The 72089-nt window shown below is 33.5% G+C and overlaps 3 protein-coding genes and 1 pseudogene across 4 annotated transcripts in view; 1 reads left to right on the top strand and 3 right to left on the bottom strand.

Annotated features, from left to right (window-relative positions):
• LOC120181082 (pyruvate kinase 1, cytosolic-like) overlaps positions 1 to 11438 on the top strand; it is a 16428-nt gene extending 4990 nt beyond the window's left edge. Inside the window, exons 17-18 of one of the 2 annotated variants that reach the window (XM_039186297.1) lie at positions 8886 to 8889; positions 11426 to 11438. The gene's annotated coding sequence lies outside the window, so the exon portion shown is untranslated. Of the gene's footprint in view, positions 1 to 1817; positions 1834 to 8885; positions 8890 to 11425 lie in introns of those variants that run through there. The other variant, XM_039186296.1, reaches the window with a different exon arrangement.
• LOC120181084 lies at positions 2121 to 4061 on the bottom strand. The gene is made up of 2 exons (XM_039186298.1): positions 3836 to 4061; positions 2121 to 3787 (listed from the first exon to the last, which is right to left on the bottom strand). Exon 2 carries the CDS (start codon positions 3754 to 3756, stop codon positions 2245 to 2247), a length of 1512 nt encoding a protein of 503 aa, XP_039042229.1. The 5' UTR covers positions 3757 to 3787; positions 3836 to 4061; the 3' UTR covers positions 2121 to 2244.
• Positions 11439 to 35434: 23996 nt separating the features above from the next.
• On the bottom strand, positions 35435 to 63374 carry LOC120181046 (annotated as a pseudogene).
• A 90-nt stretch (positions 63375 to 63464) lies between these two features.
• Positions 63465 to 64746, bottom strand: LOC120181073 (embryonic protein DC-8-like). The gene has a single exon (XM_039186291.1). The coding sequence runs from the start codon at positions 64444 to 64446 to the stop codon at positions 63469 to 63471; it is 978 nt and encodes a 325-aa protein (XP_039042222.1). The 5' UTR covers positions 64447 to 64746; the 3' UTR covers positions 63465 to 63468.
• Between the last annotated feature and the right edge of the window lie 7343 nt (positions 64747 to 72089).

Below are 72089 nucleotides of genomic sequence, written 5' to 3'. Positions count from 1 at the left end.
ATGCTTTTAAAAAGTTAAAAAAAAGATTTCTTCAAAAATAAAGTGTTAACATTGATTGAATAATTATTTTGAAAGATATTTCAAGAAATTTAACTATATCTAATCTTATAAATAAACTTATTTTAATTGATGTAATCATTTAAATAAATGTTATTATTAGAGATTAATAAAAAGGGGTAAAGTATACAAATGGTTCCCCAACTATAGGCTATTGTTTTATTAAGTTCATTAGCTATTAAAAAGTACAAAATGGTCCATCAACTACATGATGTTGTTTTGTTGAGTCACTCGATTATTAAAAGTTATAAAATGATCACCCGACCATTCATTTATCTTCAAAACTCGTCATTTTCTGTTAAAAATTAGTGGTAGTCTGAGCTGTATGTTAGTCTATTGTCTGAGATATGATAGTCGTTTGAGATTTTATGATGAGATTTTATCATATCTCAGACAGTAGACTAACATCTAGCTCAGATTGCCATCAAGTTTTTAACAGAAAAGGACAAGCTTCAAACATAATGAATAGTGAGGTGATCATTGTGTAACTTTTAATAGTCGAGTGACTCAACAAAACAATATCTTATAGTCAGGGGTCCATTTTGTAACTTTTGATAGTCGGGGAACTCAATAAAACAACACATTATAGTCAAAGGACCATTTGTATACTTTACACTAATAAAAACCAAATAATCATACATCCGTATATTAAAAAACAATTAATTTAATTTTTATCATAAAAATTTTGAGTGACAAGAAGAAAAATAAAATAAATAGAAATTCATATGAGAATCTCTATTTTTTCAATGTCGGAGTGAAGAACTGTCAAAGCTATCTATCGGAATAAACTTGAGGGCAATTATGTTAAAATAAAGTGACAATTATACATGTTTAATTTCATGTACAAAACAAAAAGAATTTAAAGAATAAAAAAATATTGTTTAATAGTTAAAAGCAGGTAAAATCTGAAAAAAAATATTGAAATTATTACTTAAAATATTGAAAAATATCAAAATAAAAAATTAGACATACTTGAAGGACTAAATAAAAATATTTTTATTAATTTAATTTCACATCACCTCGTAACAATAATTAAGGGTAGATGCTTATATAAGTTTAATGCTTATATTTTCATCTATTGTTTTGGGGTTTAATTTTTTCCCCTAACCTTTTTACTTTTCTTTTTGCATTTTTTTTGGTAAAATCTTACTTTTTAATTTGGTGAATTTAATTTTTTTTTGGGTTTTATTTCCTCACTCTTTTATTTTTCATTACATGTATTTTTTAAATCTTAAGTTTTAGTTTAGTGAATTTAAAATCTCAGAAGGTATTAGGTCAGATAGAGTCTAAATGGATAAGATTAGGGCATGCGTTTGATCGAGTCGAGATAATTTTTTTAATTATTTGAGTTAACGAATCATATTTTATAACTCAAACTTAATTTGAAATTTTTTTAAGTTGAATTTTTGAGTTTATGTATAAATTTAATTATAAATATTTATAACATTATTTTTTTTGTGCAAAAAAGTTTAGGTCAAAGTGACTCCCCCAGTCTAGGTTAGGGCATACCTAAGACCCAATTAAAATTTATATAGAAATTTATAGATTACTCATCAAGAGTAAAATCTTGAACCCCAATCACTTCATTGACAATATTAAATGACAATATTTATAATATTATAATACTATTTGATTTCATTTTAAATAATCTTTTTTTATAACCATATATAATACATATTTCTTCATATTTTTTATATGTAATATACATATTATACAAAATGGGCTCGAATTAAACTTGAAAACTAATAAAATAATTATTAAAAATTTTGAGTTATTCGAGTTGTATTTTATAGTTCAACTTTAACTTGGAATATTTTCGTGTCAAGTTTATCAAATTAAAACTTGAAATTAATTCAAGTTGAATTTAACTTAAAACTCGAAATCAATTCAAGTCGAGTTTATTTTAGTTGAATTAAATCGAAAAAATCGATTTTTCAAGTCGAGTAGTACTCACCTGAAGAGTTAAGAAATTCTCAAGTAAGATCGAACGGCTAAATACAGCTGAAATGTGAGTCAAAAAACTGATTGTTGATAGACAAAGCAAAATTAGAAAGAAAAAAGTCAAACATAGAATTCATATGTTTGAGAACATAGATTTTCATAACAAAATATTTATAACAATATTTGATATAGTCAGTCTCTATATCTTATATAAACTCCAAAATCTCCATCTTATGTGACCCCCTTTCACATGTATACTTTTTTCATCCAGATATTTGATGGATCCCTCCTCTTGTTGTTACAAGAATGCATCTGAGGTTGAGGTAAGGGCTGAGGCTGATCAAGATCAAAAGCTTCAAACTCTTTCTGCCTGAGGAGCAGCACCATTCTCTCGTTTTCGAGCCGCCTTCGTTCGTTCTCGAGCTTTGCTCTCTCCATTTCCCTTTCTTTCTTGCCACTGAATTTCAACCACTTGAGCCTTTGCTTCTCCAGCTGGAATGCTTGGTATTGGTAGCTGACTTGCTGCTCTTCCAATTGCAGTACCCTCATTCTCATCCAATGCTTCTTTTCTGAGACACTCTTCGACCCGTCTTGCATCACGTTCATAACTTCACAGCTCAATTGTTGAATCATTGGCGTTGGTGACATTGCATATGCTCCCTTTCTTGGCCTTTTACGAGAAGGCTTTCCACGGTTATCTTCATCATCTTGCTTCCCCCTTGAGTGACCATTGACTGCCCCATCATCATCCTCATCTTCATCACCATCACCATCCCCATTGTCACCGTCATCCTCATCGTCATCGTCGTCGTCCTCATCTTCACTGTCTACTTTAGCCAATTTCGACGCCTCTGTCTCAATTCCACCTAAATTTCCGACAATTTGAGAATTATCGGACGAATGGAGGCATTGTTGTTGTTGAGCTTGCTGGTGCTGAACCTGTGATATCTCAGTAGCCACCTCCGGAGACTGATTAACACCACCAGCAGAAGCCCCAGCACCATGGCCGCAACTATTATGATAAGCACACATTTCCCTGAAAAACAAGTGCTTAGAATTCAACAATTTCCGAACTTCTTCCTTCAATTTGGGAGACAAATCCATGGACTCAAGCAAGCTCTGATTCTCCACCACTTTACAAGAAGTCCCTCTACCAAGTATATCATTAACCCTCTTATACCTCTTGTTCAAATCGTTGAACTTATCTTCACATTGCTGTGGTGAAACATAAAATCCTTTCTCCATCATAGCCCTCGAAACCGACTTCCATTTCCCTTTCTTCTGCAACAATCCACCACCAACCTTTTTCTTGCCAGTAGGATCCGATACATTCCCTTCTGATCCACCTTCATCACCGATATAATAAACCGCCATTATAAGCAACCTAACCATGTTATCAGTCCATTTCATCCTTTGCCATGGAGAAGCCTTTCTCTTGGCATCAGCAGCAGAGCCATCATCAGGGTTAAACCCATGTTCGTCTTCATCACTCAGAGGGGACTGTTGCTTGGCCTTGGAACCAATAGGGTATCCTTGTTTAACAGGCTGCTGCTGGTGCAGCGAGTGGTCGGTTTCATGATGAGAAGAAAAACCAACCATTTGTGGGGTGTTGTTATGAAATTGAGGCAAGTTTTGGGCAGTTGGGGGATTTCTAGGTTGTTGTTGTTGATGATGAGGAGGATGAATTGGGGGGTTTAATGGCATTTCAAGGCCTAAAAGTCCAGGACCAATCCCAGAAAACACACCACTAGTTTCCATTCAGAAGAGCAATAGAAAAACACAGCTTTTTACAACAATTATCAGAGATCTCAAACACACTGTACATTGACCGCTATCTCCCACTTTAATTCTCCGTAAATTCTTAACAGGCAATTGACAAAAGTGATAAAACTAGAAAAGGAGACATACCCAGCAAAGAACTGGCTGCAACTGAGATGTAACAATCAACAGGCACCTAAAGCTGAAAGCTTTTCCTTCTTCAACATACAAGTAAGGAAGAAAAGGCTGCAAATGGTTTAAAGGACATAGAATAATGGAACAGATGAAGGCAAAAAGAGAAGAGAGGAGATTATAAAGCAGTGTACAGAGGATACAGAGAGCAGAGCAGCCGGTTTTGTTTAGGTTGGGGTAAACAGTAAACTGTTAAATTTGTCAGCCCATGGTTTCTGGTTTTAGTTTTGGCTTCCTTAGATTGGTGACTTCAAAAATATGCCCTTTCAAACCCACAGGATTTTCAAAACTAGGTGGCGAAAACGACTTCTCTACAATATAATATCAATTAGACATGGATAAGATTCGATTCGACTTAATTCGTAAAAACTAAAATTTTTAACTCGAATTGACATTAAAAAATTATTTGATATAACTCAATTCATAATTTTAAAAATTTGACTCGATTTGAAAATCTTCAAATAAAATATAAGTTATAAAGTAAGACTATAATAACTTTAAATTTTTAGTAATCAGTAGATTAGTTTTTAAGTTCAAGTTAAATCTCTCAACTATATACGATGTGTGTATATATAGAAAGACGTTTAAATTAAAATTAATTAATATCATAATATTATAAATATTTATAATTAAATTTAAATATAAACTCAAATAATTTGACTCAATTTAATACGGTTCAAAAAAAATTTAAATAAAATTTAAGTTATAAGTTCAAACTCATTAACTCAATTAACTTAATTTTTTTAACTCGACTTTATTAAATACTTATCCCTAATAATAATAAAAGTTTTCTTTTTTTTCATTTATATTTATCTTTTTATAACAACCATGCTCTGTGTAATGTATTGATGGACTAATTTTAAAATAAATATCTATGTGGACGATATTTAATTTTTAATAAATGAAAATTAATTACATGAAAATAATAAATAATATTTTAAATTTATATTACACGAATCTAATATAATATATTTAAATTAGTCAAAAGAATATATTATATTTAGAGAGAAGACTTCACAATAAGAGCACGACAAATGTTATGTGTAGGCTGCACCATATGGCAATTTGTGTTAAATGATATATTTTTAAAATTTAAGGATTGATGAACTTATATTTGTAGGGATAAAGTATATTATAAATAAAAAATATAAATAATATTTAAAATATATAATAATTTAAAATCTATTACCTCGACATACTTTCCTCTCGATCCATCCTTACATAACACTAGGAGGAAATGAAACTTCAATAACCGCATATATTAGATTCAGATAGATTTTGAGAACGACATTTTTTCAAGAAAGAATTATAATGACTCAAAATTTAAAGACAATATTCGTATATAACTTGAAATTATGAAAATATAAAGGCTTGATTCACTGTGAACTGGATCTGGAAATAATTAAAAGTTATGTTGTACTGATACAGATATGAGGATAGATACGACATCTACGAGAACGAGAAACATTAATTTCTAAAATTATAAGTTATGGATAGAGTAAGGATACGATAAATACAAAATAAATTTGAAGGTCATAATTTGGATTTAACTTATTCTTCTTAAGCGAGTGGACGAAAGAATAAGTACTCTAATTTCTTTGTAAATAAGAGAATGATATAGGTTATCCAAGAACTTTGAAGGCCAAAGATTAGAGCAATAGTGTTTCGACATCAAATTTAGTCTACCAACTTTTTGGACCTGAAAAATACATGTTTATAATAAAAATTAAATTCTAATTAAAAATAAAATCATATCTTGATTTATCTATATCTTTTTATATTATTTAAATCTTAAAAATAATCTTAATACATGCATGAACATCAAATATTGTTCCTAAATATTGTTCCTGATACGTCTTCGAAAATCTCTCTAACATATTCAATTAATTTCAGGCATAACCCTTAAACATGGGGTATTTTCAGTACGTACCCAAATTATACTCGTCCTGTATCCATGTTGGGAACATATCAAGTACTTGATACGACATTTACCGTACCCGTGCTACATAAATTAAAAGGAAAAATTTTTAAGTATAGAATAAAAGTTGAAAGGTTTATGGGACAATTTGCCCGTTTGTGAAAAAAATATTATTGCATCATGTATAATTATTTTTTGTTTGGAACATGGGCATAGCAATAGATCATTTGTCCCTCTTCCTCTTTTTACCATTCACTTTTTTAATCTTTTTCTCCTTAAAATTTGAAGCCATTAAAAAAAACTTAATACAAAAATAAGTGTCGAAATATACTCATTTTTTGAATTAGGTCTCTAAATTATTTTTCGATCAATTTAGATGTCTAACGTTATAAACGTTGTCATTTTAGACGTCAGGGTTGTAACCGTCGTTAATTTTTTTATTAAGTGATACATTTCATATTCTAGTATTTTTTAGAATTTTTATTTTTTTAAAAAAAACTTAAAAATATTATTAATAAAAAAATACCCAAACTTTTTGAAAATTACAAAAAAAAAACCAAAAACCTTAAAATCTCTTAAAACTCTAATCCTAAATTTATTAGATTATTTTGTTGTTTAGGGAGAGGAAAAGCATGTAATGATGACATCCTCAAATCGATACGGGTAACCTGATCTGATCCGAGCTGTCACATTAGGACCACCGGAGCGACCCACAATAAAATCTAAGAAAAATTAAATTTTTCTTAAACAAATTAAAATAAAATAAATAATTTATAAATAAAAACATAACTTCAAAAATAATCATTCGCAAATTAAAATAGAATCCAATAATGTCCCATGTCAAAATAAGATACATACTCAATATAAAAACAAATGTGACCTACAGGCCCCTAATTATACTGGTACCATACTTTGCAAGTGATGCCGAAGGAAACAACGTTGAGAGGGAAAAGACGGCGAGGGAAAATTATAGAAAAGGGCAACAACGTTGTGTTTGTTGAGCAAAGGTTTATAATTTAGGGGTGTTTACGATTTGGGGTTTGAAAAACGAAGATGAGAGTAATAACGATCGAAGATGGATCGATGGTTCGACGACGGTGAAAAAAACAATGGCAATCGATGATGGCTAGTTCGATGACGGTGATAACAACAATGGTAGCCAATGATGGTTGGTGATGTGATTGGAATGAGAGATTTTAGGGTTTTAGATTTTTTTGTAATTTCAAAAAAGTGGGTTTTTTAATTAATATTTTTTTTTAAAAATAAAAAAAATCTCAAAATTACCAGAATATGATATACAACGGTTACGGCCCGAACACCTAAAATAACAACGTTTGCAACGTTAGACAACTGGATTTATCGAAATATAATTTAGACACCTACTAAATGAGAAAAATGATATAATTTGAGCACTTTCTTTATATTAAGCCAAAAAATAATTCGTTTCGTAAGAATCTTTGTCCATCCAATAGTATCGAAGGTAAGTTTCATTTTTCATTTTTTATGAGCTTTAAGATTAGCTACGAAGCTCCAAGAACGGAGGTAGTGAAGAAAAATGAGTTTATGAAGGGTTTAAGTAAATAGAGGGCCTTTACATTTCATTCCTCATTCTTTTCAATGTTTTAAATTTATTTTTCTATATTGTGTATTCTTAAATGGTGTTGTCAGTTATTTATTGTTTAATTTGAAAAAAAGAAAGGTGTGAGAGACTTTTAAATCCAAAGGAAAGGGAAAATGATTAAGGACTAATTAGAAAGCTCTCATATCTTCAAGAGTTTGAGGTTTGTGCACCTCCAACTTTAAAATGTCACTTGTAGTCGATAAGTTTAATGCTTTGATTTTCATTGGCATGTTGAGTGGTGTATGTTTGTTAAATATCATGTTGATGTGTTATTATGTTACAAGCTAGACATAAATATGTTATTATATTTAGTTTCTGTATCCTGTTGATAAAATGGTAATGCAAAGAAGTTGTTTGTATTCCACATTAATGAGATACAAGTTTAATGAAAGATTCATGTACTAACCTTTATCTTTATTCATATTGAGTAATAAGGCATGAAGCACTTGCACGTCGTCGTTTCCGTCCACCCGCCCGACTCATGTTCATGTTCATGTGAAACCCCCGCAACCATATTAATTTTTTTTCATTAAAATCAGAACTAATTTTATTCCAGAATTTGATTGGTCAAATATATTTGTAACACCCCAAATTCTGAGCTAGCAGTTTCGGGTCTACCCGAGAGGTAAGTGGACCATGCAGAAATTATAATTCAAGTCGTTAGGCTTAATTGTGTTGTACATGGGCCCAACTAGCCATAAAATGGAGACTTTTGCATAGTAAAAAGGTGAAGAGGGACCAACAGTGTAATTAGCTCATTTTCTTAAAGATAAAAACCTTATATCCTTTTCATCTTCATATTCTCTCATTTTTCTTCTGTTTTTCTCTTCCACCTTCTTCCTCTCCAAGCCATAGAAAAAATAATATTTTTTAGCTCTTTTTATATTTCAAATTCGTCCTAATTAAACCCCCAACATTATTGTTTTAAAGATTCAAGCTTGGATTTTATGTTTGCAAGAGAAAATTTGAGGTTTTCATCCAAATTGCTAAGGAAATGATTTTGGCTAAGTAATGAGCTCAATTTCAGGATTCAATCAACAAGGTAGTGTATTTCTAATCCTTTTGAGTATTAAATTTCCATGAATTTCAAGAATTTGCTAAGATTTGCATAGTTGAGCATATTAGGGTTTAAACTTGATTTCAAGATTAAATAATGTTTTAGGTGTTAAGGTAGTGTTTTTATGACACCTACGGACTCTAAATAACTTACTATAACTTCATAATTAGTTTAGGAGCCAAACCAAGTCATTTATGATGATTTTGGGTGTTTTTTTAGCTTAAAATACCAAATTTTGGGTTTTTTTAGCCTAAAATACCAATTTTTGGGTTCGAGTATCGTTACTGGGATGAACAATATCGATACTGGTTAAATTGGGGCTAAAATTAGGATTTCCATAGGGAAGTATCGACATTGCCAGGGTGAGTATCGATACTCAGGGTAGTAGTATTGATATTGAGGCCCTAATTTCGCAACAAAATGCATTTTTGGTACCAATACTCATAGAGATGTTGATACTATTGCTAGATTATCGATACTACCCACCTCAGATGATCAGATTCGACCCGATTAAGGTCTATAAGAGCTTGGAATGGTCTGTAAGGATAAAGCTTAGTCCGTGAGGGACGAAAATGGCCAAAGGTGCCCAGAAACACTCATAAGAGGGAGTTACAACTAGTGTAACCATAGCAGACGTAATGGGTCTAAGTATCTTCATTATGCGTGTAACAAATATTTTTTGATGGAGGATCAGTGTGCAGGGTGTACCGTCGAGAGGTATAACCAAGCAATCAAATTATGAAACAGTAGTGTCGTATACCATAAGAACGACCGAGAGTGTTGGATGCACATATATTCCTTAAATTCGACAGCAAATTGAGGGGAAAATATAGTATTAGCGAATATAATATCGCTACCAGAATGAACCCGAGTCAGATATCGGGCTACCCAGAACCACAACCAATAAACAATAATCTCAATAATCATCATGAATTCTCGAACACGTAGAGATTTCCCAGAGTCAGAGAATAACTAAAATACCCTTAAGTAGCGAGCAACCAGACCAATACAGATTATCAGTAATAACTCAGAATATCTAGAAATAGTAACATTAACATCTAGAATGTCATAAAACTAGTCTTTGCGTGACATTCGGGAAATAGCCAGGACACCCGAGTTTCTTTAGCAGTAGGATGATGGTGGTGTTTGTCAGTATGTCCAGATATATACCAGTCAGAGCCAAGGCATTTCTCTTGCCAGCTGGGTACAGATGCTCAAAGACTCGACTGAGTAAGTTGGTGGGGTGTATATTTTCGATATAGCTCTGGATCTCACCCTATATATATCGTAGGGGTCAGTTGTACGTCTCCAATGCAGTTTCGGATCTTACCTCAGGTACCCGAGGATATTCCAGCAGGCTAGAGGGATGTATGAGCTCTGAGATACAACCACTAGGCCGCATCATGATGTCTACCATAGTTTCATGTTTGTTGTTGTGTATCATATAATAGTATCTGGTAGGATAGAGGGGTGCATGAGCTACGAGATGCAATCCCTCAGTCGTACCATGATGTATACCTCAGCTAGTGTATGAGTCACAACAAAGTTAGTATTGCATTCGGAGAATGCACAACAGAGTTAGCATTATATTCAGATAATGCACAATAAAACCACTATCACATTTAGATAACGCATAGCAAATTCAAACATTAGGGTTAAAGACCCCTGTCAGAGGATTTAGGTAAGCATGAGACCTCTACTTTAGAGATAGGATAACTAAGCCTTAGGTAGGTAGCACGTGATCAAAATCATGCATGTATCCACTACTTAGTACCTCATCTTCAGCATGCTTTTGTTTATAAAATTTTATGCTACTCTAGATTAGCGATTATACTACTGGACTTTGTAAGCTTAACCTTCGGATGTTTTCGTTGGCATGTTAGTAGCATGAGAAATTCATAGAGCATTGTCGCAGTAGGACTTCTAGCATCTCCTTCAAAGTACCTTACCATAGCTTAGTGGGCATATGTATCCATAGTACCTTACTTATGTGTTTAGTTTATTAAACCCAGAGTTGTATTATTTTGATTTTAAATTATGTGTCACGGAGCTCCGGATTTTTAAAATTGATTTTTATAATAGTATGTATGTTTTATTCATAATACCATTCAGTATGTTTGAAAATAAAACGAGCAGGTTTTAAAACTTAGGGGTTGCCTCGGTATCCCAATGTGGTGTTTTAGGCCCAATCGGATCTAGGGTGTTACAATATTTATTTAAATTTTAAAATTCAAAAGAATTGTACATATAATGGGAGATTTTCAACATATTTTTCCTAATATTTTATCGAATTACAGTCATTTTATAGCTATAAAATGAGACTCTATAATCCAGTTTTAAATCACTTGTTCTCTCATTCTCTTCTCCTCGTTTACTTCTCTTTTTGCACAAGCAATGTGCTTTTAAGCAAATGTTTTCAACTTCTCATTTTCAATTTACGTTAATTACGTCCGTAATTCCCCTGGTTTTGTAAGCTTTGCAATTTAGTCACCGAAATCAGGTTTTATACATTTTAATATGGTTATTGCATTTTATTTATTTATGTTTTGGTCACTGCTATGTATATATATATATCTAGGGTAAAATAACCAATTTAGTCACTATAATTTTTAGAAATTTATATTTATATCCAGTATTAATATTTATGGGTAAATTACATTATTAATACTTATATTTCATACATTTTCAAAGTTAGGATCATTAATTTAGATATGTTATAATTTTCCCTAAAATATATTAATATTTTAACTAAATATAGGATTAATTACACTATTAGTACTTATATTTTATAATTGTATTATTAATCTATATATTATGAAATCTTAACCTATTTTATATTATAATAATATTATTTATATTTATAATATGATATATTAATTAGAATTTTCATTTGTATGATTTAAATTAAATTAAATACAAATTTGTTAATTTATTGCAAAGAAAAATTAATTAATAAACACCGGTACCAATTTTTGGGCGCTGTAGGGGTGCTAATCCTTCCCCATACGTAACCGACTCCCGAACTCATTTTCTGGTAAGTAGACCCTTTGTTGTATTATTTTAATATTAATCTCAGGAATTTTATTAGAATAATATAACATTTTGGTGACCAATCTCACCAAATTAAAAGATTGGTGGCGACTCTACAATTTAGTGTTTTATCTGATTCAAGGAAGATACACACTTACTTTTTCGAGACTAGCTACACTTAGGTGTTCTATTTTTACTCTCCATCACCGAGCAGAGAAACGTCTCGACAGTTTGGATAAAAAGGAACTTGAATGGTCAATTAGAAGTGTTAAGGTCAACATCTATATTGTGACATGGAAGTTGTATCGAATGAGCATCGGGAGATTTTTAGGAATTTATGTTTCTATTATGTTCCTATGTTAGTAAGATTCTAATATGTGGTTTAGAATGTATATGTTTTGTAAATGTTGTCCATTTAGAGTATGATTAAAATCAATATCAAGCAATATTAAAGCTAATGAGAAGCCTAAGGATAAATGCGCATTACTAAGGAAGGTTTACAAGCTAAGGACATCATGTGAGTGCATTTAATTTGTATTTATGCTATCGAACAAACATTGGCTTGCGATGAGTCGATGACGGAGTTACTACTGTAAAAAGTGACTCCTAATCTTATGTGAATTGTGATTCAAGCCTATATGTTCATTTGGTAAGCTAATAGAATTATTGAATAAGCTAAATATGCAAATTAGTGAAATCTTCCTATACTTGTTACTTGAACAGTAAGTTTAGAAAATACCATAAATTCCATAGAAATGATTAGAATATGATTCTTATATCTTTAGATTTTCATATCAATCTAGTTTTAATTAAAACAAATGACTACTGATTTTGAATAGTATACAAAAAGATATGAATTTTTAATCAGGGATAGTTCAGAAAACAGGGCAACAAATTATGCTTAAAAGCAACTTCTGTAAGTCATTTTTGAAAATTCACTATAAATTGTACAAACTGAACTAGAAGAAGCTCCTTCTATTTTTAGATTTGTATTCGAGTCTAGTTTCTAGTGGTATAAATAGAATAATTTTTAAAGTGTGTATATTAATACAAAATAATATTTCTTTGAAGGGAGTGTGAACTGTCAGAATATGAAATTGAGATATATTTCATGATAGAAGTGAAACTAAAGCAAAGAATCAAACTTAAAGCATAGTGAGGCTTATATTTTAACTTATATATAAAGTATTCATGTAAGTGTAATTATTTGTTTAATTATTTTGATCAAGAAAAACTTGCGATAAGTCAACCTCATAATAATTATTTTTAAAGAATGATTTCTAAATTATTTATGGATTATTTCTATAAGGTTTATACAAATGTTTTATGGAGGGTTTAGGGTATGAACGGGCCAAGTTTATGTTTTGTGATGATGAAGTAAAATGATTCTGAATTTGAATATTGATTATGAAATGAATAAGATATGAAATGAAAGTCCATTGTATGTTGCATTGAGAGTCGTAGGTACAATTGGCAAGCCATGAGGTGAAGTGATTATGATTATGATAGGGTACATTTGTGTACATTATATGTAGCACCATTGGTGCAAAGGATATGAATGCACTTGGAGTGCATATTCTGATTACAATGATAGCATCGTGAAGTGCTTTTTGCGCACACTCGTCTGACTCACGTACATTGCATTCTCTTACATATACATTGGGCTATAAAAGTAAATGTGAAAGTTATAACAAGTATATGAATGAAAATAAAATGGAAATGAAATGAAAGTTTTGAAAAATGTACAAATGAAAAGAATATGAAATGTTTGTTAAGTTGATGTTGATTTACATGATTTTTGATAAAATCATGAGATGATGATTTTCAGGTTTTCAAAGAGGAAAACGACTTGAATATCTCGGTTTGAAAGTTTCAATGTTTTTATTTAAATTATAGTTTTTATGTTTTAAAATATTTTATGTTATTTATGTTTTATCTCACCTTAGTTATGTTACTACCTCACTAAGTTTTACTTAGCGCGTGATGACTTTAATGCGTAGATTCAAATAAAGAAAAGGACGTGAAGTGAAGAGTTTTTCGAGCATCTTTTGAAAATCAAACCTACCAATAATATCAGTAAGACATCTTATCTTTGACTTATTAGTGGCATGTACATTATATAAGTTGATTTGCTTTATCAGATTTATTTTAAAAGGGTATGTAATAGTAAACTAAGATTATTTTTATTTTAGCTAATTTTAGTTATAATCGCATTATGAATGAATAATATAAATGTTATGTTTTAAAAGGTTTTTACATTGAGCAGTATTTAGACAATTTTATATAGTTATGAAATAGCACTGAACTGTCTAATTTTTGTGTAAAATCGGATTTGTTTTGAAAGATAAATTATCATTTCATGAATATACATGCTTAATGAAACATATTTAAAATTGATAAAGGGATGTTTTAAAATGAAACGAAATTTTAAGCTTTTATGTTTCATGAATGTCCTTAATAAATGTTAATGTAACATCTTTAACTCATAATTCGAGACATATACGGGTTATGAGTGTTACAGATAAATTCAAACTCATAGCTCTCCCGCACTACATTATGACTCAGTAATGTCAGAAGAACCCTCTACACTAAAGATCACTACCAATCCTAAACTTGTTAGAGCTTTTTTTCTTGAGACAATATTTGAAAATATTTTGAAGAGAGAATATATAGAGGACATCTAATCATCCACCTTTCTTTAGTATAATAAATTGTTTTAGCTCCCATTTTTCCCAATCCTGAAAATAAGACTTTTTTCTATTAATCGGGTATACTCTATCATGGAGGAAAATCCAACTGTTTGCCCAATACTTATCCATAAAACCCATATACCCAAAACATTTAAATTTACCCTCAAGTGTAAGTAACCATCAACCCAATACATATCCAGGACTTTCCAGAGATTTTTGTACATGAATACCATGCGTGGCCCCTCAACTTCCTCGTGCTCAAGATTGATGCCACGCTCCAGGTTGATTCCAGAGGTTTTCACCATGCTCCTACCATGCTAATAGATCTGCCATGCCAACTAAACTCCCACGGGGACCCCTTGGAGGCTCCAACAAAATCCCCATGCGTAAAAAACAAAGAAAATAAGTTTTAATATTTGGGGTTTTTTAGAATTTTTTATCGTTTTGTAATTTGAGGTATAAAGACCCCAGATTAGCTCACTTTGACAAATCAAGAATGGTGAAACTCAATCCTTGCATACTAGTCCAACCTAAAATAGGCTTCCTAATTTTAAATGTATTCACATGCCTCCACGTGAAGCATAAAAGTCTTAAACAATCCTGTTGAGCCGCACTGATAAGGGTAAAAAGATTTTGCAACACATCCACTAAAGGCATGCATTTCTTCTCATGGAAAAAATAATATAACCAATAAAAACCAACCAAGTGGTTCCGATCATTTGACCTGATGATATTTCATAGGTATTTAATACATTATTCAAAAGAAGATGAAACTTAGCTTCTAAAACAAAGACAATGACGTAAAACCGCTCTAGACCCGCATCAACACAATTATCATAATCACTCTTACAACGCGAACTAAATGGAATGATAAATTAAAACTCGTAGCTCTCCCACAATACATTGACTCACTAATGTCAGAAGAACTGTAATACCTCAAATTTTGGCCAGTGATTAAAATATAAATTTTTAAAGTTTGTGGCTAAAGTATAAATTTTGTAAAAGTTTAGGGACTAAAAATATAATTTTGAAAAGTTATATATTTTAGCCTGTAAATGAATAGTTTGGCCTAAAACGAGAATTTTCGTGGAAATCAGAATTTCGATACAAGATTTGTATAAAAAGCTATAAAGCGATAAAGTTCGAGACAGAGATCGGATAATCGAATCAAACCGAAATTTCATGAAAATTTGAAGGATGCTATATAAGGTTTGAAAAATATTATTTCCATACTTTAAATCAATTAAATTTAGCATGAATCAGTGCAATTGAAGTTAATTTGTCAAATTTAGCCGAACAGTGGAAATTTAGTGACTAAAATGTAATTTTTAAAAAATTGTATGGCCAAAATAGAAATTTAAAGCAAATTAGTTAATCTTTGACTATGAAATGTTTTAATGGAAGATATTTTAATGGTAATTGGTAATTATCATGATTCATTAAGGGTGAAATTGGAATTTCTCATTAATTGAATTTTAAATTCAATTATATTATAAAGGTGACAAGTGTTTTAAGTGATAATTACATGAAAAAAGAAAAAGAAAAATCAGCATATTCCACAAGCATTTCCATGAGCTCCATAGCCAAATAGGTGAGGATTTCAATTTGATTTTTAAAGCTTTATGGTTGATTTTTGGATTAAGCTATTAGATAGAGAATTAATCCTCTTAAAATTCTCTATAATTTGGTATAAAATTTCATGGAAATCATGTTTAAATGTTTAGATTCATGAATTAGGTGGTTGAAGAACATGTTTGATTTTGAAGATTTGATGGAAGATTATTATGTTATTGGTTTTGTAGATTAATTCTTGTGATGATTAAAATAATGTGTAGAAGCTTATAAACCATTCGACCTAATTAGGGTTTTAGAGGATGTTGGGATTTTGAGTTAATTTGATTCTGTGATGAATAATATAACATGAATTTTATGTAAGGAAGTTGAATTCATGCTTGAAATTGAATGTAAAGTTTACCCTAAATACTTTGGAAGGTTAATCCATAGGGAAATAATTGGGGGAAAATGTTGAAAATTTCCTATGGTTTAGAATTGATTTTAGAAGTGTTCTATATGAGTTGGAGATCAATTTGGATCAATTTGTAAGCTTGAAATAGAAAAAGGGCTAATCTAATAAGTTTTGAGACTTGTGGGACATTATTCAATAAATGCGTTAATTGGGGTGCTCAATGTTGAATTTTAATATTGAAATGCTGGAATTTTAAGTTAGATTAATGATTAAGGATCAAAGTGCAAATTTAGATAAGTATGATGATGAAATTCGAATAGTCTCAATAGTTGGGACTTAATGGTGAGTTTCTAAAAGTGATGGTATTATTTTGTTAAGAAATTACAATGCTGAAAAATTTATTAGCTTGCTGATCTTTAGAGTTAAATATTAGTTTCAGATCAAACTGCAAGTTTATTTAAGTAGGTGGTTGATTTCGAAAAGTCTAAGGAAATAGAGGATGAAAATTACAAGTTTTTGAATGTTAAGGTATTGAATTGAGTATATTATCAAAGTGCTGGAACTTTTAGTAAATTATGTGAAACGAACATAATGGTAAAGGATCACTATGAATTAAATGAAAATGTTGATATGAATTCTAATTAGAATTCATAATTGGTGGTGTGATTGTGAAATTGTTAAAAGTTTAAAGGTTGATGATGAAATTCGATATTATGAAATTGAATGAAGATTTTGGAAAGTTTGAAATTATTTAGGAAAGTTTGAAATTATTATGGATTTATGATTTAGTTTTATATCGAGTAAGTATCGATTCATTTCTATAGACTTTTATATTATTAAGTTTCGATTATGTCATTACGATACTAACATACAATTTGAATATTTTATGTTATTATATGATGTTGTTAGACTACGATAAATCTAGTGATCAAAGTGACTCGAAAGGGAAGGAAAAAGTATGGGATTGAGAAGATTATCGTAGACAAGGTTCGATAGTGAGGAAAATGTGAGTGTATATTTAAGGCGTATTTATGTTATCCAACGAACATTTGCTTGCAATGAGCCAACGATGGAGTTACTATGGTAAGAAGTGACTCCTAAGTATTATGTGATTTTTGATTCATGTATAAATGTTCTTTTGGTAAGCTAATAGAATTATTGAATAAGATAAGGATGTTAATTAGGGAAGCTCCCTAAAAACTATGATTTGACCAATAAGTTTCGAAAATTACAATAAATTATACAAAAGTGATTAAATGTTGATCTTTATACTGTTGGATTCCTATATCAGTCTAGTTTCCTTTAAAATAAATGGCTACTGATTTTGAGCTGGATACAAAAGATATGAATTTTTAATAGAGGATAGGTCAGAAAATAGGGTAGTTGATTCTGCTTAAAACAGTTTTTGTAAGTCAGCTTTGAAAATTCGCTATAAATTTTACAAGTTGAACTAGAATAAGTGACTTACATGGTTAGATTTGTGTTTAAGTGTAGTTTCTAGTGGTATAAAAGGAATACTTTTTAAGGATGTATATTAATGCATATTTATACTTCTTTGAAGGTAGTGCAGACTGCCAGAGTATGAAATTTTGATAAATTTTGTAGTCGAAGCAATCAAAAGCAAAGGATTAAACATAAAGCTTAGAGAGGCTTATATTTTTATTTATAAATAAAGTGTCAAAATGAGTATAGTTAATTTATTTAATTAATCTGATTGAGGATGCTTTTTAAAGTATGTTTTCTATTTTGAATATGAATTATTTACATAATGTTTGTATAAAATTTAAGGATGATTTAGGGTATGAACTACCCACATTCTATTTTGATGATGATGAAGTAAAAATGATTTTGAAATTTAAATATTGATTATGAAATGAATAAGACATGATATGAAAGCTCATTGTATGTTGCATTGAGAGTTGTAGGTACAATTGGCATGCCATGAGGTGGAGTGATTCTGGTTATGATATGGTACAATTGTGTACATTATGAGTAGCACGGTTAGTGCTAATGATATGAATACACTTGGAGTGCATATTCTAATTATGATGATAGCATCGTGAAATGCTTATTACGCACACTCGTCTGACTCACGTACCTTGCATTATCTTACATATACATTGGAATATGAAATTAAATGTGAAAGTTATGACAAGTATATGAAAAAAAAATATAAAAACTAAATGAAGGTTCCGAAATATGTATACAAATGAAAAGAAAGTGATATGTTTGATATATATGATGTTGACTTACATGATTTTTGATAAAAATCATAAATAATGATTTTTAGGTTTTCAAAGAGGAAAATGAGGTTTGAATAGCTCGGTTTGAAAGTTTCAATGTTTTTAATTATATTACAATTTTATGTTTTTAAATATTTTATGATATTTATATTTTATCTCACTTAGCTATGTTACTGCCTCACTAAGTTTTACTTAACGCGTGAATCGGTTTGAATAACGATGAATCTTTTGTGAACTAGCTCTATTGGGGTACCTTGACGGTTTTATGTGCAAGAACAAGCAAGATTGCTTGCTTCTTTCCAATAATCGGCCCAAATCTGATACCAATTGATAGGGAAGCATTGGCGGGTTAATGAACGTTGCTCAAGTTGATCCAGCGTTTTCTAGGTTTTCTGGTTTGGTTCCTTTTTTCTTTGACTCTTAGTGCTTTAGGTTCTTTTGTTTTTCCTTTTATTGTTCTTTTGCATTATCTAACACATTATCTTCCTTGTGTTAGTAGGACAAAAGAGTTTACATAGTTCTTCCTTCTTTGCATTCTGGTTACTTGGAGTCTAACCATTGTTTGGCCTCTTAGAGCTTTTAGGTTTTTCTTATCGTCTTTTCTAGTAATCAAACTCCGATACGAACTGTGGAAGACTACTTGGTAAAGTGAGTTTTAAAGAGTACATGATCAGCTTACTTGCCTCTCGATGTGTTACTTTCTTGGAGTGATTTGTGAGGTTTCTTGCTTTGTTGAATTTTCTTTCTTTTATTTTTATTTTACTTTAAAATTTTCTCTCGAGTGTTATGATTTCAAGATGGGTGACAATAACAACAAGAAACTTATGACTATCTTAGCCACACTTGCACGACTCACGACTCAAATTGAAAGATTTGATGAACTTACCAATACCGTGAGAAAATGACAAGAACCACAACTGGATCTATCAAACCAGAATCAAATACCAAACAATGATGAACTTTTGGTACCCAGGCGAGAACAACCACGTTTCCAAGCACCCGAACTCTTTACAAAACCAAAGTTCACGATCACGTCTTTCAAAGGAGATAATGATCCATACATGTATATCGATTCGGAAGGAAAAGTTGATCTCATGTTCTCATACCATGACTGCCCCCAAGCTAAACAAGTTCCCCTCATCACCATGCAATTCGAAGGATATGCTCGAACTTGGTGGATGCAAACAAGGAAAAAGATCCAGAACTTCTAAATTCCAACAATCACTTCTTGGACCGACCTCAAACAAATCACGAGGAAGAGATTCCTACCGACACATTATACACGAGAAGTTAAACTACGACTACACCAACTTCGACAAGGTAGAAGTTCAGTTGAAAACTATTACAAGGAGATGCAGTCCTTACTCAATAGGGTTAACATAATCGAAAAAGAAGAAGTCACCGTGTCAAGATTCGTCATCGGCTTGAACTCAAACATCACTGATCTTCTTGACCTTAATGGGTATGAAAACCTTGAAGATACACTAAAGAATGCAATAACAATCAAAGCACAAATCCAAAGTATATTTCGATTCAGAGAACATTACCAAGGTACTTCATCCACTTACCAATGTAATCTTTCAAATCCTTCCTCATCTACTTCTCCACCTTCTCAAAAAAAGTCGAAAGATGACAAACCCTACAAGGAGAAATAACGACTAACAAAGAATGACACACATTCAGCCTCTAAAGATCAAATGAGAATTTGTGAGGAGGTAGGGAAAGCAAAAAAAGAAAAGGATGAGAAAGAGGCAAAATCAAAAGAGGTCACTAGTTACAAAAGCCAAAAGAATAATGACTCGTGGGAGGTGAGTGAACCTAATTGTGAGAAGAAAAGAGTGACTCAAAACCTATTATGTGTGAGCTCAAAAGAATTGAGAGAGAACCTTCTTTACAAATAACCCTTCATCTTGTTCACTTTAGGGAATCAATTGTTTCGATTTCTAACATTAACAAGGATTTGTCTAGTGTGTTTTCATATTTGTTATAGGATTTTTGAGAAGTGTTAGGTGATCCACCTAACGAATTACCACCGAAAAGAGGAAAATAACACCAAACCAATCTAATTCAAGGTTCTATCATACCTCGTCAAACATACAATCTCGATGAAACCAAAGAGTTAGATTTGTTACAAAAAAGGCTACATCCAGGAAAGCTTTAGTCGTGATGTCATCTTAATGACGAAACAGGATTTAAATAACTCCACAAGCTTTATAGTTCGTGCACAGGGAATCCATGTAAATGAGGAGAAAGTAAAAGCACACGAGACTGGCCCACACCATCTTCCATCGCCAAGAGTTATCGAATAGTGCTAGGTGACCCTCCTGACGGGTTACCACCTGAAAGCCCTAATCAATATGTCATATCAATGAAGATTCATGATTTACGAGAATCCAAAGACTGAGTTAAGCAAAACATAGTAGACAATGCACTACCACGAAGGTATACTCTTAAGCATACTATTATTCCGAGAATTGAACATATCAAAGATGTATATCACGATAACTCAGATATTTCTGATATTTTTGTCCATACTTTTAAAAGTGTTTTTAATGAGCTTTATCTTTTATATGAGTTTCCTTGCCAACTAAACAGGTTCTAAAGTCTACAAATCTCCTCCCGAGAATTCTTAATTCATGAACCAAACTTAGGAGACTTAAGGGATTACTTTAACAAACCAGTTGACATGGTTTTTAAACACTCATTCTCGCCACACACGAATAAAACCATGGAGAAATTATCTAAAGCAATCATACAAAAAGCCAATAGTGGTCGACGCCATGTTGAATTTCAATCTAAACATCAGATTACAAGACTTGTATGCAAAAGAGGATTCCAAGACTACAAGAAATCAGTTCCTACAAAGAAGAAACCTCGACTAAAACGTATAAAGACACATCACATTGATCATGGTAAATGTTTCACAAGTTTTTCTTTCAACACATCTAATTCACTTTCTTTTGGGTTTTCAGATTCAAGAATGAATCCTTTTGAGGAGTGGGGGAATGCTACATGCACCAGGGTCCATAATACATGCTTCTTTGGACTAATGTTTCTACTCGAACCTATTAGAAGAACAAAGTCTCGAAGATTCAAAGCATATCTATTCGATAAGCATAATTTGAATGAATTATTAAACTATTCTAATGTTGCTCCCTTTAATGTTTCATATTCGAGGTCAAATCTTTTTGAAGAAAGGAAGGATGATACATGCATCACAAGGTTCACATCAAAGGAAGAAGTAATAACTCTTCCAAATGATCCACTCATCCAAGCCTTGGAAAAAAAGACCAGAACAACATCATACTTTCGATGACTTTTTGAATGGGATCCTGATCTTATTTGGTTAACATGTCTTCTGAAAATAAAATCGTATGTCTCTTATCTTTCCAACGGTTCTTGGATTGCATCAATCCGATATCGGGAACTCAAGATACATTCATTTTAGTGAAGACAGCTGATGCATAAATTTCTTTACGAGATTGATACGTGATTTTGTAAATATTACAAATTTTCAATATTTATATTGATTATTTGTAATATAATTTAATATAGGATGATACATTATCTTTTAGGATTAGATTTTTTATTTTATTAGGAATTAAAGATGAGTTAAAACATTATTTTTAGTTATTATTATTTTATTAGGAATTAGAGTTAAGACATGTTTAGTTTATTATTATTTTATTCATTAGTTATTTAGGACCTTTAGAACTAAGCCCCTATATAAAGGAGGCTTCATTCAACTTTGTAAACAAGATTTCTTTGATTAATAATACAACGAGAGTTCGTTTTTGCAAGTGCTGATTGCCTTGTGTCTTCGAAGCTTCTTCTCCTTGAGTTCTTTCAAATTCTTGTGAGGGAGATTAATCTTCACACTCCAATTTGTCTTTTTATTGTGATTAGGAGGGTTGGTTAGAGGTATATTATTGTGTTTGCCTTTTCATTGCGATTAGCAGGGCTAAATAGGACATTATCCATCGATTTTCCACATATCCATCCACGCCATCAATTATCTTTACCATTCACTTTCATAAGGGAGATCTCTTGATTTCTTGGTTATTTTACTTTATTTTCATTTCCTTTATCTTTTGTTTATCTTGTTTTAATCTCGTTTCTTACCTTTTTTCCATTACCTAAAAGAAACCCTAAAGAACCCTAGCTATTACCATCACATTCCCTATTCATTTCTTATTGTTCTTCATCGAGTCTAGAGTTTTCTAGGTTTGATTCTTCAACAAGAGCAACGTTCATTAACCCGCCTACGCTTTCCTATCAATTGGTATCAGAGCCAGGTTAATGAACGTTGCTCTTGTTGAAGAATCAAACCTAGAAAGCTCTAGACTCGATGAAGAATAAATGGGGATGAATAGGGAAAGGTGGTGGTGGTAGTAACTAGGGTCTTTTAGGGTTTCTTTTAAGTGCTAGAAATTGGGTAAGAAACAAGATTATAATAAGATAAAAAAAGATAAAGAAATTGAAAATAAAGTAAGATAACAAGAAATCAAAAGATCTCCCTTATGAAGGTGAACGGTAAAGATGATTGATGGTGTGGATGGATATGTGAAAAATTGATGGATAATGTCGTATCGAGCCCTCCTAGTCGTAATGAAAAGGCAAACACGATAATATGACTCTAACCAGCCCTTGTAGTCATGAGAACTTGAAAGAACTCAAGGAGAATAAGCTTCGAAGGCACAACGCAATCAGCACTTGCAAAAACGAACTCTCGTTGTATTATTAATCAAAGAAACATGATTTACAAAGTTGAATGAAGCCTTCTTTATATAGGGGTTGAGTTTTAAAGGTCCTAAATAATAAAATAATAATAAACTAAACATATCTTAACTCTAATTCCTAATAAAATAATAATAACTAAAAATATTATTTTAACCCAACCATAATTCCTAATAAATTAATAAATATGATCCTAAAAGATAAATCATTATCCTATATTAAATTATATTACAAATAATCAATATAAATATTGAAAATTCGTAATATTTACAAAAATCACGTATTAATCCCGTATAGGATTTCCTCCATGCACCATCTTCAGTAAAATGGTCATATCTTGAGTTCCCGATATCATATTGAGGCAATTCAAGAACCTTTGGAAATATAAGAGAGAGAAGGTTGTATCTCCAGAAGACATGTTGACCAAATAAGATCAGGATCCCATTAAAAAAGTTGTCTCAAGTCTGCTGTTGTTCTGGTCTTCTTTTCCAAGGCTTGGACGAGTGGATCATTTGGAAGAGTTATTACTTCTTCCTTTGATGTGATCCTTGTGATGCATTCATCATCCTCACTTTCTTCAAAAATATTCGACCTCTAATCTGAAACATTAAAGGGAGCAACTTTAGAAAAGTTTAATAATTCATTCATATTATGCTTACCGAATAGATATGCTTTGAATCTTTGAGACTTTGTTCTTCTAATAGGTTCGAGTAGAAACATTAGTCCAAAGAAGCATGTATTATGGACCTTGGTGCATGTATCATTCCCCACTCCTCAAAAGGATTCATCCTCGAATCTAAAAATCCAAAAGAAAGAGAATTAGATGTGTTGAAAGAAAAACTTGTGAAATATTTACCAGGATCAATGTGATGTGTCTTTATGCGTTTTAGTCGAGGTTTCTTCTTTGTAGAAAATGATTTCCTGTAGTCTTGGAATTATCTTTTGTATACAAGTCTTGTAATCTGATGTTTATATTGGAATTCAACATGGCACTGACCACTGTTGGCTTTTTGTATGATTGCTTCAGATAATTTCTCCATGGTTTTATTCGTGTGTGGCGAGAATGAGTGTTTGAAAACCATGTCAACTGGTTTGTTACAGTAATCCCTTAAGTCTCCTAAGTATGGTTCATGAATTAAGAATTCTCAGGAGGAGATTTGTAGACTGTAGAACATGTTTAGTTGGCAAGGAAACTCATATACAAGATAAAGCTCATTAAAAGCACTTTTAAAAGTATGGACAGAAATATCAGAAATATTCGAGTTATCGTGATATACATCTTTTATATGTTCAATTCTTGGAATAATAGTATGCTTAAGAGTATGCCTTCGTGGTAAAGCACCATCTACTATATATGGTTTGCTTACCTCGATCTGTTACACACTTAAAGGAGTTATGTTTGATATGAATGACAACTTTAGGAGTCTTACCTTGTAAAAAGGCGAAGAAGTACGTTACAATATCATTAAAATGAGTAATAAAATACTTACCTTTGGACTCTCGTAAATCGTGACTCTTTATTGATATGGCATGGTGATTAGGGTCTTCAGGTGGTAACCCGTTAGGAGGGTCACCTAACACTATTCGACAACTCTTGGAGATGGAAGATGGTGCGGGACAATCTCGTGCTTCTTTTACTTTCTCATCATTTACATGGATTCCTTTTGCACGAACTATAAAGCATTTGGAGTTGTTTAAGTCATGTTTCATCATTAAGATGGCATCACAACTAAGGCTTTTATGGATGTAGCATTTTTGTAACAAATCTAACTCATTGGTTCCTTCAAGATTGTATGTTTGACGAGGTATGATGGAACCTTGAATTAGATTGGTTTGGTGTTGTTTTCTTCTTTTCAACGGTAATTCGTTAGGTAGATCACCTAACACTTCTCGAAAATCCTGTAAAAGAGATGAAAACAAACTAGGCAAATCCTTGTTAATGTTAGAAATCGAAACAATTGATTCCCTAAAGTGAACAAGGATGGAGGGCTGTTTGTAAAGAAGGTTCTCTCTCAATTCTTTTGAGCTCACACATAATAGATTTTGAGTCACTCTTTTCTTCTCACAATTAGGTTCACTCACCTCCCATGTGTCATTATTCTTTTGGCTTGTCTAACTAGTGACCTCTTTTTCTTTTGCCTCTTTCTCATATTTTTCTTTTTTCGCTTTCCATACCTCCTCACAAATTATCATTTGATCTTTAGGGGCTGGAAGTGTGTCATTCTTTGCTGGTCGTTCTTTCTCCTTGTCAATTTTTTCATCTTTTAGCCTTTTCAGAGAATATGGAGTAGATGATGGGGAAGGATTTGAAGGATTACCTTGGGAATAGGATGAAGTACCTTGGTAATATTCTCTGAATCGGGATCTCCTTTGGATTTGTACTTCGATTGTCTTTGCTTTCTTTAGTGTATCTTCAAGGTTTTCATGCCCATGTAGATCAAGAAGATCACTGATGTTTGAGTTTAAGCCGATGACGAATCTTGACACAGTGATCCCTTCTTTTTCGGTTATGTTAGTCCTATTGTGTAAGGACTGCATCTCCTTATAGTAGTCTTCAACTGAACTTCTACCTTGTCGAAGTCGGTGTAGTCGTAGTTTAACTTCTCGTGTATACTGTGTCGATAAGAATTGCTTCCTCATGGTTTGTTTGAGGTCGGTCCAAGAAGTGATTATTGGAATTTGAAAGTTCTGGATCTTTTTCCTTGTTTGCATCCACCAAGTTTGAGCATATCCTTCGAATTGCATGGTGATGAGGGGAACTTGTTTAGCTTGGGGGCAGTCATGGTATACGAACATGAGATCAACTTTTCCTTCCCAATCAATGTACTTGTCTGGATCGTTGTCTCATTTGAAAGACGAGATCGTGAACTTTGGTTTTGTAAAGAGTTCAGGTGTTTGGAAATGTGGTTGTTCTCACATGGGTACCAAAAGTTCAACATTGTTTGGTCTTGGATTCTGGTTTGGTAGATCTATTTTTATTCTTGTCGTTCTCTCACAGTTTCATCAAATCTTTCAACTTGAGTCATGAGTCGGGCAAGTGCGGCTAAGATAGCCGTAAGTGTCTTGTTGTTATTGTCGCTCATCCTGAAATCATAACACTCAAAAGAAAATTTTAAAGTAAAATAAAAAATAAAAGAAAGAAAATTTAACAAAGCAAGAAACCTCACAAGTCACTCCAAGAAAGTAACACAACGAGAGGCAAGTAAGCCGATCTTGTACTCTTTAAAACTCACTTTACCAAGTAGTCTTCCAAAGTTCATATCGGAGTTTGATTACTAGCAAAGGCGATAAGAAAAACTTAAAAGCTCTAAGAGGCCAAACAAAGGTTAGACTCCAAGAGAACGAGAATGCAAAGAAGGAAGAAATATGTAAACTCTTTATTCCTACTAACACAAGGAAGATAATGTGTTATATAACGCAAAAGAACAATAAAAAGGAAAAACAAAAGAATCTAAAGCAGTAAGAGTCAAAGAAAAAAAGGAACCAAACCAGAAAACCTAGAAAAACTGGATCAACTTGAGCAATATTTTTTAGGGGGTTACCAGTGTCCAAAAATTTTGGAAAAATTATTAATGTCTTTCAATGTGTCAAGAAACCACTTGTAAAATTTTAGAACCAAATATCTTCAGTAGTATCCAGTAGACTCTGTTAAACGGTGAGTCCTCAAACAATCTATTTTTCGTGATCTCTTTGTTTGAAGGCGTTATTGATCTCCAAAAATTCTGATTTTTTGTGTGAATTATCTTGAATATATGAAGTTTCAATATGGAAATTTTCACCACAGTATTCCTCCTTGACGGTTTGTGTGCAAGAACAAGCAAGATTGCTTGTTTATTTCCAAGAATCGACCCAAATCTGATACTAATTGATAGGGAAGGGGTGGCAGGTTAATGAATGTTGCTCTTGTTGAAGAATCTAACATAGAAAGCTCTAGACTCGATGAAGAACAAATGAGGATGAATAGGGGAAGGTGGTGGTGGCAGCAACTAGGGTCTTTTAGGGGTTTTTTAAGTGCTAGAAATAGGGTAAGAAACAAGATTAGAATAAGATAAACAAAAGATAAAGAAATTGAAAATAAAGTAAGATAACCAAAAAAATAAAAGATCTCCCTTATGAAGGTGAACGATAAAGATGATTGATGGTGTGGATGGATATATGGAAAATCGATGGATAATGTCCTATCGAGCCCTCCTAGTCGCAATGAAAAGGAAAACATGATAATATGGCTCTAACCAACCCTCCTAGTCGCGATAAAAAGGCAAATTGGAGTGTGAAGATTAATCTCCCTCACAAGAACTTGAAAGAACTCAAGGAGAAGAAGCTTCGAAGGCACAAGACAATCAACACTTGCAAAAATGAACTCTCGTTGTATTATTAATCAAAGAAATATGATTTACAAAGTTGAATGAAGCCTCCTTTATTTAGGGGCTGAGTTCTAAAGGTCCTAAATAACTAAAGAATAAAATAATAATAAACTAAACATGTCTTAACTCTAATTTCTAATAAAATAATAATAACTAAAAATATTTTTTTAACCCAACCTTAATTCCTAATAAATTAATAAATCTGATCCTAAAAGATAAATCATTATCCTATATTAAATTATATTACAAATAATCAATAAAAATATTGAAAATTCGTAATATTTACAAAAATCACGTATTAATCCCGTATAGGATTTCCTGAATGTACCGTCTTCAGTAAAATGGTCATATCTTGAGTTCCTGATATCGGATTGATTCAATTCAAGAACCGTTGAAAAGATAAGAAACAGAGGGTTGTATCTCCAGAAGACATGTTGACCAAATAAGATTAGGATCTCATTCAAAAAGTCATCACAATTCTGCTTCTGTTATGGTCTTCTTTTCCAAGGCTTGGACGAGTGGATCATTTAGAAGAGTTATTACTTTTTCCTTTGATATGAGCATTGTGATGCATGTATCAACTTAGCTATGTTGCTGCCTCACTAAGTTTTACTTAACGCGTGATGATTTTCATGCATAGGTTCGGAAAGAGGAAAGAACGTGAAGTGAGGAGCAACTTTTCATAAAATCATACTTAATATCAGTATCAGAAAGACATCTTATTGTATTAATCTATTTACTTTATCGTATTGATTTTAAAATGACAAGTAATAGTAAAATAGAACCATTTATTTTGGGTAGTTTTATTTATATTTAAATTTGTGCATAAATATTTTATTCACGTTTTATATTCTTAAATGGTTTTCAAATTAATCAATATTTAGGAAGTTTTGAGTAGTTTTGGATACAATCAATAAATTGTCTGGTCACTGCCTAAAATCGGGTTTGTTTTAAAAGATTAAATACTATTTTATGATTTTTCGTGAACAATGAAATAGATGTAAAGTTGTTAAGAAGGTGTTTTGTAATGAAACAAATTTTTAAGAATTTATGTTCGAGGAAATGTCTGTAAAATTGATGTAACATCTTTAACTCATATTTCAAGACGTTTACGGGTTATAAGTGTTACAAGAACACTCTACACCAAAGATCACTACCAATCCTAAACCTGTTAGAACTATTTTTATCGAGGCAATATTCAAAAATATTTTGAAGAGATTATCTACGGGACATCTAACCATCCACCTTTCTTTGGTATACTAAATTGTTATTGCTCTCATTTTCACAATCCTGGTATATAGGCCCTTTTCTATTAATTAGGTATACTCTATCAGGGAGAAAAATCCAATTGTATGCCCAATACATATCCATAAAACCCATATATCCAAAACAACTAAATTTACCCCTAGCCCAAGTAACCATCAGCTCAATACATATTCTGGACTTTCTAGAGATTTCCGCGCGTGAATACCACGCGTGGCCCCTCAGCATCTTCGCGCTCAAGATTGATGCCACGCGCTAGGTTGATTTCAGAGGCTTCCACCATGCTCATTCCACGCTAATTGATCTGCCATGCTAGCTAAACTCTCACAGGGACCCCTTAGCTGCTCCAACGAAATCCCCATGCATAAAAACAAAGAAAATAAGCTATAATATTTGAGTTTTTTAGAGTTTTTTTTATTGTTTTGTAATTTGAGGTAGAAAGACCCCATATTAGCTCACTTGACAAATTAAGAATGGTGCAAACTCAATCCTAACATTATAGTCCAACCTACAATAGGCTTCCTAATTTTAAATGTATTTACATGCCTCCACGTAAAGCATAAAGTCTTAAACAATCCTGTTGAGCCGCACTGTTAAAGGTAAAAAGATTTTGCAACACATCCACTAAAGGCATCCATTTCTTCTAATGGAAAAAATAATATAACCTGTAAAAACCAACCAAGTGGCTCCGATCATTTGACCTGACGATATTTCATAGGTGTTTAATACATTATTTAGAAGAATATGGATATTATTACGGTTGAATATTATTGTTATTTTAATGTTATAAATCCTTTAATTATATATTTTGATATTTTACAATATTATGTATATTTTTATTTTAATTTAGTGTACTATTAATTAAATATTCTTAAGATTTATAAAATTTTATAATATATTTTTAATCAATTATTAATATTATATAAAATAAACCTACATAAAATAAACCTAAAATAGTGTATTTATAACACAATCAACATAAATTATTAATATTATCTAAAATACAAATTTTTTATAAAATATAATTATATATTAAAAAAATGAACCTTTAAAAATAATAAACAATAAAACATATCGAATATGTATGCTTCTTTATTAAAACAGATTCTGAAAATATTTTTAGAAAAAGTAATCAAACAGTGTAAAACATTTTACAATGTACTCTCCAAACACTGGAAAATGTTTTCTAGAAAATGATTTACATTTCTGTAAAATACTTTTTAGATTTTATTTTTCGAAAAATGTTTTCAGTGAAATAAACGAACCCTCAACTTCTAAAACAAAGAAAAGGAGGTAAAACCGCTCCAGACCCACATCAACGTCATTATCATAGTCACTCATGCAATACGAATTAAATGGATTGATAAACTCAAACTCGTAGCTCTCCCACAATACATTGTGACTCAGTAACATATTACTAGCGTCAAGTTGACAAGTTTTACATTCGAAGGTACCACCAATTATCAAGACTAGGCGATCCATCTTTACCTTCTCTTCTATTCTCCTAACAACTTTCACAATACTCCTCTTCATAATCATAAAAGCAAATTGAAGTTAAAGTAAAAAAAATTCACTAAGAGAAGGCAACAGTACGAGAGCTAGAAATAAAGTATTTACCACTGTTACTTCAAATCTTGTTTAAATAGTCAGGCAAAATGATACGTCCCTAATGATTAAAATAATATGCCATTTTATGTGGGCACAAAGCATCACACATTTAAGTCTACAACTTGTTCAAAAAGCAATAATAGCTATGCTTTTAAAAGTTATCTATTAAATACATATAACGTTTTAATGAGTAAGTCTCGGATCAAATTATTTTATGATATTTCCTCGACTAAAGGAGGAAATATTGTACCTCTAATGAATATCTTGCACATATTATTCATGCACCATAAAGCCTCTAGAGAGCCCCTCCATAGTTATGATACCGAAAGAGGAGTATCCTCGGATGAACCTTTGCATCCTAAAAGAGGAGTATCCCAAGGAAAGAACATCAAATAGCTAACACATATTGAAAAGTCATAATCTTTTGACTTGATCTTTGAGACAGAACCATATGAACTACCAGATCTACTACTGTTAGCCAATCTATTAGCTCTATCGAACAACCGAAATATTTCAATAGGGGTGAATTGACCTTTTAATAATTGATGTGGAAACAAAAAAAAATTGCATAATGATTTAGAGTGGTTTGACTTTATCAACCAAAATCTATATCCATTACCTTAACATCCGCAATAAAAAAATTTCAAATTAACTAGTTTTGTTAACCTTTGAGGATAAGGTGTAACCTTACAACACACAAAATTTATACCCAAAACCTTGCTTACACTTTCTCCCAATAGGAATTACAAATTTAGCAAACAAAAGAAAACATCACAAAGACAAATGTGTTTGCAACAAATAAGCACTCACCCAAATAACATTTGAGCAAGATAAACAATATGGTTGACAAGCTTTGAAAATATTTATAAATTATATAATGACTCAAAAACGTTTAAGATTATTTTTCACAATTAAAAATTATTAGAAAATATTTTATGACAAATTTTCATAGTAGTATAAAATGTAAATTTTAATAATATAAATCCTCATGTTATATCAAAAATCAAATATTGGTTCAGTACAATCATATCTACTCAGTCTGTCAACATATGAATAATCATAATGATCCTACACCTAACACCAATGTCAAGAGTTACTATAAACCTCTTGATCGAAGTCGAGAAAAATGATAGGTTCCTCTCTCCCTTACTCATCCCTCTTCTACCTCTTGATACTAGTCAAATGTCTCTTTTCCACCTGCCATATTCTTCATCTAATTCGAAAGAGACGTATCATCTACACCGTCATGACTTATTTATGAATAATTTTAATATTTTGTCTATAACATACAAGGGATAAATCATTGAGCTAATAACAAATCACTCAACGTGAATTTATAATGGATTGAAGAGTTAAAACCTTGTGCGTATAAATGTATGCTTGTTTTGATACTAATATTTCCAAAATTCTTTGATAGTAGGTTACATAGCAAGCTAGGTCAGTTCCCCACACAATTCAATTCAATTACAGAATCCAAGCCAAGCCCTATGCTTTACATCAGATTTTCTCTGACAACTTAATTAAGGGGGGAAAATAGTTCACGATTAGGCCCATCAAGTATTTGAGTTCTTATTTTAGGCCACCTCTTCCCTCTCTTGCCATTTCTTCATATTTTTTCCTTCAGCTTCACCACTACTATTTCTCAACATAGAAAGAAAAACAGAGTAAAGAGAATTGGAGTACTTCGCTTAGAGTAAATTGACTTTTGAGTCATACACTGTACGGATTTTTTAAAATATTATTTAGTTTAATTTTTTATTTGTTAAACTATATATTTAATCAATTACCTATTACTTTATTTCATTCTTGATCACCTAATTATATTTTTTAAATTTATCTAATATTACCTTTCAATTTTGTATTGATCGTATACTTTCAAAAACTAAAGATGATACTCACGTGATATGACATGATTTTATTATATATATATTTTTAAATTTTCACATCTTCTCTTCTTTTATCCTTAAGATCTTAATGATATCTTTTATAATTTATCTTTTTACCAATAAAATGATGACATGTGTCTATATTTTTTAAGGGTAAACTACATCAGTTATCACCGAACTTTAGGCGTTATATCGTTTATACCACTGAACTTTTAATTTTGTCAATTACAACACTAAACTTCGATTTTTATTTCAATTATATCACTGAACTTTGATTTTCGTTTCAATCGTATCACTAAACTGTTAAATCCTTAATGACACAATGACGTGACTGACAACTGTCGACATGGCTAACGTCTACCGACGTAGACACCTCATCAAAATAATGTTGTTTTGATCTGATTGTTAACGATTTAACGGCTCAGTAGTATAATTGAAATGAAAATCAGACTTCAGTGCTATAATTGGCAGAATTGAAAATTTAGCGGTATAAACGATACAACGCCTAAATTTCGGTGATACCTAATGTAGTTTACCCTTTTTTAATAATAAAAGAAGCAATTACATTACGTGGGTGAGACATATATATAATGTCAGTTTGATAAAGGAAGGTTGGAGGGACCACCACCTGAGATTGCAATTTTGCATTTGCTGTTGTAATTAACTTACAACACTCTCACCTCTCTCCCTTTAAATTCACAAATCAAACTTTGTTGCACCCCAAAAGGGAAGTGACTTTCCTTTAGTTGTTGCACCTCTACCCACAAAACATGGATCTTTACCGACTCTTTTTGCCCTTCCTCTTATATTTCAAGGCCAAGCACACCCACTCACTCAATAAAAAAAATGGATTGGAATGGCACCTTTGTTTCTCCACCACAACCTTCTCTTAACTTCCTTTACAACTACATCTGTGATCAATATCCAGGTTTATATCCAGGGAAAAACAGAAGCTCCAAGTTGAGGTCATGAAATTGAAAGGCATGCTAATTGAACAGATCAAAAGGAACCAGGTCGTCTCCGCCGGTGTGGAGACCACCGAGAGCACCTCCATTCGCAGCTCACACGAGCCAACGCTAGTAGCAAACTCCGAGCATCCGATGGCCGCCGAATGCAACTATGTTTTCAATGTGGAGGAGTATATCCCAGTAGTATCATCTCCTTACTGGGCTACTACGCTACTGCCTTCTTATTCCTAATAATCACTTTTATCTTTGATTAGACTGAGTTAATTTAGCTTACTGCTAGTGGGTTTCTGTTTAGTTTTAATTAGTTTAACAAGTTATTATATAGAGCATCGGCTGGATTAAGACGAGGAAGATGGTAGTGATCTTATATGGACTTTGCTAGAACATGGATGAATAGAAGAAGTTGACAATAACAATATTCTACTAAAAATTTCAAATTTTTATATTCACTTCTTCTCACTAAACGTGTCTCTTTTTATTTTTAAAATGGTCTCATTCAAAATATCTTGTTAAAAAAATCAACAAATAACACTTATATTTTTTTTATACCCTTATATCTCACTATTTTATATCTATCAAAATAAATGTGTTAAATTTATCAATCGCCTTTTAAGGATAATTGTCATTTCTCTTTGTTAAATATATTTTCTCAAACTATATGTATAGTCAATATCAAACACAAATTATGAGAGGAGAGAGTATAATAATTTTTCTTTTTCTAAATAATTTATTTTTATCTCTAAATTTTGTATATTTAGTACAAACTTTTTCTTTAACTTGTAAAATTTAACGTCCGTCATCCCACATTTTATTTTCCACGATAGTGTGTTTTCTACAGTAATAATTGTAGATGCGTTGTAGTTTAAGCAATTCCTTGAAGACTCCATAATTTCCATGCATCTTCAGCATTTGCACAGCTAAAAGTTGCTGCCCTTGACTCCCTTGAACATTGCTCTATGCACACCAGAAACATGGACTCTTCATTTATGAACACCTTGAAGTCGCATAGAAATCTTGGAGACTTCCACAAATAGCTTCACTTACAACGTGTCTTCAATAATTACTATTCAAAACACCCTATTGTAAGAAATAAAACGTGGGATGGACTACTTGGGGAATTGTTTTCCCCAAAAGCATTATCGTGGCTGTTTTTCCGGGCATGTAGTGTATTGGCAAAATCAACGAGATAATGCGTTGAATTTTTTTTTCACGAGATAGTGCCCTCGCCAGATTAATTGCTCAGATGGGGTGATCTCTACAGTCCCACGTCTCTGGGGGTAGGTCGCCATGCACGCCCAGCGACCTACCAGGTCGCCATGCACGCCCCAACACGCTGGGCATCCGAGACCATCCAACCGAGGCCATCCGACCGAGGCCATCCGAACGAGCTATGCGAGGGCATCCGAGGGCAACCGAGCGAGCTATGCGAGGCAACCGAGCGAGGGTAGGTCGCCCAGAGTGCATGGCGACCTACAAGGTCGCCCGGAGTACATGGCGACCTACGTAGGTCGCCATGCACTCCGGGTGACCTACCCTCGCTCGGTTGCTCGGATTCCCTCGCATAGCTCGCTCGATTGCCCTCGGATGCCCTCGCATAGCTCGTTCGAATGGCCTCGGATGCTCTCGGATGCTTTCGGATGGTCTAGGTCGAATGGCCTCGGATGCCCAACGTGTTGGGACGTGCATGGCGACCTTTGGGGGCTGCATGGATTGCATGGCGACCTACCTAGGTCGCTGGGCGTGCATGGCGACCTGGTAGGTCGCTGGGCGTGCATGGCGACCTATATGGGGACTGTAAAGATCACCCCATCTGAGCGATTAATCTGGCGAGGGCACTATCTCGTGAAAAAAAAAAATTCAACGCATTATCTCGTTGATTTTGCCTAGTGTATTAGTAGTGTAAAAGAAAACCTTTATTACATTAAATATAAATGTTTGAAAATCCCACTTCAACCGTTAAGGTTTCTACTTTATTTAGAAGTGAATTCTACCCATTTACTAATTAGTTATTTTTATAGTTTTTTGAAGTATATAAAAGCTTCTAATTTTACTAAAGAAAAAGGAAGAAATACAAATAACTCTTTTGGTTTAAGTCTAAGTTTGTTCCGGTTTTAACAAATTATCAGTATGAGATCCTACGCTTTAATTTGTAGGATTTGATCCTGTAGGATGTTCAGGTTTGTTTGGGCATTTTTCTTAGTATTGGACATTTTCCCTATGAGTTCATATTGAATTATCTTCATTTGTATTTTCCCTATGAGCTTGGGACCTTTCGGTGCACCACCCATTGGAATGATACTCTTTCCCTGTGTTTTCTGTTGCTTTGAAGCTGCTTCTGCTTTCTTCGCCTTCTTTTCATCCTTTGTTTTCTTGATCATTTCCTTGATTTCTCTGAAAACAAAACAAGAAACAGAAAAAGATCATTTCCATAAATACACAACCTATTACATGTCAAAATCAGCAATGACAAACTTCACTACAACAAAATGGGTTTTTAGCGACACTTTTAGCGGCGTTTTTTGAACAAACGTCGGTAAATACTTGTTCTTTAGTGGCGTTTTTGTATAAACGCTGCTAAAAGATAGTACTTTAGTGGCATGTTTGTATAAACGCCGCTAAATAATGTACTTTAGTGGCGTTTAAGCAAAAACGCCGCCAAAGAGTCATACTTTAGTGGTGTTTCTAAACAAACGCCGCTAAATACCCGTATTGTAGTGGCGTTTTTATACAAACGCCGGTAAATACTTGTTCTTTAGTGGCGTTTCTATACAAACGCCGCCAAAGACCCGTACTTTCGTGGCATTTTTATACAAACGCCGCCAAAGACCCGTACTTTCGTGGCGTTTTTATACAAATGTCGCCAAAGACCCGTACTTTAGTGGCTTTTTTTGAATAAACGCCGCAATTTATTAGTACTTAGTGACGCTTGTAAATACAAATGACGCAAGGTTATGGTTTCCAAGTCCCATACCCTTTTTAACCCTTTTTCATTTTTTCTATAGATGAACCTGGAATACAAATCCAAGAAGATGAAACCTCGAGATCCAGCTAAAGAAGCCAAGCTACGGACCCCAAAAACCTGAAAGGGAATACAAAAGGGGGAAATTTTATTCGTGTCATTCTCCTCCGTCTGAACCCTAGAAGAAGAAACACCTAAAAGTTACAGCTTTCTTCTTCTGCTTGCTTTAGAATTCTCTTGAACTTTCTCTGATATACCATTTTTACCCTTTTACTATCTTCAATTCCTTTCCAATTCCCTTCACTTCCAACCTTTCTCTCTCGCCCTTCATTTCACTGCTCAATTTCTCTTCTTTTCCTTTTTTTTTGTTTTAAATTTCGCGAGGTTTTGGTTTTGATAAAGAGTGCCTTATAAAACCATGTAAATCTTTCATGAGCTTGAAGCAGTAGCATATCCCATGAGAAAGGAAGTTGCCGTAGTGAGGAAGAAGATTGATGCGGTTAACAAATAATTGAAACCATTAGGGAAAACCTGCCAGAAAAAGGTACAAATTCACCACACTTTGAGACCATTCAACTTTTTTTTTCCAGAATTCATCGAGAGTAATGTTATTATCCCTAAAGCATCTGAGTTGTTCGCATCTGAGTCAGAATAGTTGTGTCCTCAGTTTGTATATAGATTTTTTTTTTCAAATCACCGTTATCTCATAACTTATCATAACAGTGCAGATTACAGTGTTTTTCTCATTAAAAAAATGCAACCTTGGGTTTCTATATAGCTTATGTTTCACTGTTCATGGATTTTTCTCGTGGTCTGTGTTTTTAAATGGAAAAAAAAGCTTTTGGACTGTTAAAAAATGGGAAACTTTGTTGGGTTTTTACCATTTTGATACTTTCTTCTACAAGTGTATTGTGGGTTACAAAAATCTGACCTTTATTTTGAGTAGTGAGTGAAGTGAAACACTTTGTGATTTTAATTGTTTGCTTTGGGGTTGTGGGGTTTTAACTTTTGGTCACTGTAAATTCTCTAACTGGGGACTTGGGTCTTAGTGAAAAGATAATCTTTGAAAATATTTGGGGTTTCAAAGCGTTTCTTGTTCTTGCTTAGTGATGTGCTTCTTTTGCAAGCTTCAATGTTGAGGATTTAAGGGTTTAATGGAAGTTTCGAAGTGAATGTCTCTGCTGCATTGATGTTTTCAAAGGTTTGACTTACCTTAGTTAGCCTACAATAAGTGTCTGGTTGCTTCATTATCTTGTTCTATTGCAGTAAACATATATATCAATGAGATAACATTCCCTTCACATATTTTTAAAGTATTTTATTCATTAACTTATTAGATTAGCATTCAAAAATAAGCCTAATTTAGAAGTTAGCTGAGGATTAAGACGCCTTTTGTTATCTTCCATGCTAGTACTATATTTCTTTTACTTCTGTACCTACGAAATATTAATGAAAATGATCACTTTTTATGAAATTACGCCTTTTGTCATTTTTTACTTCTGTACATGCAATACTGCATTATCAAGTATCAGTATCCTGTTCGAATCACAAATAAGCCACAAAGTAAAACTCAAATCCTATCTAACTTCTATTATGGACTTTTTATAGGTTGTATTGAATAATGCTACAGTGGAAACTGACAATCCTGATTTACGGGACCGTGCATACATTTATTGGCGTCTTCTATCAACTGATCCTGAGGTATGTTTTTATTCTAACCAATTGCAGTTCACTATTCAATGATTTTAGTTTAAAAAGTCCGAGGAATCATTTTGATCTTTATTTCCTTTCTTACCTTGGAGGGGAAGGGCTAGATTACTATTTTTCTCGAATTACCTTCATCTCCGTTCTAAGGACTGCTCTGAGGATTGGCATACTATATGATTAAGCTGAGGTTTAGAATGCCTTTCACCATATTGGTATTATTAGCATGCATCTTTTATATAACAGTTTTTCCTGTCCATGTATGGTCATCTTCTCTTGGAATGTAGCTAGTCTCAATAGTTGGGTCGCGATAGATATTTGAATGTAGATGTCTTTGCTGACATGAATGCGTCTTTATTTAAAGGTACACTACATCTAGATTGCATGGAGGATGTTTTTTGATTTTCTATTTGTTCTGTCAGGCTGCTAAGGATGTTGTGTTAGCTGAGAAACCTGTGATCAGTGATGATTCAAATCAATTAGATTCATCCCTTCTTGATGAGCTTCTTGCCAACATAGCTACGCTATCTTCTGTCTATCACAAACCTCCTGATGCTTTTGTAACCCGAACAAAGACTGCAACTCCAAGAACTGAAGATGATGACTACCCTGATGGAAGTGATGCCAAGTATTCTGAAACACTTTCAAATGCTGCCAATGGTGGTGCATCACCACCAACCAGTTCAAGTAGCGTCCCATATGCTGCTGCTAGCCAGCCAGCTCCTGCCCCTGCCCCCCTCAGGTGCCTGATCTATTAGGTGATCTGATTGGTCTTGATAACAATCAAATTGTCCCCGCCGATCAGCATGCTACATCTGCTGGGTAAGTATGCTGGAATGCATTCGTTTTCCAGATAGAAGTCTTATTTTGCTGCAAATGTTATAAATATTTTAAAAAACAAGTTTCTTACACCAAAACAGTCTAGGTTTCTTTTTATGTTATTAGTTATGTATCTTATAGATAACATGCATGCCTATATTGTTGCACTTACTGTATTTTCTTTACCTTTATGATTGCAGCCCCCTTTGCCTATTTTGTTACCAGCATCAACTGGACAAGGTTTGCAAATCAGTGCACAGTTAACACGACAGGATGATCAAATATTTTACAGCTTGCTGTTTGAGAATAACACACAGATCGCTCTTGATAGGTTCATGATTCAGTTTAACAAGAATTCGTTCAGTCTGGCAGCTGCGGGACCTCTTCAGGTAATCACAATTTGTGTGATCTTTACACTTTTGTTAGTTTATTGTTGCATTTTCGGGATATAACTGGTACTGTCTGTTAGGGGTGCGGTGCAGTGCATGTCCGTTTTAGTTCCTGTTAGTTCTTAACTCAATTGTCCCAGGGTCGTTTCCTACTGTTATGCCAAAGTTTCTTATTGGGAGGAGAGGTAATGGTTAGATCTAGCTAGTTTCGAGTCTGTTTTGGCCGGGATGCATTGTTGTCTGTTTTTTTTAGGTGCATTGGTGAGAGTTCGATTTGTGTTTTTTGGGGTGGTTTGTGCTATATGTGTGAAGTTTGGCCCCGGTTTGTTTAATTGGGTTTTTGGATTCGGTTGTTTGCTTTTACGGTGTAATTTTTGGTTGTAAAAAGTTTAAATCGGAAGTAAAAAGTTCCCAAGTACTAATCTATATGTTTAATTAAAAAAAGCAAGTTGCAAAGGAGAAAGAAGAAATTTTTGTTATGTGCTAGTTTCATAGCAGAGTTCACTGTATATTTAACTTTCGTTGGTGATTCACAACTTCATTGATATAAAAAATGCTTAAACATATTCATCCTTGTATGTATTATCTGATTTGGTCATTTCCATCTTGATCAAAATATAACTTCTTGTGCTTCACTGGAATGTTTCACTCATTTGTTGTTATTATGTTATGATGTTATTTTGGTCTGTACTGGTGAAACCAGAATTACTGCTTTCTTCATTTTAAATATGATTGTCTTCATTGCAATGCGGAGTTAGTTCATGCTTTTTCCATGTTTATTGTTCTTTAATTGTTGGTTTTGTTTTGTTCACTTTCTCTCATATAAATGTATTTTTCAGTATAAATGCTTGTAAATGTTCTCTTTATTTCTGACTCATGTATTCTTAATTAAATTTTCACAGTACCATTATATGATTATATTACGAATACTTGTTGGCTTGTAGCCTTTATGCGGTTTTGCTATGATCATTTCCTTTTAATACAGAAGCATCATTTTTCTATGTTGCAACGTGAAACTGAGAAACTTCCACTCTCCCCTGATTTTGTAAAGCCTTCTTGATCCTTGAATGTTTACTTCTTGATCCTTGAATGTTTACTTTTTTTGTAAAGCCATTGCAATATATTTAAACTAATTAGATCTAACAACATTTGTCTATGTACCTTGTTTCAAGTAAAGAATATTGATACTGATCGAGTATATTCAAAACGAAGAAGAAATAACAGTTAAAATGCTCGAAACTTTGCTAAGATAGCCAATTGACTATGATGCGTGGACTGTACAAGCTTTGAAGTAACTTTTTCCTTTTAGTCGTTTCATACATCAAAACCATTGATCCACTTCTCAAGGAATTTGATGAGATTAATCAATGGTACTTGTGATGTGGGATTCATATGTATCCGTTTACAGAGTGCTAGCCGTCTTAACTGAACATTTGGAAACAAATGTTTGCGGTTTAGCTTGTATTCTATCGGGATTACTTCAGTTATTTCTGGTATCTTGTTGATTGTTTTGGATTCTTTGACATACCATCCAACCATTTCTTTTAGTCTTGGATTTTACTTTTTTTCTATTGAAGAAACTTTTGTTTTAAATATTTTTTAGAACTGAATTTTTTAAGGACGGTCTTCATAAAATCTTCATACATGACTTTGTTACAATTATGACATCAGGACTAAAATGTATGGTTTTGTGCAGTGCCCAGGAATTTCAGATTGCTGGAAGAGCTTGAGATGGGCGAAAAGGGAATTGGGGATGGAACTGTTAGCTATGGAATGGATGATACTGATGATATATACATGCAGTCATGGACTGGGACTATTATTGGCCCCCTTAATATGAGTCCCTCTCTATCTTATTATTTTCAGTAACCGTTGTGTTTGATTTCTGTGATTGTGCGAAGGGGGTTTGAAGAACTTTTGGGTTTATGTAATTGTAAAATAGACCCTAGAAACATTAAATTGTAATGCTTTTATTTCTTCGTTTAGGTTGAACTTCAAAATCAAATAATATGACAATATCATTGAGAGGGACAGCGATTAAGAAATTGAACAAAGAAGTTACTGCATGCACGTGAAATTTTAATATTCTTATTTAAGTATAGGGATTTAAGTATGATTTCACTATTTTAGCATATTTGTCACTGTTGACCTATCATTGGCAATGATATTCTACTCTATATTAAGCTTGGTAAATGTTGATTTATGTTTTCCGGATAACTTGTGTGGTTTTGATAAGTTCGTTCCTTCAACATCTGCTCCAAGGCTCCAACCATGATTATTACTATATATGACTGTTTGATATTGTTCAGTTATAACTGGCTGGAATCTCTAGTGATGTATTTGTGTCCTATTCATCAATGTTGAATAGTGTTTTTTGTTTCCAATTGCAGGTTAGTTAAAATGGCTATGGAGATCACTAAATTTCTGCTGGTTGCCCAATCAGTGGATACAAAAGTTCGGACTGAGGCAGAGACTATTTTGCGGTAGTTCCAAGAACAGAACATGCATCTTTTCCTTCTTTTTTTGTCAGTTGAGCTTTCAATGATATTCTAGTGACCAATGTTGAACCATGTTACATTTTAATTTTATTTTATAAATTTTGATTTATTTTTCTACATAATTTGTGTCGTAATTAAATTTTAAGTTTATTGTTATTAGATAATGCTATAGAATATTAAATTTACGTAATATAAAATAGAAAATGATATATGCGAAATCAGATAACCATAGCGGTGTTTGTAAATAAAAGTCACCAGAAGTCAGGTTCTTTTGCGGCGTTTTGTGAAGAAAACGCCACTATATACATAGTTATTAGCGGCGTTTTTTTACCACAAACGCCGCTAAATATCATAACATGTAGCGGCGTTTTAAAACGCCGCTAAATCTCAATGCTTATTGCGGCGCTTGTTTGAAAAACGCCGCTAAACAACAACACCTATTGCGGCATTTTTGGGAAAACGCCGCTAAACAACGATACCTACTGCGGCGTTTTGGGGAAAAATGCCGCTAAACGACAACACCTATTGCGGCATTTTTAAGACAAACGCCGCTAAATAGCAACACCTATTGCGCATTTTTTCAACAAACGCCGCTATATATCGTCACCTATTGCGGCGTTTTTCGTTAACAAACGCCGCGAACTTTAGCGACGCTATTTTCAGCGGCGCTTTTTGCGACGTTTGTCATAACGCCGCATGTGTTTTTAGCGGCGCTTAAAAACGCCGCTATATGTAAAAAAATGCCGCAAAAAGCCGATTTTGCTGTAGTGCTTGTACGTGAAATGAAAAAGATACACACCGGAGAGCAGCTTCCTTGGCGGCATAGCAAACTCGGGTTTCTCACTCCTCTTCTTCTGGATAACCTCTAAGGTGGCACCCACAATTGATCTGGAGTAAGGCTTCTTCGTGGCACGCCTCCTCTTCTTCACTGCCTCTTGGGCATTGTCCTATACATATAGGCATTCAGAACCAAACAAATTCGAGATTGGGCACGAGAACAATGAAAATATACAAATTCTGAGATAAAATGAGATGCTACACACGGCTGACAGATGGATTCTTATGCCGGATTTCCAAATTATACGAGAAAATTTAAGAAACAATGCTGACACACACCTTCTTGTGTTGCTTCCTATACATGGCTGTCCATGTAAGCTTGGATGGCTTCAGACGGTTGTGGAAGTACATCTTGCATTTTGAGTTGGAAAAGAGGAAGAACTATTGTAGACACTTATTTTCGTTCGGATATTTTTACATTATATAGTATATATGGTAATAAATATAATAATTTAAAAAATATATAATATATATAGTTTTTGAAAACATGTTTTGAAAACATATAATATATAGTATTTTAAAAACCGATTTTTGAAAACATATATAATATAGTTTTTGAAAATATATTTTTGAAAACATATAATATATAGTATAAAAAAATGGATTTGAAAACATGTTTAATATAGTTTTTGAAAACACATTATTTTGAAAACATAAATTTATAGTTTTGAAAAAAGGTTTTTGAAAACGTATATAATATATATAATCTTTGAAAATATATTATATTGTTTTTGAAATATATTATATATTATATAGTTTTAATACATATATTTTATTTTCCATTTTTATCTTTTTATTTATTTATTATATATTATATTATTTATTTATTTTTATTTCAGGTCCAATCTGGGTCCAAAGGTCCAAAAACAGAGCCTAACCAGATAGTCTGACCAGCAAGCCTGTGGAAGCCCAGTAAAGCAAACCCGGTTGGAGGGGCCTAACCCAGCCCAAATATAATTAGGGTTACACACACTTAGTAAAGGCCACATGGGAAGATAAAAGGACGCATCAGGCCGACAATCTCGGGTTGATTTCCGGTGGCCAGTCGGCCGGAATCCCCGAAACGAAACAGATGCAAAATAGGGGGAAAATTCCCCTGATTTTCTCGACAAATATGACAACAAAGTCCAACCGAAACACAACATGAAAATCCCTCAAATATCAGGGATGCACCATCCCGTTGGGAGCGAAAACAAGCACCGACAGTGGGGGTATAAATACCCCCACCAAAGCTATCGAACACAAGAAAAATCCCAGAGAAAAACCGAAGATAACAACCACAACAAGAAAAAAAGAAGCATTATCATTATAACAACCAAAAACCACTAAACACAAGCAACATTCGCCAAACCGAAAGCAACCAAGCCAAAAACATCAAAATACAAGGCCAAAAACGTTCGAAACCAAAACTAAAAGGCAAAGATTTGCCTCATCAAAGGTAGACGGGAACACATGGGAGCCTCGTTGGAGAAGAAGAAGCCTTCGGAAGTTACAAAGGTCACAAGGAAAGGTAAAAACCGAATGATTTTTTAGACCTACGCTATTTAGGGCTTGTTTTGGGAATTTGGTTTAGCTTTGGGGTGTCGAGAAGAGTATTTTAGGCTAGATTTTTAGGCTTCTGACCACCGTAGGCTGCGCCCAAAAGGGTGGAGCAGCGACGGTTGGCGGTGGTGCTCTAGGCAGGCGGGTAGCCGGCTAGGAGGGAGTTAAGAAAGTTTTGTAATGGGGGGAGAGTGTTTTTAAAAAAAATGGGAAATTTGAGATAATTTTTGGTTTTAGGGATTATATATAAGGAGAACTAAAATATAAATATCAAAATTTTAAATTATTTTCGCAGTCCCTGGAAGTTTGAAGAGTAATTCATTTTGGTCACCTGTTGTGAATTTACCCTTGAATTTTGAATTATTTCAATTTAATCCATGTTCATACTTTTTTATATTTATGCAATTAAGACCTCTAACTTCTTATTTTTACTTGCAGCCCGTAATTAATGTCAATTTAGTATTTGATGTTTAGTTCATTTCAAATTAATCCTTTAATTCGAATTTCTTTTAATTCTTTCATTCACATATTTATTTTATTTCATTTTACATTATTATTTCACACTAATTCGATTTATATTTTCAATTTTATCTTATTTTAACTCTAGTATTAATTCTTTTAAATTTCACTTTATTTTATTATCTCTTTTCATTTTTTAAATTTTTTTTATTTTTAACATCCTTTTTGTTTGTTTTATTTTATTTTATTATTTAACATTAATTTAGCTTTTTGGGGACAATTTCAATCGATCAAAGGTAAGTAATTCGGATCGAACCTTTAAGTTTCAATTTAACTTTTAATTTTCGCAATTAAGGCAACCGAGAAATTAAATTTGTACCGAAAGAGCAGTACAAGGGTGCTAATTATTCCTTAACTGTAATCGACTCTCAAATCCGATTAATTTTTGGTAAAATGCAGATCAGGTAAAATGGTAAATTAAGGTATCCAATTAACTTAATTTTAAATGATCAGTGGTGGCTCTAACACATTAAATTTGTAACATCCAAAAAACGGGCTAGTGACTAAAATATAAGTTTTGAAACTTTGAGGTCAATTATGAAAACTTTTAAAAAGTTTAGGGATTTATTAGGAATATTCTTTTAAGGATTGTTTAGCAAATATTCAATGATGTAAGGGAAAATTGGTCTTTAGGAAAGAAATGAATTTAAAATTCATTTCTTCAAGATATTTATACACATAAGTGGGAAGGAAATAAGTATCTGGAAGTGGTGTCTTCCTTCTTCTTCTCCCTTTAGCCGTGAGCTTTCATTCCAACGGTGAGTGCTTGATATTGATTGAAGGAAAGTACTAGACGAGTCGATGAGATAAGATTGATCAAGTGAGAATTCAGAGTATTGCTTTAACTAGTGAGGCCCAGGTGAGTGCATATTACTATGGTATAGGATTATATGGAAATTGGAGTTGCGATGAGTCTATTTCCCATATTATAGTTCATGAAGCCATGAATATAAACATGTGTTTGATATGATTTTTATGTGTGCATGAGTATATGTGTTGACATGTTATTGTATGTGCTACATGATCTATGTAAATATATGATTATGTGATAATTTATGTGAATGGGTATAAGTGGCTTATATGATTAAATGAAAAAGTGAGATAAGCTAAAAAGTATTGACCTATGTGATAATATGAGAAAATAATATAAGTCATGTGATATTATCATAAGTGATTATATGAATATGTAATACAAGCTATGTGATGAAGATCTATGTGCTACATGATATATGTGAACATAAGAGAACCAAATATAAGTTATATGATACAATCTATGTGATTACATGTACATGTGATATATGCTATGAGATATGATCTATGTGACTGCTTGACTATGTGAAATAAGATAATAAATTATATAAATGGTAAAGCCCATATTATGTGATATGAGAGCTGAGGGTATAATTAGCATGTCAAGAGTCGAGGGTTTTACGTGGTCCTTCGGGACATATATGTGGTCCTTTGGGTCATTCCTACACGGTTATTTGAGACATCTATGTGGTCCTTCAGAACATTCTATATGACACTCAATGCAATTTATACGAGTTGTGGTGACAACATTTGTGTACAACCTCAATGCACTCACATATCTTTAGTTCTCAGAAGTGTACCATGAACTATTAAAATAGATAATATAAATAAACTTTATGTAATGTTATGTAAATTGCTTGATGAAATGTATTATGATTGTTGTATTATATGATGTTTTGTAGAGGTTAATGACAAGATTATATGTTTAAATTGATTAAAGATTATAATGTAGATAATGATGTTGATGATGATAATAAGGGTATATATACATGTATGCATTTTTATTATATGAAATATGATATGGTTTTGTATGATGTTATTGTATGAAATTTTCATGCATTGTTAAGTAGTTAAAGTTTCCATTAGGCATTTTATATGCCTCATTAAGTCAATGACTTAGCGTGTGAGTGTTTCACACGTAGGTTTCGTGATGCAAGAGGAGCAAAGATAGGCAAGTCAGGTTAGTTTCTCCTTTCCAAAGATCATATCATAAAATAATTTGAATTGTATGTATTTTTCTATAATGAATGTAGCTGGCATGTAATAAAAGATTTGAGTTAATTATGCTCGGATTGGTTTTGTAAAATAATATGATTGAATTTAATGTAAACTATTCAGTTTATTTGAATATAAATTCGAATTTTCATTTATTTTATAAAAATAAACGATTTGAAAAGTCAATGTGACACCTCAGACTTGTATTCGGGTCAGATACGAGTTAGGGGTGTTATATTTAATGGTATCAGAGCCAAGGTTTAGTTGATTCTAGGCTTAAATTGAAGTCAAAGGAGTCTTAAAATGTGTACATGCCAACAAAAAGAATTTTTTAATCTGATAGTATAAGGAGTGTGATTTTTTGTTATTAGAGTAAGATTGTTATGTTATATTAGATATCTGATCATGAGAGTTTTTGAAGTGAACCGATAAATGATAGACCTAATAGTGGTAGCAATTCACCTGTCCTGGCTAAGCAGGATAAAGAGCGGGCACCTCAGGGAGTGCCTTTACAAGATCAGGGGTTATTTTCAAAAGGATGAAAACGCATCAGAATAACGTTAGAGGGTCTCTGTTGCTCTGAAGTAGAGTAGTTTCTTTGCTACATGGACAAGCTAGATTATAGTGGATAAATGTTATCATGAGAATGTTAAAAGATCAAGTGATGTGGTTATTGTTTTTAGAAGAGTTAAAAAATAAGTACATCAGTGATCAGTTTATAAGACAAATGAAGTTAGAATTTTTGAGTTTGAACCAAGGGAATTGCACCGTCTATGAGTAATAATGCGGGGTTGATAAGTTGAGTAAATTGCTGCTGAGTAAATTGTGCTGAGTTAATTTTGATTGAAAATGATATATGTGATTGGTTGTTTAGGGTTTACGCTTTAGATTAAAAGAGTTGTTACTGGTTTTGAATATATACTTGTTCTAAGAAGTGGTTAATTGATAAGAAGTCAAGTTTAAAGATAAACTTTGAGAAATTGGATTAAAAGTTCTGTTAGAAATTATGTAAATTAAAGTAGAAAAAGTATTTTAAATGGATTAGTTGAGTATTTGAATCTGGTACTTGATGAATCAAGTGGAGAAATGTAAGTATAAGAAACGATAAAGAATAAAGTTTTGTGCAAGTAGTGTTGACTATCAAAGTTATGAAGATGTTATAAAGATTGATAATTAGAGATAAGTATAAGTGATATGAAAAGAGTAAGAGATCATGAAGGAAAAGATATGACCTATGTTACAAGGAGATCTTTATCTTTTGACGAATAAATAGAAAAGAAAATTAAAAGATGGAGTTTAAAGGATTAAGTATGACAAGGGTTATATTGAGGTGTAGATTATAAGTTTGATATAGAAGTAAGAAAAATTTTCAATTCTCATTGGTAACGAGGAAGAGTTGTTATGAATTTTGTATCAGAATTTCTTTGGAGACTAAATTTGGACGTTTATGAAGAAATTGATTAAGTCATCATTTTTTTATAACGAGGTGAACATTTCTTATAAAAGTACGTAAGGTTATATGAAAAGATTGTTTGATTTCCTAAGGTGTATGTCTTAATCATATCTGACGAAGATTTAAGATTGTGTTTCTTAGTCAAGTAGACGTAGTCAGAGAGATAATGATTTATTTATATGTATTAAGGAAGTTTAAGATACAGTCGAATTATTATATTCTCTTTGATCAAGTTGTTAAGGACATGCATGTTATTTTTGAGATGATACTAGAATAAAGGTTTGGTTTATGTTATAAGGCAATTAGAGAATGATGAAAGAAATCAACTGACTCATGATCTTGAGTAATAAGGATTGGGGTTACTGTCTACATGATGAATAACATTATATGGATTTATAAAGGTCGAATGTAGGTAAAGAATTGAAGGAGTGAAAAGGTCAGTTTATTAATGGTAAACATGAAAGATTAAAGTAGAGGAAGCAACATGAGAACATTAGATGATATGTGTATACAATATTCTCATCTATTTGTGCAGTGAAAATTCGAGGACAAATTTTCTTAAGGGGGAGAATTGTAACATCTCAAAAACTAGGCTAGTGACTAAAATATAAGTTTTGAAACTTTGAGGTCAATTTCGAAAACTTTTAAAAAGTTCAGGTATCTATTGGGAATTTTTAGCAAATATTCAATGATGTAAGGGAAAATTGTTTTTTAGGCAAGAAATGAATTTAAAATTCATTTCTTCCAGATATTTATACACATAAGTGGGAAGGAAATAAGTATCTGGAAGTGGCGTGTTCCTTCTTCTTCTCCCTTTAGCCGTGAGCTTCCATTCAACGATGAGTTTTTGATATCGATTTAAGGCAAGTACTAGAAGAGTCGATGAGATAAGATTGATCAAGTGAGAATTCAAAGTATTGCTTTAACTAGTGAGGCCCAGTGAGTGCATATTACTATGGTATAGGATTATATGGAAATTGGACTTGTGATTAGTCTATTTCCCATATTATAGTGCATGAAGCCAAGAATATAAGCTTGTGCTTGATATGATTTTTATGTGTACATGAGTATATGTGTTGACATGTTCTTGTATGTGCTACATGATCTATGTAAATATATGATTATGTGATAATTTATGTGAATGGGTATAAGTGGCTTATATGATTAAATGAAAAAGTGAGATAAGCTAAATAGTATTGACCTATGTGATAATATGAGAAAATGATATAAGTCATATGATATTATCATAAGTGATTATATGAATATGTAATACAAGCTATGTGATGAGGCTCTATGTGCTACATGATATATGTGAACATAAGAGAACCAAATATAAGTTACATGATACAATCTATGTGATTACATGTACATGTGATATATGCTATGAGATATGATCTATGTGACTGGTTGGCTATGTGAAATAAGAGAATAAATGATATAAATGGTAAAACCCATGTTATGTGATATGAGAGTTGATGGTATAATTTGCATGCCAAGAGTTAAGGGTTCTACGCGGTCATTCGGGACATTTCTACGCGGTCATTCAGGATATCTATATGGTCTTTCGGGACATTCTATATGGCACTTAGTGTAATATATACGAGTTGTGGTGACTGCATTTGTGCACAAGCTCAATGCACTCACATATCTTTAGTTCTCAGAATTGTACCATGGGCTATTAAAAGAGATAATATAAATAAACTTTATGTAATGTTATGCTAAATTGCTTGATGAAATATATTATGATTGTTGCATTATATGATGTTTTGTAGAGGTTAATGACAAGATTATATGTTTAAATGGATTAAAGATAATAATGTAGATAATGATGTTGATGATGATAATAAGGGTATATGTACAAATATGCATTTTTTTTATATGAAATATGTTATGGTTTTGTACGATGTTATTGTATAAAATGTTCATGCATTGTTAAGTAGTTAAAGTTTCCATTAGACGTTTTATATGTCTCACTAAGTCAATGACTTAGCGTGTGAGTGTTTCACACTTAGGTTTTGTGATGCTAGAAAATCAAAGATAGACAAGTCAGGTCAGCTTCTCATTTTCAAAGATTAGATAAGAAAAAAATTGAATTGTCTGTATTTTGTTATAATGAATGTAGTTGGAATATAATAAAAGATTTGAGTTGATTATGCTCTGATTGGTTTTGTAAAACAATATTATTGTATTTAATGTAAACTATTCAGTTTATTTGAATATAAATTTGAATTTTCAGCTATTTTGTAAAAATAAACGATTTGAAAAGTTAATGTGACAGCTCAGACTTGTATTTGGGTCAGATACGGGTTGGGGTGTTACAAAATTCAAGTCGAAACTCGATTCCAAGCTGACCCGAAGGACAATTACGATAGCTTGGCGACTACACTGGGGATTGGTAAGTGAGTCAGACCAAAATTGATTTCCGGTTGTCTTCTTAAGCGAAAATTATAAGTATAAATTATAATTTATCCTTTCGAACCTTACTATTTACTTTTGATTATTATTTTTAGAATAAATAGTTATACTGATGTTTTTAATGATTTTAGTTTTTCAAAATTCGTTCATTCTCAAGCTCTATTCCCAAGCTCCAAACCTCTTTTTTAGTAGAGGTGAAAGTGACGCCATCGTGGGAATTTTTTCTCCGTTATAGGCCTAGCAAGTAACCTTCGGGATTCATATACCTTATGTCTTCATGTGAATTTATTCTCCGTAAAAACATAAGGGAATATATTCTCTCGAGTTTAAATTAGTCCATATGAGCTTGTAATGGGCATAGGACCGTGGGTTTGGTAGGCCCAAATGGGCACCAGCAAGGAGAACTCAGGTACATCTTTTAGAATCAAACTGTGATGCTGTAAGGAATTAGAGCCCACCCTGAAACTTCATTTCAAAACCTATGATGCTTGATTTATTTCTTATTTTATTTTCTGTTAAAATAATGTGAATTAGAAATGTATGCGGTTAGAATTTCTTCAAATATGCAGGATAGAGAACATATCCGGGTGGGAATAAAAAACATGTAGGATAAATATTATATGGGGTAGGAAATTTTAATTTTATTTTTAATTATTATTTCTATTTTACTAATTTATTTCTTTTCATTTTTTCTTTCCATTTTTTTATTTGTATCATTTAAAGGTGTTGATCTACAAAAGTGTTTGTTAAAACCCGGATAGTTGGCATTAATGGAAAAAGGAATTATAATGCAAGAGGTCAAGAATGTAGAAGTACGACTATGGTCAGAAAGGACTCTGAAGGAAAAGGGGACAGATTGCAAGACAACTATGAGTTAAACCTAGCTGGCTTCGCTTCCATCAGCCTCAAACAAAATGATACTCAGGAATTGTGGAATATTTGGGGCTGTTGGAAAGCTGACAGGAAACAGAAGTTTTTCTAACGATACAGTAATATCGTATATCTTCTCTATGTCAAAATAGATGAATCCCTAATTCGAGCCTTGGTGCAATTCTAGAATCCGGGATAAACTGCTTTACCTTCAACCAAGAAGACATGTTACCCACAATTGAGGAGTACACTACCCTGTTACATTGTAAAGGAATCAAAATGAATTGGGTCTTCATCAAATACATCAAGAGTAAGCCTTTCAAAAATAAGGATTGATGAAAAAAGGTAATTGATCTCGAAAAGTCCATTCAAAGGAAACGGGAATAGGATGAATAAACTATAGCAAAATTGGAGGTCATTGTGGATAAATTCAAGAAGTAGGAAAATGAACTCCAAATTGTTCCTTTTGATGGAGGACACCAATGGTTTTTTTTTTTGGGAATAGGCTCAGTAAAGGGTGAAGGCTAGAGATGCAATCATTCAAGGCTTCTTAGAGTATGTATAAAAAGCAGCACACCCCTTACATAGTTTGGCAAGAGAAGCCGAGGTGGTTGGACAAGGTATTCCACCAGTGACAGAATAAGCAAAAAGACTTATCAACCTATTAGAAGCCGTTTGGAGTCTAGAAGATCTAGCTAGAATGTACCTTTGAATTGTTTTTGGTCTCTTAGAAGTAACACTTTTGTCCCAATAAAGACTATTTATAATAACAGACACGTTTTGGATCAATGCCTCAAAAATTTCATGCATCATGCATTTTTGCATATTTTTTGCATTTTCATTTCTTTACATTCAAATTAACTAACAAAAGATGTCTCATCAAAAAATGAACAAACACTGGACACACTTCATCAAGCACTGGACACACCTCATCCTCACAAAACTCGTTCAAAGAAAAAAAATGGAAGCTAATATCACTTAACTTGAAGAAAATATACTAAAATTGTAAAAAGAGCTTGAGGAGAAAATAAGTCAGAACCAACAAAATATTTTGGATTCCATCACTAGGAACCAAGATTCATGGGTTGACCAGATTATTGCCAGGTTGTCTGGCCTGAATCAAATGAATGCTTATGGGGCAGGGGTATATGAAGGGGTGGTTGTATCACCTACTCCACAGTTAGTTATTTCACCTGGAATCTTACCAAGACTTTAAGGGGACTCATATGTTGCAAAAGAACAAACTTATATAACCAACCCTCAAAATAATATGGATGATTATCATATTCCAGACATTGATTAGGAGCACAAAGCAAAGAAGATGGAGAAAAAGATCAAGCATTTGATAGATAAAATGAAGAAGTTAAAGAAGAGGACAACTATTACGAAGTTGATGCTCTGGAACTAAGCTTGGTCCCAGATTTGATTACTCCTCCTAAGTTTAAAGTCCCAGATTTCAAGAAGTTTGATGGTAAAAGTTACCATTTGGCCCATATTACCATGTTCTGTCGAAAGATAACAGGATATGTCAATAATGACCAGCTCTTGATTCACTGTTTCCAGGAGAGCATGGCAGGTTCATTCATCCGATGGTACAATCAGCTGAACTATTCATACATCAAGACTTGGAAAGATCTCGCCAAGTCGCTCTTGAAGTAATACAAGCATGTAACTGACATGAGACCAGATCGTGTCATGCTGCAATATATAGAGAAAATGTATAACGAAAATTTCAAATAATATGCACAGCAAGAAAGGGAGTTAAATGTGCATGTTCATCCACCTTTGGATGAAAAAGAAACAAAGAACATCTTCGTACATACACTGAATACTCCTTTCTTATGGCATTTGGTTGCAATTACATCCAGGAATTTTTCTGATTTGATGATGGCCGAAGAGATGGTGGAAACAACCATTAAGCAAAGAAACACAAAAAGAGGTAGGTCAAGTGAAAAACATCCAATTAAAAAGAGAGAATGAGAGATCAACAACATCAACGCTTTCAACACCAGCAAAAGTGTTAAGATCTCTAAATCAAAACCAACTGTAGTTGTACTGTCAGGTACTTCTAGACAAGATTTGAGGGAACCAAGGAGAGAAAGAGGAAAGTAACATTTCGATCTTATTCCCATGACATATAAGGAGCTTTATCAATAGTTTTTTGACACACATGTGGTGTCATCATATCCAAAGGAACCTCTAAAGCCCCCATACCCTAGGTGGTATGATGAAAATACACACTATGAATATCATGGCAGTGTTCTATGGCATGCTATTGGAAACTGTCTCGCCTTTAAGAGGGTTATACAAAGAATACGCAACATGAACTGGATTCATTTCAATAATTCAAAATTACCCAACACTGCACAAAACCCTATGTCTAATCACCAAGAGAATAAGGAAAATGCAATCACCAATGAGAAGGGTAAGAAGGTCAAAATCATTGTTTCCAAATTGAAGTCACCTCTGGCTTGGGTATGGAGACAAATGATAAATGCGGGGTTTCTTGCACCGCATCATAGCACATCAGATATCAAAGGTGACATTCATTATTGCTATCACAACGAGGACGAACATGATGTACAAGAATATGTCGAATTTAGAGCCTTGATCCAGCTAATGATGGACAGAAAAGAGCTTGAATTTTATGATGAAAGCAAGAACACTCTTGAAGTGGATGTTTGTGCAACTGGAGATGCATATGAAAAGTGAATGTCGTAATTGAGGAATGGGGTATCTTGGGATAAGACAAGAAGAGATCATCACTATTACCACAGAGTTGTGTTGCCTATAAAATAATGTCTTTTTTGAATTTATCTTTTATATGCTTGAACCTTTTGTTTTTAAAAATGAAATTTCTTTGAGTATTAGAGAATTATTTGAAATTCAATGAATATCAAGTATAATGAAATTCATATTTTGAGAAATGAGGTTATAGCATTTTGACATATGTCAATATCAAATTCCTTTAAAAAAAATAATAAGATTCATATCTTTTACCCGAAAAAAGAAAAATGTTTTCTCACGCGTACAAGTATGGAAGTAGACAAGATGGGTCATCTCCAATGCATGACATTGCAAGACTAGTTAGTTTGCATGTTTGTTAAGGACATTCTGTGATGATATACAATTTTTACAAATGAAATGATGGAATAAACAAATTTTGCTTAGATCAGTAGCTTAGGAATTGAGCTCTAAAGATGAAATTTTTTGATTTCCACTAACACTCAGACTATAATAGATTCTTCTTGACAAACTTAGGAAATCTCAAAATCGAAGAATTAATTTGATATTAATGAATGATAATTTTAACAATGTTGGGGGCACTCCGCTAAAAATAGTAGGTTGTTAATCTTCGGAGGTAATGTCTAAGCTGTTATGGTAGTAATATCTGAGCTTTATGAAGTGAGTTTCGTTTGATTTTTTCAAGTCAAAGACTTTTTGACACTTGTATCCTTTAACTAAGGGTATTCCGCTAAAGTAATGGGCAATGTTAAGTTCCCTAACTTTATGAATACGAGTACATTCAGATCGTGACACTTGTCTTTATGTGTCGAGATGAATCTCCCAGCAAAATCTAAAGCGAGGACATCAAGTTTAACAAAGTATAATTTAAAGAAAAATGATAAGGCCTAAAATAAGCGTGGATTTGAAATTAAATTTCGATTAAATATGGACTAAGGGAGTCAGGAAATATATGTTATAGTTGACTACATAAAAGCACTCAGGGGTTTTGTTTTTAGATCGATATTTCGGCGTTATCTCTGCTTAATGAGTCTGCGAAACTTGAACAAATAGAAGATTCTTAAGAACTGAAATAGAAATACTCTCTAAAGGGCCTTACAGTGGAATGCATCAGTTGCACTATTTTGTTTACATCCTATTTGAAAATCAAAACCAAATCACTTGCCTTCTCATATCACCCATGGATCTTGACACTTGTCAAATGGCTATAACTTTTGAAAACAACTTGTGTGATTCGTTTATTTGATATTCAGTGAACTGATACCTTGTTTCAATTGGTCTGACATCATTTTTATACCAAACCTTTTAAAAACTTGAGATATATCTCATCAAGACATAGTTCTCAAAAAATTGGTTGAAGGACCTAAAATGATGCGGGGCATCTCCAGGTTTCCAATATCTTCTTTTTCCACCACCCGTGCCTCCTAACGTGGTTTCTATCAAAACAAAGCTTGATGTTGGAATCCATGGCCAGATGTGATACTAGATCAAGGTGACAAAAAATAATCATTCTAACCAATCATTTTAAAGTGAGTATGAGCAATACAGATGGTTGTTTTATCCAGCACAGTGTCTCTCTTTTCTATAAAGATAGTCGTCCAATAAGGTTAAGAGACCTACAACAATGAGTTGGCTGGAAAGAGTTTATCCCGTGGTGATAAGAAATTCGTTCACTATCGGGTCCCTCCTAAAGCATGAGTTTATTGTTGTACTCGAGGATGTCATATCAAAGAAAAACAACAGGAATACAAGCCCTGATGATAAGATAAGATTTGTTGCCAAGATTCCCATGCAATAAATTCAAAGTACTCCACGAGTAAAAGAAGCTGAGAACTTACAAGAAGAACTGAGGGTGCTTGATATAATTTCAAGACAACATGCATTTTTGTTCGTCAGTTTTTTTTCATGACAATCAGAATAATTTTACAGATACTGGAGTAGGTAGACTTGGCTGTAGAAGTTTCCATTTGAGCTTCCAAGCCACGTAAGGAAGCATTGCACTGAATATTGATGTGTCAACTATGATGATGATTCAACCAGTTCCAGTAGTTGATCATCAACTGAAATACAAAAGAGTCTTACTCCCTTGAGTAAACAAAGGATAAAAGAACGCTTAAGAATCTTTGGATTAAAATTAATCCATACAATCAAGAGTGCAAGATCACTTGATTGAACTAACAAATCAGAAAATGTCAGATATTTTCCATAAAGTTGACAGTGCTAGGGCATGCTCGATTCTAAAGATAATACCAGCAGACAAAGAATGAGACTCTGTCGAAGAAATAAAACAAGAACTAATACATTATGTAACACCCCCAACCCGTATCTGACCCGGATCTGAGTCTGAAGTGTCACATTGACTTTTCAAAACCTTTATCGAACTATTCAGAGCTTATACAATGTATTATTTTGAATAAATGCCAACTAGAACTTTATATATTAAAATACATATTATTCACCTTTCTTCTGATCTGACCTTTGGTAAGGAGAACTGACCTGTCTTGCTCCACATTTCTCTTTACTCTTCTCACTTCGGTAACCTACGTGTGAAACAATCACACGCTAAGTCTATGACTTAGTGAGGCATTAAACACATTAAAATAATTCTAACTACTTAATCATGCATGAACATATCTTGTCATGCTATCACACAAAATAATATATCATTTCATTTAATCAAATGTACACATCATTCATCATATCAATCATATAATACAATTCATATCACAAAAGCATATACTTTACATGTAATATATTTTTATTGATATCTCTTTGTTAGCCCATGTACATCTGTGAGAACTGTAGATATGTGAGTCTATTGAGGTTATGCACTATGCTGTCACCACAGCTCGTATGGGGTCCCACTAGGGGCTATGAATTTTGTCCCGAAGGACCTATGTATTGTATTTGTCCCGAAGGACCACTCCTTAAGAACCATATACATATTTCAATGGATCACATATGTGTCTCACAAGACCCTGTAAATGTTCCAAAGAATACATATATGTCCCGAAGGACCACGTAGAACCCTCGACTCTTGGCATGCCAACTATACCTCTAGCTCTCTTTACACATAACATGGGCATTTTCACTTATATCATTTCACATATACATTTTCATATCACATGTTCATATAAGCTCATAGCTTCTTTAACATATACATGTAGACATATAGCTTCTTTTCATATAATTCATATCACTTTTCATATAATTCACATGTTCACATATAACACCTATGATGACTATATTCATGCATAAATAATAATCATATCACCCATATTAATATTCATAAAATCATGTAATCAAATGTTGGAAGTAGACTCATCGCGAGTCTTTTCCACACACATCATATACTAATGCATATGCACTCACCTTGGCCTCACTAAGTTTTAATCCACTTTTATTCTTTCATCTCTTTCGATCGAATCTTAACTTGATAATTGTTCCGGGACTTGTTCGTGCTCGATATCTATATGATCATACATTGATACATATTAGTATCCAATTGATATACACTAATCTATCATTTTTTTTAGACCAAAAGAAATGTATAATTTTATTTCCCCTTGAAGTGCATCGATGCATCCTACCGTGTATCAATGCATCCCTTAACGTGTGCATCGATGCACTCCTTATGCATCGATGCATTAATTACATTCGATGTTTCCATTTTTAAGAGGTGCATCGATGCACTTCCTTTGCATCGATACACTCTGAACAATTTCTGAAAATTTACCCTTGATGCATCGGTGCACCTTGAATGTGCACGATGCACATAGCCCAGAATTCATTTTTAAGCCTGAAAATCTACTCAAATCAACTTAAATGCTTCATCTTTCATCCCCTTTCATGTTCTCAACTCATAAACACATGCTTAAACCAATTTATATCCATATAAACCATCTTTAACTTCAAAATTCTATTCCTCATATGTAACTCAAGAATTAAACCAACTTTGCAATATGTTTTAGTTCCAATTTAACTTCCAACTCTTGTTATGAACTCTATTTCAAGATTTCACCCAAGAACCTCAAATCTTTAATCCCTCCTAACTCAATCATACTTTGATTTTAAGATAACTTAAGCTTTCCTTAAGGTTAGTTATCATCTAATAATCATAAACCAACTTTTATTTCAACAAACAATCAACTAACCACAAAACTCACCTTTGCCATGGTGACTCACGGCTGAAGAAGAAGAAGAGAAATCTGGAAGTTTATTTTGCCTTCTTTTCTCTTCCACGTGGGCTTCCTTATCTCTAATAAAGGAAAATAAAAATCTTCCATGTCAAATGATTATTTTACCCTTTACTTCATTCAATAATTACTAAATAACTTAATCATATTTCCAATAAATCATTGAACTATTCAATTATCCCACTTTAATCACCAATTCCTAAAATTTTACAATTTGGTTACTAACCCGGCATTGAGGATGTTACACATTGTGCATACATCTTAGACATACTTAAGAGAATCACATTTATCATTTTTCGCATACATAATTTTTTCAATTTTAGAGTTAAGTCTCAACTTCACGACGAATGATACTTGATTCAAAACCGTCTTCAAAAAATTGATGGTGGTTGCTTAGCTCAGCTGCGATGAGCTACACCTCAACCAACTTGACCTATAGAAAGATCGATGGATCTTAGAATCAACTTCAAATCGGGTTCGACGAGTTCGAGAGCCAATTCAAAACGAATTCAATTTAGCTTAACTCAATAGCGAGTGGCTAGTTTCTAGCTAAGGTTTTCGAGCCATATTTCAAATCCATGACGGATGATATCCGGCTGACAGACTAACTCACTTGGCTTTCTCATAAAGAGGGGTCACCTGAAAAATATATCACATGACTTTCCCGCGAAGGGGAATCATCCAAAGATCATATCAGATTCACAACATAGCTCAAGACAAGAAGGGTTATTTGTCAACGAAAACTTTCGAGTTCGATTCCATTCAAATCGATGGCATATCAATCGCATGGTAGCAGGGAGGAACTACTTTCCAGTTGAATTTTAAATTGAGGTCTTTAAGCCAAAAAGAATACCTAGTTTGGTTGTGATTTAGCAACAAAGAACTATCTCCCAGCCTAATTTAGAGCATAGTTTAAGTCTAGAAAAGTTTTCTATCAACAAAAACTTTCGAGTTTGATTCCATTCAGTTCGAGGGTGAATCAACTGCATGGTAGCACCGAGGAACTACTTTTCAGTTGAATTTCAAATCGAGGTCTTTAAGCCAAGAAGAATACCAAGGTTGACTATGATTTGGCAACAAGAAACCACTTTTTAGTTTAGATTTCGAACTAGATTTCAACTTCACAACGAAAACTATCATGCTTGAAACATCCAAGATTAACTCAACTTCACTACGAAGGAGTTATCAACGATTTCAACTTCACAACGAAGAATATCGTGCCCAAGAGATCGACTTAACATCACGGCGAAGGAGTCACCTGCAACAACAAGGAACTATCTCTCAACTAAGGTCATCTAGTCAAATTCCAACTTCACAACGAATATTAGGCTAGAAGGAGACGGTGGGGACTTACCGCCTAATCCAAGCATCAAGCTAGATTTCAAATTCATAGCGAATGATATCATGCTCGACTAACTCAACTTCATGACAAAGGGGTCAACCACAATTTCAACTTCAGGACGAAGGATATCGTGTTCAAAGACATCTCAAGATCGACTCAACTTTACGATGAATGAGTCACCCGTATTGTGGCTCAACAACATAGAGCTATCTTCTATTTTTAAGTCGAATTTTAACTCCGCGACGGTGGATATTCGATAAAAGAGTCGACTGTAAAATTAAGTCATATTTTAAACTCAGAGATCAACAACCCTCATAGGAACATGCTTGCTTTCAAGTCCATTTGTACCAAACAAAAATTTGTGTCGTTTTGTCTTTGCCCTATTTTCGTTACACAATAATGGGCAAAGAGGGTCAGCTGTAGACACATGTTTTCATCTAGATCTTTTTTATATCATATAATATATATGATAATATATATAATAATTTCAAAAATATATAATTAATATAGTTTTTGAAGATATAGTATAGTTTTTGAAAACATATTTTTGAAAACATATAATATATAGTCTTTTAAAAAACGGTTTTTGAAAACATATATAATATTGTTTTTTAATGCATATTTTTGAAAACATATAATATATTGTTTTATAAAAATGGTTTTGAAAACATATATAATATAGTTTTTGAAAACATATATAATATAGTTTTTGAAAACATATTATTTTGAAAATATATATAGTTTTTTTTAAAAAACGGCTTTTGAAAACGTATATAATATATATAATCTTTGAAAATATATTATATAGTTTTTGAAATATATTATATAGTTTTAATACATATATTTTATTTTCCATTTTTATCTTTCTTTTTATTTATTATATATTATTTATTTATTTATTTTTATTTCAGGTCTAATCCGGGTCGAGAAGGAGACCAAAGGTCCAAAAACATAGCCCAACCGAGTAGCCTAACCTAGCAAGCCCGGTGGAAGCTCACAAAAACAAACCCAATTAAAGGGGCCTGACCTAACCCAAATTGAATTAGGGTTACACACACTTAGAGAAGGCGCTGTATAGGAAGAAGAAAAGAGGCATTAGGTCGAGAATCCAGGACCGGTTTCCGGTGGCTAGTTGGTCAGAATCCTCGAAATGAAATAGAGGCAAAATAGGGGAAAACTTTCCCCGATTTTCTCAAAAAATATAGAAGCAAAGTCCAACCGAAACACAACGTGCAAAATCCCCCAAATATTGGGATTGCACCTTCACGTTGGGAGAAGAAACAACCACCGACGGTGGGGGTATAAATACACCCCACCAAAGCTATCGAACACAAGAAAAATCCCAGAGAAAAACCGAAGAGAACAACAACTAGAACAATAAAAAAAGGAAGCATAATCACCATAACAACCAAAAACCACCAAACACTAGCAACATTCGGCCAAAACTGAAAGCAACCAAGCAAAAAACATAAAAAAACAAGGTCACAAACGTTCGAAACCAAAACCAAAATGCAAAGCTTTTCCTCATCAAAGGTCAGCGGGAACACATGGGAGCCTCTTTAGAGAAGAAGAAGCAGTTGGAAGTTGGAAAGTTCATCGGGAAAGGTAAAAACCAAACAGTTTTTTTTAGATTTACACTATTTAGGGCTTGTTTTGGGAATTTAGGGCTTGAGTTTTACTTTGGGTGTCAAGGATATTATTTTGGGTAGAATTTTAGGCTTTTGACCATCGGAGTTAGCGGCCGAAGTCGTGAAGCAGCGGTGGTTGGCGGTGGTGTTCTAGGCCAGAGGGTGGCCGACTATGGGAGAGTTGAGAGAGTTTTGTAAAGAGGAGAGTGTTTTTGAAGGAATGGGTGAAATATGAGATAATTTTGGGTTTTAGGGATTATATATATAGAGAACTAAAGTGCAAATATCAAAATTTTAAATTATTTTTACAGTCCCTAGAAGTTTGAAGTGTAATTTATTTTGGTCACTTGTTGTGAATTTACCCTTAATTTTTGAATTATTTTAATTTAATTCATGTTCATATTTTTTATATTTATGCAATTAAGCCCTCTAACTTATTATATTTTCTTACAACCCGTAATTAATGTCAATTTAATCTTTGATGTTTAGTTATTTTCAATTTAATCCTTTAATTCGATTTTTCTTTTAATTCGTTCATTCACTTTTTTATTTTATTTCATTTTACATTATTATTTCACACTAATTTGATTTATCTTTTCAATTTTATCTTATTTTAACTCTAGTATTAATTCTTTTAAATTTCATTTTATTTTATTATCACTTTTAATTTTTTAAAATTCCTTTTTATTTATTTTTAACATCCTTTTTGTTTGTTTTATTTTATTTTATTATTTAACATTAATTTATTTTTTTAGGGATAATTTCAATCGGTCAAAGGTAAATAATTTAGATAAACCTTTAAATTTTTATTTAACTTTTAATTTTCGCAATTAAGACAACCGGAAAATTAAATGTGTACTGAAATGGCAGTTCAAGGGTGCTAATCATTCTTTGACTGTAATCGACTCCCGGATCCTATTAAATTTTTGGTAAAATGTATATCAAGTAAAATGGTAAATTAAGGTATCCGATCAACCTAATTTTAAATGAACGGTGACGGCTCTAACCCATTAAATTCATGTCGACGATTCCGTGCCCACCTACGACACCTAAAAATCGAAGAAGATCACAACTTTATTGCCAGTAGAACTATATAATATCAACCACTTCAAATCAGAATTCGACCGGAATTCTCCTGAGAATAGGAATGAACAAATCTGATGCCTTTCCCCGGGTATATCCTGGCACCGCTAAACCGGCAAAGCTCAGTCCTAACACACCAACATAACACAGTCAAGCAAAAGGTGTAGAAATTCTACCAACTTTCAGCACAACCTAAGAAACACAGGAGATAATGTCAATTTCCCAAAGGAAATTCAATCGTACTGACTCTAATAGATGTTCATACATGTAACTAACCATTCAATCAGTCAATTAAATCGTTAACGAATTCAAACAACTAGCATTTACATCACATAATTCTTCATGCAATTTGAGAAAACCCTAGGAAACGAGCATAACACAAATTAAACCAATCAAACTTGGAGAATTTTTCACCGGAAAAATTGGATAACAAGGAAATGAACATTCAGAATGTATCTTTTCTTCCTTTAAAAAAGATGGTAGCTGAAAATTCAATTCCTCGCACAAAGCTAACAGTCATATTCAAATCATAATGACATAAAATAAAATAAAAAGAAATGACATTTCAAGATAATGATAACGACCAAGAGAGGAAGATGTGACGGACTAACTTGAGGAAGAAATAAATTTTGGAAATTTTACCAGGTTAAAACAAGGCTAAAGCACCCACATGTAGTTCCGGAATACATACCCTTTTTTTTTATTTAGAAAAACCCACAAAAAGGAAGTACTTCCATTACAAAAACCATAAACAAACAGAGCTCAAAATGAAAAGTAACATAAATATTGAACCCTATACGAAGGGTATGGGCATAATTGGTCCGATCCGATATCACATTTTGGTTTTGCTCGAGCGATCACGTATAAAGCCTTCCTCGTCAACACGCCCAACGTCGTTGAAAGTTTGATCCGATGATTTCAAGGTAGCATAAATGGCTCCTGCTGGGGATTCTTTAACTTTAACCACGATCGTCTCCGTCAACCCTTCATGGCCAGCATCACTGTGAGTCTTCCTTCCACCTTCTTCACCTCTCAGCTTCATGTCTTCCATTTTCTGCCTTGTTGACTCGGTCGTCTCACTCAACTTCTCCTATAAGAGTTGGGCAAAATTTGAGTACAATTTCAATATCAAAACAAATAAAGGTCTATCTATCAGTCATCACCTTGGTGTTCTCTGCAGTTTCCGAGGCTTTGTGCTGCGTTTCTTGGGTTTTCCCAGTAAGGAAATCCATAGCTCTCTTAGCAGAATCAGCGGCAGAATCTTTATACTCCCCAAGCTTACTAAAAGTAACATCCTTACCTTCCTTAGCTTTCTCTGCAGTATAATCTTTTCCCTCTCTAGCTTTCTCTGCTTCGTATTCTGTGCCTTGTTTTGTCCTCTCAACCGTCGCGTCCTTGTCTTCCTTGCCTTTCTCCGCCGCATAGTCCTTATATTCAGTCGCCTTCTCCATTGTAGAATCCTTTGCATCCCTAGCTTTCTGTGCTGCATAATCTGTATATTCTGAAGCCTTTTGCCCAGTGGTATCTTTTGTCTGCTTGGCTTTCTCGGCGGCATAGTCCTTATACTTGGTGGCCTTCTCCATTGTAGCATCCTTGGCATTCTTAGCTTTCTGTGCTGCATGATCCGCATATTCGGAAGCCTTTTGCCCTGTGGTGTCTCTTGCCTGATTGGCTTTCTCAGCTGTATAATCCTTATATTCAGTGGCTTTCTCCATTGTAGCATCCTTGGCATCCTTAGCTTTCTGTGCTGCATAATCTGTATACTCTGAAGCCTTTTTCCCTGTGGTATCTTTTGGCTGCTTGGCTTTCTCAGCTGTATAATCCTTATATTCAGTAGCTTTTTCCATTGTAGCATCCTTTGCGTCCTTAGCTCTGTCGGCTGCATAATCTGTATATTCAGAAGCTTTACCGGTGACCGAATCTTTGGTTTCTTTGGTCTTTTGGGCTGTTGTGACTCTCGCCTCCTTTGCCTTCCGAGATGCGTAATCTGTATATTCACCGGCCTTCTCTTTTGTAGCATCCTTCGCCTGTTTCGCGATTCGCCTTCTCAGCACCCTCGTTTGCCTTCTCCGTCGTGACATCCGCCGCCTCGTGGCTTTTACCAACGACGGCTTCTTTGGCATGCTCGTATGTTCCTTGCACCGCCCTCAACACCGTCCCGATAACTCCGGGACTCTGTTGCTGTTGCTGCCGCTGTGTTGATTCCCATTCCTCCTTGTACACAACATGTTCTTCGGGCCTCCTTTGTTGCTGTTGTGGAGGCGGCGGCGATTGATCCCATTCTTCCTTGTAAACAACTCTCTCTTCATATTCTCTTCCACGGTTAATATCTTTAAGAGCATCAGCCGCTTTTCTCGCCTCCGCCTCCGCCTTTCGCTCCTTCTCTTGCCTTGTCGACATGGTTGGAATTTCAAATTTCAAACACGAACACACCGGAACAAATTGTTTAACGATTATATGAACCTGGGCTCGATCTTTGTATATATTTTTCTTTAAGCTGGTGAAGGTGGACTGCATGGGATGATCTAGATATATAGGATTTGCTACAGTCCTGGGAGCTGCCACGTAGAAGGGAGAGTGCCCTCTATGCTGAGTTGCCACGTGTTAATCATGATATCATGGATTGAAAAGTGGTGGCATGGATTGAATGTACTGTGTCGGTGTCCCTCAGCGATCACATTAACTTAGCCAGCTTCGTTTTTAATTACCGTATCTTTCCACCTGTCTAACAGTTTGCTACGTGTCCTTTTAATAAAATAGGAAAAGCCTTTAAATAAATTATAGGTTAAATTGATGGTTTATGTTTGTGTTTTGTTCATTTATATTATTAATGTCAAAAAAAAAATATATGATCACTTTAGTTTTTATCTAACTAAGATATGGTTATTTTGCACGAATTGACTTATCTCAATGGTTAAAGAGTGATTGAGCGTTCATTGTTAAATGATTGAAAATATTTAAAATATATATTACTTTTTAATCACATTATCTTAATCAAAAGATATGATTATTTTCGTTTTTATTCGATTAAGATGTGACCACCACAGGTTTATTATCGTTTAATAGGTGATGTGGTATTTTGATATAATTATACATTTGGTCCTTATTATTTACATATATTTTTTAATTTAATCATATTTTTACTAAATTAAATTAAATTTAATCTTCAATCGAATTATGTCACTTGTCTCCTGAGAAATCAAGCATGTACTCACCATTGAGCCAAGATCAATGCTTGGTTTTAAATAGAAGACATGTCATATATGTTTATAAAAATACTTCAATTAAATTCATAATATATATATATATATATATATTAACTTATTAAATATATTTTATTATTAATTTAATTTAAAAATATTTTATTTTTTATTTAGAAATATATATTTTATTCTTATCTAAACTTTTAAAAAACATATCTTAATTTGCTAAATATATTATATTATTACTTTAAATTATTAAATATATTTTTTATATTAACTTCAAAATATTTTAGCACAAAATATATATTTTTAAATTAAAATAAAATAAGTTATTTTTAAATTAAGTTGCACGACCCGTGGTACTGTTGACACATAGCACGACACGTGGTACTAATGACATATTTTGAGGATTAAATTATTTTAATTTATTAAAAGTATGACTAAATTGAGAGAATATATAAATGATAAGGACCAAATGAGCGCAGTTCTTCAAAATAAAGCAGTCTAATTCTACATGAAGCTCTATGTCGATTCCAATGAAAGAGGTGATTTCTTCCCCGCTAGGTTGCTTTCCCGCCATACCTAATGTTAATTGAAGAGCTATAGTTGTTATCCCAAATGATGTCGAAATAAAAAGCAGCGCTCTTTAACATAACCCCAATAAATATTGAAAAGTCAAGACAAGTGGTTAAAATTGATGGCCTAATTTTTTACGGAAAGGTGATTTGAAAATTAGAAATAATAATTCACCTAAAATGTTGAAAAAAATAGAATGAAAATATTAATTTTAGTCATTAGACTTTAAGGTATTTACAAGATTAGTCCTTAAGTTTTAACTATAAATACCCTAGCTCATTTAGCTTCAAAACCATCCCAAAGCATTCTAGTTTTTTTCCAATACTAGAGAGATTTTAGAGAGTTTCTTGAGAGTTGTTTTCTCCTTTTTATCTAGAGAGAATTATCATTGTTTTCTCATTGGTAGATCGAGAGAGGTTGTAATTCCTATTTTCTCATAGTGAAATTCTTCTACCGTTGCTCGTGGTTTTTACCCTAAGTTTTTAGGGGTTTTTCACGTAAATTTTGTGTCTCTTTTATCTTCATTTTTATTTTCTCAAATTATCAGTTGCGATTTTGCTCTATCCGATAGCCGTCTTCCGCAACAATTGGTATCAGAGCTAGATTAGAGTGTGTAATATCTGCTTATTGTCTTTGTGGTTGCCACCAAAAGGTGGATCCTCCAACATAAGAAAATAAGAAGTTATTATCCATTCTTTGAAGGTTCTAGAGAACTATTCACGATAGTGAAATAGTGGGAGCTATCCGTAGAAGAAGCTATGGCAACGAAATTTGATATTGAAAAATTCAATGGGAGAAATTTCTCATTGTGGAAATTGAAGATGAAGGCCATCCTAAGGAAAGACGGGTGTATAGCGGTTATCAATGAAAGGCCGATGGATTTCACAGATGACATCAAATGGAACGAGATGGACGGGAATGCTATGGCAAACTTTCATCTAGCATTAGCAGATGAAGTATTGTCAAGCATCGAGGAGAAGAAGACAACTAAGGAGATATGGGATCATCTCATCAAATTGTACGAGACCACATCGCTGCACAATAAAATTTTCCTTAAGAGGAAATTGTACACTCTCCGTATGCCAGATTCTACTTCAGTGACGGAGCACTTAAATACACTGAACACTTTATTTTCTCAGCTTACATCCTTAAGGTGTAAAATAGGAGAACAAGAACGTGCTGAACTTCTACTTCAAAGTCTACCGGATTCGTACGATCAACTCATCATCAACTTGACAAACAGTAATGTCACCAGTCTAGTCTTCCATGACGTTGCAGCTGTTGTTCTACAGGAAGAAAATCGGCGCAAAAACAAGGAAGACAGACAAGTAAATCTGTAACAAGCAGAAGCGTTGACAACGATGAGAGGGAGATTAACAGAACGCGGCTAAAGCAGCAGTCATAAACATGGTAGATCGAAGTCGAAGAGCAAGAAGAATTTAAAGTGCTACCATTATGGAAAGAAGGGTCACTTGAAGGAGGATTGTTGGAGTCTAAATAAAAACTCCAATCCACAAGGCAATACCACAAACACTTCAGATGATAGAGATGCTCTATGCTGTGAAGCGTCAACCACCGTGGAAGGCAGAAAAAGATTTGCAGATATATGGCTCATTGATTCGGGAGCGACATATCACATGATCTCAAGAAGAGAATGGTTCCATCATTATGAACATGTCTCAGGAGGATCTGTGTATAGTTGTAATGATCATGCCTTAGAGATCGTTGGTGTGGGAACCATCAAATTGAAGATGTATGATGGAACAATTAAAGTTGTTCGAGATGTGCGACACGTGAAAGGTCTGAAGAAAAATTTATTATCCTACGGATTGTTGGATAATAATGCAAGCAAGATTGAAACACGGAAAGGAATCATGAAAGTGTTCCATGGAGCGCTTGTGGTACTGAAAGGCGAAAAAATAGCTGCAAACTTGTACATGCTGAAGGGCTCTCTTAGGTAGAAGCATAAGCCTCTGTTGCCTCATGTAGTTCAGATTCGGCAATGCTATGGCATCAGAAACTTGGACACATGTCAGAACAAGGAATGAAAGTCCTTGTGGAGCAAAAGCTACTTTCATGCTTAACAAAGGTATCACTTCCTTTGTGTGAGAATTGCATAACAAGTAAGCAACACCAGTTGAAATTCAACACATCAAATTCTAGAGGCAAAAGTATTCTAGAATTGGTTCACTCTGACGTATGGCAAGCACTAGTAACATCCCTAGGTGGAGCAAAATACTTTGTCTCATTTATTGATGACTACTCCAGGAGATGTTGGGTGCACCCTATTAAGAAGAAGTCAGACGTGTTTTCAATTTTCAAAAACTTCAAAGCGCGGGTGGAACTTGATTCTGGAAATAAGATCAAGTGTTTCAGAACAGATAATGGAGGAGAATACACAAGCGAAGAATTTGATGACTTTTGCAAGAAAGAAGGCATCAAAAGACAGTTCACAGTGGCGAACACTCCTCAACAAAATGGAGTGGCAGAGCAGATGAACAGAACCTTGTTAGAAAGAACAAGAGCAATGTTGAGGGAAGCAGGCCTAGAAAAATCATTCTGGGCAGAAGCAGTCAATACCGCCTGTTATTTGGTGAATCGAGCTCCATCAATTGCAATAGAGCTGAAGACACCAATTGAGATGTGGACTGGTAAACCAGTTGATTATTCAAACCTCTATGTATTTGGAAGTATTGTGTACGTGATGTACAACGCCCAAGAAATTTCAAAGCTGGATCCAAAATCCAGGAAATACAAATTCTTGGGGTATGCTGATGGAGTAAAGGGGTATCGCTTGTGGGATCCCACTGCCCGCAAAGTGATCATTAGCAGGGATGTTATCTTTGTAGAAGATAAACTACAAAGAAAAGAAGACGATGATAGCGCTGAAAAGTCAGAGACTACTCAGATACATGTGGAAAAAGAGTTTGAAGAATGAGATTCTTCTGAAGCAGAACCAGCACATGATGAATAAGAACCAGAGAGTTCTGAAGCTCCAACAACTCGTCAATCAGATCGTGTGAGAAGACGTCCCAATTGGCATTCAGATTATGTTATAGAAGGTAATATTGCATACTGTCTTTTAACAGAGGACGGTGAGCCATCAACATACCAGGAGGCAATAAACAGCTCAGATGCTTCACTGTGGATGATGGCGATGCAAGAAAAAATCGAAGCCCTTCATAAAAATAATACATGGGACCTTGTGCCACTACCACAAGGAATGAAGTCAATTGGTAACAAATGGGTTTTCAAAATCAAGAGAAATGGTGACGATCAAGTGGAGATGTATCGTGCAAGACTGGTGGTCAAAGGATATGCTCAGAAAGAAGGTATTGATTTCAATGAAATTTTTTCTCCTGTGGTTCGACTAACAACAGTTCGAGTAGTCTTGGCAATGTGTGCTACATTGAATTTACATTTGGAATAGCTAGATGTTAAAACAGCTTTTCTTCATGGAAATCTTGAAGAAGAGATTTATATGCTCCAGCCTGAAGGTTTTGAAGAAGACGAAAAGAAGAACTTGGTTTACAGGTTGAACAAATCTCTGTACGGTCTAAAGCAGGCGCCGAGGTGTTGGTATAAGAGATTTGATTCCTTCATTATGTGCCTTGGATACAACAGACTTAATGCAGACCATTGTGCTTATTTCAAGAGGTCTGGTGATAACGATTTTGTTATATTGCTGTTGTATGTGGATGACATGTTGGTTGCAGGACCCAACAAAGATCATATTGAAGAATTGAAGGCACAACTGGCTAGGGAATTTAAAATGAAGGACTTGGTATCAGCAAACAAGATTCTAGGGATGCAAATTCACCGAGACAGAAGTAATGGGAAGATTTGGCTTTCACAAAAGAATTACTTGAAGAAAATCTTGTCACGATTTAACATGCAAGATTGTAAGCCAATTTCTACCCCTCTTCCTATTAACTTCAAATTATCCTCCAGTATGAGTCCTAGCAGTGAAGAAGAGAGGATGGAGATGTCTCGAGTACCGTATGCATCAGCAGTGGAAAGTTTAATGTTCGCTATGATATGTACAAGACCAGACATTGCACAAGCAGTGGGAGTGGTTAGTCGGTGCATGGCGAATCCAGGCAAAGAGCATTGGAATATTGTAAAGAGGATCCTAAGATACATCAAAGGGACCTCAAATGTTGCATTATGTTACGGAGGATCAAACTTACTAATCAATGGGTATGTAGATTCTGACTATGCAGGGGATTTGGATAAAAGCAAATCTACTACAGGATATGTGTTCAAAGTTACTGGTGGAGCTGTAAGCTGGGTTTCAAAATTGCAGTCAGTTGTGGCTACGTCCACAACAGATGCAGAATATGTAGTAGCTACACAAGCCAGTAAAGAAGCAATACAGGATATGTGTCAAAGTTACTGGTGGAGCTGTAAGCTGGGTTTCAAAATTGCAGTCAGTTGTGGCTACGTCCACAACAGATGCAGAATATGTAGTAGCTACACAAGCCAGTAAAGAAGCAATTTGGTTGAAGATGCTGTTGGAGGAGCTTGGGCACAATCAAGAGTATGTCTCTCTATTTTGTGACAGTCAAAGCGTCTTGCATCTAGCAAGGAATCCAACATTTCATTCAAGGACAAAGCACATACGAGTTCAATACCATTTCATTCGTGAAAAGGTGGAAGAAGGGACAGTAGATATGCAGAAGATTCATACCAAAGACAACATAGCAGATTTCATGACAAAGGCGATCAATGCTAATAAATTTACCTGGTGTCGATTCTCCTGTGGCCTGTCAGAGACGTAAGCAACATGATGGTACAAGGTAGAAAGAATGGTGTGAAGATATGATTGTTCCAATTAAATCTTCAAGTGGGAGATTGTTGAAAAGTCAAGACAAGTGGCCAAAATTGGTGGCCTAATTTTCCACCGAAATGTGATTTGAAAATTAGAAATAATAATTCACCTAAAATGTTGAAAAAAATGGAATGGAAAAATTAATTTTAGTCATTAGACTTTAGGGTATTTACAAGATTAGTCTTTAAGTTTTAACTATAAATACCCTAGTTCATTTAGCTTCAAAACCATCCCAAAGCATTCTAGCTTTCTTCCAATACTAGAGAGATTTTAGAGAGTTTCTTGAGAGTTGTTTTCTCCTTTTTATCTAGAGAGAATTATCATTGTTTTCTCCTTAGTAGATCGAGAGAGGTTGTAATTCATATTTTCTCATAGTGAAATTCTTCTACCGTTGCCCGTGGTTTTTACCTTAAATTTTTAGGGGTTTTCCACGTAAATTTTGTGTCTCTTTTATCTTCATTTTTATTTTCTCAAATTATCAGTTGCGATTTTGCTCTATCCGATAGCCGTCTTCCGCAACAATAAAAGCTTTCGGTCTTGATGAACTTCACGTTATGCATGAAAGAACCTTTCTTTGTATAATTTTTCTTTTGCCTCTGGTCGAATGAATACGAAAGAAAGATCAATCAAACAAAAAGAATAGGCCATAAATGAATAAGTTGGGCCTTTCACCCCCTTTCGTCTGACTTGGAGAGTTGATCTGATAAATGCACTTCAAAGGGAGAGAAGCCAGGTTTCCCATCTTGGTATAACCGAGCATAACATATTTTTTTTAAAGGTAGAGAGAGAATAGAACGGAACCAATAGCCCCTCAATTATTTCATTTCACACCAAGCTCATTGACGCTCTGGTTTATACTTTCACTTTCTTCTTTGATTTCCCCTTTTTAAATCCTTCTGATTTTTTTATTAAGTTAATAAGTTACTTAGAGTTTCCCTTTTATCACTTTTTATTTGGAACTTGAAAGAAAAATAGTACATTTTTTACCATATATTGAAAATCGTTCATTGGATTCTTGATTTTGGAATAAAAATCCATAGGAATTCTTTCCTCGGTTATCCTAGTTTATATAAATAATGATATTAGAAGGGGAAAAAGTGATTTCTTGAAATAGTATTTTCCCTTCCAATATGAACGTTGATAAATTTTAATCGAG

The sequence above is a fragment of the Hibiscus syriacus genome, unplaced genomic scaffold (assembly GCF_006381635.1).
Source record: "Hibiscus syriacus cultivar Baekdansim isolate YM2019G1 unplaced genomic scaffold, ASM638163v2 tig00112507_pilon, whole genome shotgun sequence".
In the NCBI taxonomy this organism is placed as follows: Eukaryota; Viridiplantae; Streptophyta; class Magnoliopsida; order Malvales; family Malvaceae; genus Hibiscus; species Hibiscus syriacus.
This window is presented reverse-complemented; position numbering and strand designations above follow the sequence as displayed.

Coding starts and splice junctions, on each gene's coding strand:
- LOC120181084 (XM_039186298.1), bottom strand. CDS start 3,756: ATGGAAACTAGTGGTGTGTTTTCTGGGATTGGTCCTGGACTTTTAGGC.
- LOC120181073 (XM_039186291.1), bottom strand. CDS start 64,446: ATGCCAAAGAAGCCGTCGTTGGTAAAAGCCACGAGGCGGCGGATGTCA.